The following is a 72,089-nucleotide window of genomic DNA, read 5'->3' as shown; positions in this document are numbered from 1 at the left end:
AGTTGGAAGACGTGTCGAAGTGAAAGAACTGAAGTTCTAGTCAAAATATGATAAATAAAAATATTGTTTTTTAAGAACATTCATTTGAATGCTGTCGTGCTCTATAAGTGCTGCTAGCTACCACGGTGTTTCGCTTTTAGCTGAAAGGGTAAAGAGTACAAGTGAGGGTGGGCAGGGAAGGCGCGTTGAACTGCACCGCACCGCATGTGGTCGTCGACCTGCTTCCCAAAATTCCATCATCCATCCATCGGAACACGCTTTGCCGCCTCCTTTAAACCCCCGGCTTTAATCCTCTCTCTCTTTTGCTAGTAGGTGCTTGGCAGCTGGTTTTCCTCCTTTTCCAAGGTCAAAAAGGGCAGTCTCCCTAGTACACTCTCCTACTGCAAACCCTCTAGTTTAGCCTTGCTTTAGGATCACCAAGACCATGTTTAGTTCTTAAAAAGTTTTTTCCAAAAATATCATATCGAATTTTTGGACATATAAATAGAGCATTAAACCTAGATGGAACAAAAAACTAATTGCACAATTATAAGAGAAATCGTGAAGCGAATTTTTTGAGCCTAAATAGGCCATGATTAGGCAGAAGTGCTATAGTAACCGTCGTGTGCTAATGATGGATTAATTAGGTTTAAAAGATTCGTCTCATAGTTTCTTGGCGGAATCTGTAATTTATTTTTTATTTGTGCCAAAAAACCTTTTCAACATCTGGTCAAATGTCTGACGTGATATTTGTTCCAAAAAATTTTGGAATCTAAACGCACCCTTAGCCATAGAGAAGAGGATGGATCATGGATGCTGCTGACTCAGATCTCTCAACACCCATCTTTTCGTTTTTGGTTCTGTTTACTCTCCTCATTGTATAATATAATATAAAGTATAACTATTTTTTCTCTGTATTATATCGTGTATGCAAACATGTATTAACTAATGTATATCTTTTCTCTAAATTTAATTTATTTTAAATTCTTTGTCAGCAAAACATGTGACCATATTACATGCATGCATACATACACTTTGATAATCTAAATAAGAATGGTTAAAGTTTTTTTTATTTTTGTGTCAGTGATAGTTGTGCCTTTTATTATAGGATGCATCGAGTATAAAGTTTGAAGTTGATTTTAAAATTGTTCTAATCATAATTTATTTTTCAACTCTTACTTTTATATCGCTAAGAACATGTGTATAAATATTATATATATAAATTATTTTATTTACAAATATATCATTTAGATTTTTTTTAAAAAAAGCTAAAGATGGTATCCTAGCCCTTTTTATACACCTTTTTTGTGCGGTATGGTGAATGGGACTTCGTGGTTGACTTTGTGTGCTCTATTCTTGAGGTCGATCTGTCAGGATCTGACCATCAGAGATCATGGTCAGCACTCCTGTATGATAGCATGGATTAGCTGGATAATGTTTCTTTATCATTGAATTCCTGATGAACATGCTCTCAATGGGGCATGAATCATGCTGGATGTGTACCTAATGCATTTGTTTTTTGCTCTTGTTTGACCGATTTTGATGGAGAATCTTTTTTGTGTTTGGTGTTTTTTCTTCCCAAACGATGGAAGCGATCGATGCAAGATTCGACGTCATGCTATCATGCTGTTCTTGCCAACAACTAGTAGCTGTTTGATTTCCAGCCGAATTTGATCACATAATGATTTTAGACAAATAAACGAAGGGTAAATTTGATCTGTCAAGATGGAAAAAAGAATCCTCTGTTCATATGTTTCTTTCTATGACAAAATTCTCTAACCATGTACAAGTTGTCTTCTGCAATCCCGATTCATTTCTTCTCTATCGAAGCTGACAAATTAATGGAGATTTTTTTGCTAGAACGGCATGATGTGGGTGGTCTTGGAGTCGTAGCCGGCGAGGCAGCTCTTGGCGTTCACCTTGAACATCTTGAGCAGCTCCGACGCCATCTGCCTCGCCGCCGGCGAGCACCCGCTCTGCATCAGGAGGAGGAGCTTCGTCAGCCCGCCCTTGGACGCCGCCGCCGCGTCGACGGCGCGCCGGTCCTTGTACCGGTGGCACACCGCCCAGAGCACGGACACCGCGGCCTCTGCGCCGCCCATGCCGCCCTTCATCATCTTGGACACCACCGCCGGGATCGCCGCCTGCGCCTGCTCGCACACGGCGGCGCGCCCCTCGGCGCATCCCACGGCGGACTCCAGCACGCGGAGGGCCGCCTGGGCGTGGGAGCCGGCGGCGTCCGAGGCGAGGACGCGCACGACCGCCGGGACGGCGCCCAGCCGGACCATCTCGGAGCGGGCGCGCCGCGTCCCGGCGATGGCGGCGAGGCAGGAGAGGCCGGCCTCCACGGCCTGCCTGTCCAGGCTGCCCTTCTCGTCCACGGGGCCGACGAGCCGGACCAGCTCGGCGACCAGCTCCTCCAACTCCGCGACCGCCGCCTTCACCGCCGGCGTGGCATTGCGGAGCAGCGACTCCACCAGCCTCGCCGCGTCGACGCGCGCCTCCAGCCCGCTCCCGCCCCGCATCACGCGTGCCAACGACGCGACCGATGACGCGGCGTCCGCGGCGAGCGGGGCCGCGACGCGCCTCCTGTTCTCCTCGTCGATGCAGTCCGACGCTGCGATCACGGCGAGCACGCGGACGGCCGCCTCGACGGCCTCCACGCCGGCATCCTTCCCCCTCCTCCTCCGGAGCACCGTCGCCACGGTCTCCGCGGCGCCCCCGGCCCGCACGAGCGCGTTCTTGTCGAACTCGTCGACGTCGTCATCAGACAGAAAAGCGGCGAGCTTACGCAGCGCCGGGCACGGGTCCATCCCAGGCGCGGCGACCTGGCGGAGGAGCTCCGCCTCCGCGGCGGCCGGCGTGGGACCAACAGCCGAGGGCGCGGGTGACGACGACGACGACGACGGAGCGGCCGTGGACGCCCAGAGCGCGATGAGCCGGCGCAGCGTGAGATTTGGCACAAGGTCGGTGGACGGCAGCGGAAGCATGGTGGCCGGGCAGGTGGCGTTGCCGGAGTCGATCCACCGCTGGATGGACGCCCGGTCGTAGGTGACGCCGGTGCAGAGGCTGACCGGCGAGCGCATGACGTCGAGCGAGATGGGGCACCGGAAGAAAGTCGGGACCTTTACCTCCAGGCCCTGGTACTCCGCCGCGAGCCTGCCGCTCCCCTCCTTCCTCACCATGGCGTACGTGTGATCCTTCCAAAAAGCTTTTCTTGGTGCTCGCAACAATGGCGTCCAGGCCTCGAGGAGAAGATGGAATGGAAGTGGAGTAGAAAAGGGGAGGGGGAGAGAGGCTAGTATTATAGGCAGTGGTGGTATTTTTTTCGTTTCGCACCCTTACTGAGGAGAGATTAACGAAACGATCCTTGGATTGTACGACTAGTAGTTGTGCCTGAAATGGCAGATCAGTTCGTCCTCACGCGCTATTTTCAATGCTAACTTAAAACAATCAAAATCATCAAACATTATTTCAATGTTAGCTTGAAAAATAATGCAAAAATGTACCTCAATGGGATATGTGGCTAATTATGTAGAAAGCATGTGACAGATCAGCATTTTTGAACTTTGAAGGAAAGGATAACATTTAATGTAATTATTCACCTTCCAATATTTGTTTTACCCATTTTGTTGTTTGGAAAATAATGTTAGATTGTCCTTGACATTATGAATGAAAAATGTTTGTAAACATTGTCTTCCATGGATTTCACAATTATATATGGGGAAAAATTATCCTTGCAACTTTTATTCCTCGAAAGATAAGGTTGAAGTTAAAATTATCTTCTAAAATAGTTAATTTGAAGATATTATAACAACATAAATAGATAAGCCTTAAAAATATGTTAATAAAAGTAAAAAAGTATTTATTCATAATATAATAGAAAAATATAGTAAAATTGTAGAGACCATGTAACTGTACAAAACAACATAAATGATTAAACTGGAGGGAATATCCTTTTCTCATTTCTTCGACAAAGAGTTTTAACCTGAATCATTTGAGGGTGCCTTGCCAAATTTCATGGGGGAGGGGGGATGTTCTTTGAAACGTCTGTATTTGAAATATATGCTTAGGAATGTCAGCCTTGACTGTATAAACATGTTTGGAACAATGCATGGGGGCCAATATAACATCTTTATAGTACTACCACGGGCTTGCCCAGGAACACTTCAAATTATTTCTTTTGTCGTCATTCAAGCTGCACTTAGACCAGGTTAAATAGCATACTATAAACTAGCTATAAACATATTTTAAGGTGATAAGAAGGAGAGAGAAGAACAGTTGGCTAAAGATTTATACACAACTACAGCACGGACTACAAAACACATGTGTGGATGACAGGTGGGGCCAAATATTAATTATGTAATATATGACTATTATATGAATTGACAGTTAGCTATAAATAATTTATAGCTAATAGTTGGCTATATTATTGAACTTATTCTTATACAATAGTTACCAAAAATCTATAGCCATATTCGACCCCAGTGACTAGCATGCAAAAGGCCAATTTCAAAAGAGAAAAATCTCCTATGCTTTGCTCAGTTTTTGTTTTCTCGTCGCGAGTTGCCAGTAGCTTTCATCTGGTTTGAAATGCTTTAGCCCTTTTGTCGACAACGAAATTAACAAAAACGGCTAACCAAATTTGACGCTACATAAGTTAGACAATTAATCTCTGGAAGTTCCCTACCTTTCTTGGCTACAGATAGTTTTGAAATGCATTACATATACACTAAATTTTAACTAGCTGTACATGCCACGAGGCTCTAATAGTTGTTTGAACAACACTAAAGAAACATGGGACCTGGTAATGGTAGCATACACGCTCAATGTGAACCTCTATTTTTTAAGATGAGGATGGAGATTTTCATATTGTTGTTATAACTATTTAATGATATAAATGATGAAATTAGTACAAAATTATAATTCTGCTTTAGAAAAGTGAATGATAAACTTCAATATAAAAACAACTTTTTAGAAAAACAAATCGTTTACTAAATATGTGCGCACAAAAGCTAATTAGTTTTTTTAAAAGAAAACCTATAGAGAAGAACGCAACCACAGCTGCATAAACAATTCCTTCTTTGAGAACCAAACTTTGCTTGGATGGCTAGCCGCGCGGGCGTCTGGGCAGCCCATGTGAGTTCGATCCTTGGGATCATAACTTGCGCGTTTTATCCGAGGATTTTCCCCTCACACGCGTACGCACCTTAAAATCCTAAGTGTGTGGTAGGGATGCGCACACATGTGTTGTGGTGTGAGTGTGGTGTGTGTTTGTGTACGTCCCGAGTTACATCCTTAAAAAAACAATTTCCTCTTTTCCTTTTGCAAGAAGTGGGGTGTTTGGTTTTTTCTAAGAAAAAAACAAACGACGTATTTACAAATGAAAAATAATTTATAAATAAAATTTTTATAAACATGTTCTTAATGATCTAAAAGCTAAGCCAAAAAAAATACGATAAAAAACTCCAAAGTCTACTTGAAACTTAAGATTAAAAATTTAAATTTTAACATATAAACATAAGCAAAATCATAAAAAGTAGGCTAATAATCATTAAGAACTATCTAAGCCCCAATATGCAAATTTTGGCCCTCTTGAGAGTGCCCAGTGATATAAAAAGCAGCGAGAAGCTGTAGGCAGGTGTGGAAGGGAGGAAAGCTGGCAAAAGACGGTCAAAGGCGAGGAAACGAGGTGACGTATGGACGGGGGGCTGTCGCTCGTCGTCTTCGATTGGGTGGTCGTCTTTTCTCCGTATTATTGTTGTTTTTTTCTCTTTCTTTTTGCACCGGAGCCAGTGGTTTTTGTTGCTGGTGGAGATGCTGAAATTCCTTCTCATTTTCTCTAGGAGCAAGTATAACATTAGACTGGAAGTTGGCTATAAGCTGATGTAGAGAAAAGAGGTAATAAAAAAAATGTGGTTGGCTCTCATGCAAGAGCTAGCTATAGACCAACTCCAAAAACATACATTAAATGCAAAGATAAGAGATAAAAATTATAACCAACCTTATAGCCAATCTATTATATATGTTGACTATAATATAAACTTATAGCTAGTAGGTTGGCTTTACTATTAAACTTGCTCAGAGCAAGTACAATAGTAGACTATAAGTCAGCTATAAGTATATTTTAAGGAGATACAGGGGAGAGAGAAGGAAAGTAGACCAGTTGCACACGGACTCCAAGGCAAAATAGATGTATGACATGTGTGATCATGTATTGATGTTTTGTAGCTAACTATTATATAAGTTAGCTATTAGATTGACTATAGATGAATTGGAGCCCCTAGTTAACTATACTATTGAACTTGCTCTAAACAGTACTAGTATTAGGTTAGAATAGATTGACCCGTTTTGAGCATGGGGGCCTTTGCCAATAGTCCAATTTGTATACTCCAGTGTCCAGCGATGTTGCATAGCGAAATTGTTGTGTGGTGGTGGAAATGGAGTACTCCCTCCTTATTTTTATTTTTAAGTTGACGAGTTTGATTTTTTATACGTCTGATTATTTGTTTTATTTAAAAAAAATATATTATTATTATTTGATTATTGTTAAAAAACTTTGAGCATAACTTATAATTTTATTTATTTATAAATTTATTTTGAATAAGATGTTAAATAAAACAACTGGAGCGAGTATTAGCAGTTTTGTGGGCGGTGACTTGCATGCATATACGTACCACGTCGGCGTCGCTAGTGTTCCCATTTGGGGTGAGAGAATTTGTTGCATCTTGATCTCTTATTTCGCTGAAATGCAGTCGTTAGTTGTGCTAGATAGTAGAATTATTTTAATATTAAATGATGCAATTGATTTTATATTACGTTTGATTATTAATTTTTTAAAGTTATGTAATTATCATTTTTTTATTGTGTTTGGACTTATTACTTAATATATTTTAGAAATAATACATACAGAAAATTTATAAATAAAAATTTTATATACGTACATGCTATTAGTGATCTAAAATACAAATACAGAAAAATAAACTATGATAAAAAAACATAAAGTTAACTTTACATTTAAGATTAAAAATTTAAATTTTAACTTATAAATATAATATAACCAAGAGCGAAAAGAGGATGGCGTAAATCAACCAGCTGATGGCAGTGAGCTGCCTGGTTAATTAGCTGGAACGTACGTAGACTGAGCTGTACGTACGTAGGTATAGCGTGATGTTGCGCGTTGGCCGGTCAATCGATCGGTGTCTTTGACTTACGTACGCACGCTACGTACTGCATGCCGTATATCGATTCTGGCTGTCCTGATCGATCCCACACTCCACGCTACTACGTGCGAACGCCCTCATTGTTTGGCTTGTTGCAAGGAAAAAAAAAAGCTAAATAATATATTTATAAAATAAAAATAATTTATAAATAAAAAAATCCAGATGATTTAAAAGTATTGATGGAAAAAAAAAATCCAAACTCAACTTTAAATTTAAATTTAAGTTTGACAATTTAAATTTTGACTTATAAGAACTGAAAAGACGAGTGCAACCATCCTTTTGCTTTTATTTATGATTATAAATCAAAATTTAAATTTTTAACATTAAATTTATATAGTTTATTTTAGGAACTTGTTTTTTTACCAAAGTTTATTTCCATCCTTGCCATGTATATAAATTGTTTTGTTTACATATTATTTTTCATTAGAAAAATATGTCTTTCGTTTTTCTTAAAATAAAAATTCCAGAAGAGACCAAACGATCAGCCCCGATGGTGCAAAGTCGGCAGTCACGTAGTAGCTACGTACGTACAGTACAGTTGTCGCGTGCATGAGGCCAAGCTGGAGGTACAGCTGGGCCGTTTACTGGAACAGAGAGCGCGCGGCAGGGCGAAGCTGAGGCACACGCTGGTTTGACCTGGCCTAGCCGGGCTGCGCGCATCGCCGTCCAAACTCCAATGGAAAAGGCTGGATTGCGAGCTGTGTTGTCGCCTTGCGTGTACCAGTGCAGTAGACTACTGCCTCCTTTCTATTACTATATTAAGTTTACTTTTTAGTTTATTTTAAAGATACAGTGGCTTTTGATTTTAATAGTACACTATTTCTTTTAAATTTTTTATATAATTGTTTTAAATAAGATGTATGGTCAAACGTTTGGACATAGAAATCGAAAAAATAAAGCTACTGGCTCCAAATCATCTATAGTAAATCTAATAGCCAATTCATACATATATACTATCCACATATCATACACACAATATGTCCTGAAGTCCGTGCTGCAGCTGACTATAAATTGGTAGTCCATTGCTATTCTCTTAGCTCGTTAAAATATGTTGCCGGCTGATAGCATGGCCTGTGCCGACGTGCGTGCGTTGCTGCGTCTACGTCTGCGTCTTGAGGCCGAGGCCGCGGAAGTTTGTAGAGTTGCTAGGCGACGGCGCCGGCCGGCCAGGAGCTGCGCGTCCGTGGATGCCGCGTCCGTGGTGCGCCGTGCCGTTGCGCACGGTCGGCTAATTTCCCCCACGCGGCAACGTGCCAAGTTACACGTACGTGTGGCGCTGCTCGGCCGCCTCCGCGCGCGGCCGAGATATTTCGTTGCTTCTCCCCGCAAGAGAGTTCCTCTGATCAGGAAAAAAAAAAAACTCGCGCTGCTCCCTACGATTTATCCTCAGATAAAGGTAAAAATAGGGTCTACCACTATATTTATTCTACCAGGGAATAAATATCTGATACTAATATTTGCAGACAGCGACTGATAATGCATTACTAATATCTGTGCGTAAAATTAATATTTGTGTTCTTACCCGCTTAAATATTGTTGTTGAAAAATAAATTACGATGAAGATGATTAAAAATCAACCTCAAAATTAAAATTTAGAATTTAAATTCTAATAGCACCATATACATCATAGAGCAATACAATCCCATGGTAGTACTCTGCACGTTACATGCATAATTTTAATACATTACGTACTCAAATCAGTTTGTCATGTCGGGAGCTATGCAAGCAGCAAGCTGCAGTAGTTAGATTTGACCTCTTTCAATTAATTTGTTGAGAAGGAGGAAAAGAGATCGAAGTTGTTATAGGCAGCGTGATAATTTGTGTGGGCACGTACGGTGCACTTTTGGTTGATCGAGTAGCTCCATCCTATATGAAATGTTCTCTACTTTCGGTTCGGTCTAACCAATTTTAATCTAATATTCTCCTCCACATACAGCTATTGCAAACCATCCATTCCAGCCTCATGCTTATTACATGAATGCATGCATTATCTCATTAATTGTCTGTTCGGCTGGTCAATCTGACTCTAACCTGAACCCCAAATTATATGTATATCCAGTCAACCCTATCCAACCACAACAAAATGATTAGTTTCTTATGTACATCTAACCACTATTAGAAAATAACGAAAAAAATGTACATCTAATGCTATGGTTAGGAAAAAGGAAAGCTATGTAGCTCTATAGCTGTATTCTTTCTCTTCACCTTATTCTCAGCTTTTTTTACTTGACTTTTAGGCATAAGGTTTCTAAAATACTAAACGGTATGCTTTTTTTTTCACTAAAAAGTTATATATAAAAGTTTTTATCATCTTATTTTTTTTAAAGTAGAATTTTAACTTTATATTAGTTAATTTTATCATCTATATCATTAAATAACTATTAAAGATCAGATAATTTTTTTTATCCTTCATACCTTGTCAACAAAAGAGCACAACCATTTTGGGAACATGTATTTGGGTCCAACCACACATGGAGAGAGAAGAAAACCTTTCTAATAGGCACTTCTATTTTGTAATAGTTAATTTAATCATTTGTACCCTCAAATAGCTATCATGAAAAGTCAGATAATCCTTCAATTTTAAAATCTTAGTTATGTCAAACACCCTCTCTAGTTGTCCCAATGTTGTTTTCGGTCCATCCATTTTAAGAACTTCACTTTTTATATAGATTTTTTTCATGAAAGACATTGTTTAGGAGTTTTAAAAGCATGCACAAGATAATCCAAAATCCATAATTGGATTTGATCGAATTTGATACGATTCAGCTTTGTGGCATAAGATCATCATCTCTTTTGTTCCCTCCATATCAAATATAAGTATTTCTGATTAAAGTTTCTAGATGGAAGGGTTACTTTAGGATATGCATATAATCCTTGATACTGTTTTCAAATAATGAACAGATAAAAATTATTTATTTTTAAATTCTGAAATTCTTATTACTTTTTTGAAAATATTTACAAATACTAAGAAAAAAAAATCATACTGTCGAAGTTTATGGCATACTAAATATAAACACGATGCCCTCATTCATCATAGTCTAATCACTTAGGGCTCCTTTCAATCAAATGGTTAATGTAGGAATTTTGTAGGATTCAAATCTTATAAATATTTTTCCTATATAATTCTTTAAAACAAAAGGTTGAAATTCCCTACATCCATTAAAATTCCTACATAATGGCACAATGCACGTAGATTTTAGAGAAATATTTTTCATATGGTCTATTGAAATGGTTATCCATGTACTTTTCCTATGTTTTGCATTTTTTTGTTTGGCACTTGCATTTCTTTTAAAATCTTGTGTTTTTCTATTTTATAATTTTTTCCTATCTTACGTTTCAAGTAGCCCTTAAGAGTAATTAGTGGTCAGATTTGGAACAATGTTAGGCAACACTAACAAGTATTAAAAAGGTAGATATTATGATTGAATCTTGCATCAGAAATGAGTCAGAAATGAAAGAAAACAAAATGAACATACATTTATCTATATGCAGTAGTTTTTCTTTTGAAAGGTAGTACGGTACCTCGCTTTTCTAATGATAATAGAATATTTCTTTAATTAACGAAACCATCAAGTCTATGTAGCAATTAAGGAGAAAGGATGCATAACCCCCCCCCCCCCCAAAAGAAAAACCAGTACCCTCACCTAACCAGTTTACGTAGAGGTTTGCTTTACTAGTTTTTATCTCACATAATTATTTGTAATCCAAAATTCCAAATAGCTCTTTTGAATTCAAAATATAGAAAAAAGGGGAACGAAAATGCAATAGTTCCATGTATTTCCCATAGATTTTTTATTTTATAATTTAACAGTATACCACTAAAACGACGAGATTCCGAAGTCCAAACGGTATACCACTAGAGGCAGCATCTTCAGTTTCTTCACCAGCACCAATAAGAATCACGTGCAGGCAGCCATTACCTAACTAAGCAATCTCATACTTTCACTTCTGATTATGCTTATAAGCATAAATTTAAATCTTTAACCTTAAATTTAGAGTTGATTTAGGATTTTCTCATTATAGTTTATTTTTAACCTTTACTTCTAGATAATTAAGAACTCATGTAAAAATTTATTTATAATTTATTTTTTTATTTATAAATATACCATATCAACTTTTCACCAAGGTCAATAAGAATTTTATCCAAGTCAAAAAGTCCAAAATTTTCAGGTTGAACTTTGGTCCCACGCCAGCACAACTCCGGGGCATGCCTGTCTGCTTGGTTCGGATCTAGATCAGCTGCAATCAATACTATAACTGCAACTTATACGGTTGATGCCATTAGCTTTGGAGGGAGATCAGACGAACAAAATCTGTGCACGCACCGTTCAAAATACTGTAGCAAAAATACCGTAGCATATTTAATGTTACTAAAATTACTGTAGCGACACATGTGGACCGTTGATCATGCAGATGGACGGCTAAAATCACGTGCAGTTGTTCGGTGCAGTCGTATCTCAACTGGCTTGGTTCATGGCTGGCTGCTAGCTGCTCAAATACCAATACTCCAGAGCTGAACCAGCTACAAGTCCTAATTGACTATTGGATTAGTGGCCAGGGTTTTTCTTGCACAGGGTCAGTTTTTCACACTGACGTATTTTTTTTTCTCTTTGGCGTCGGCATGGTTCGTTCACACGCTCGATCTCTGGAAGCAGATTCTTCCAACTGATGCAAACTTCTGCAACCGTGAAAGTCCCAGGTCCCGGTGAGAAAATGCTGCCAATAGCTTGGTATTTTGTTCGGAGAGCATATTTAGACTCTAACTACCTCGCCGTTTCGTTTCTGTTTATGCTTATAAATTAAAATTAAAATTTTAACTTTAAATTTGGTGTTAGTTTTGAAGTTTTTTTTTTATCGTAGTTTATTATCAACCTTTGCTTTTAGATCGGTAATAACACGTATATAAAAATTTTATTTATAAATTATTATTTTTTGCAAATATTTCGTTTGACTTTTTTTAGAAAAGCCAAATGATGCCCCCGCTGACTTCTTGGGACTTCGAAATTAAACCGACTCGTATAAAAATTATCTAAAATTCCTACGTTGTGAAGGAGCCCTTGGAGTATGTGAATCCTTCTTTGACTGTGCTGTAGCTTTTGGAACAAGAAGGATCGAGGGCCCAGCCCAATAATGTTGTTCATGCAAACATACTGATGGGCTCTAGTTGGGTCGGTGAAATGTGAAGGCCCAGAAATTAACCCGAGGGTATTCCACTGGCCGGAAATTTTAATTCTTTTTGATTTAGCAAGAACTGTCCAGGTTATGAAAACTTTCATTCGAATGCTTCGATTTAAATTTCGTGTCCCACCCGTACTGATTTTTATCCCATTTCCTTTAGATTCTTTATATGCAACGAGTTAAACTGTGTCAGAGCTTAGGCTGGTCTCACACTTGGACTAGCTTTTGCAGTGCAGGCTGGGCCTTGCTTGCTCGCCTTTTCTCTTAGCCTACTCGAAGCAATTCGTTTGTCTGCACCACACCTACATGTAGCTGCACTACTTTACATTATTTCAGAGAGCAAGATATGCCAAATATCTTAGCTACTGAATGCTTATCTAACCCTGCAAACTAACCAGACGCTATACTTTACTGAGATGGTTATTATCTATGCATGATGAGCAAATTAGGTTTTAGTACGTAACAAAGAGCACTTGCAATTTTTACAGATTAAGGCCGCGTTCGAGAGTAACGTGGCTATGTTCTTAGCCAACACAGAAAACAGAGTAATAAATTAGTACATAATATGATTTTTTAAAACAACTTTTCTATAGAAATTTTTTACAAAAAATACAGTTCGAAAAGCATGCGCGCGAAAAACGAGAAAGATAAGTTAACTTAGTACCTACTGCTCCGAACGCGGCCTAATTTGTCCCGACCAGCACTTGGGTTAGTTGATATAGGAGAGAATTGCTAGGTAGGCCATAGCTAAGCTAGAATGTGTGTGATGAATGATATGATTGAGAGCCTAATTTGCTAGTGGTGGTTGCTGTTAATTCTGTTTGCCCATTGTTACCTTAATGCAGCGGCGCCATGCCGTCTTGTTTTGTTGTTTGCATATGATATGATGTACTGCCAAGTTCTTGGCTCCATTTCTTTCTCCTTGATTCAAGGCATAATTCCTGTCTTTTTCTTTTTAGCTCAACCAGCTTCCTTTCTTTTCTGCACAGTGTGTATAACTATAGATGCACATGGAGTTCTGGAATTTAGTTGATGGCAACTTGAGAGACTCAGTGCTCAATTTTTAGCATGTGCCTGTGTGGTCAGTGGATATCCATCTTTCATTACAACATGGATGAAATTATGGTAATGATACCCCACGTAAGTTACTTCTATATATGGTTAGTATGTTTTTACTGTTTATCGAATGCAACTATTATCAAGTGTAAAAATACATATGATTTTTTGTTTGCTTATACATATAAAATTGAATTGGATAAATGTAATGGTAAGTCTTATATAAAATAAACAGCATTACTAATTATCTATTGGATTAACTGCACTAAGTAATTTATTAGTGCACATGACATATGGATGGTTATAGTCAAAGCACGAGAGGGACCAAAGGATGTTATGATAGATGAGGTGGCTCAATGCATGTTAAGCTTTTGGTGAGTTATGGATACAAATGCCACAACTAGTAGAATCTTTATCTAGTGTGATACTTTTAGCTATTCACCCTTGTAAATAGAGGTGGACCCAATACTTTGGCTTAGAGCAAGTTTAATAGTATAGCTAACTACTATCTCCAATTCATCTATAGCCAATCTAATAGCCAATACATACAATAGTTAGCTACAAAACATCAATATATGACCCTACATGTCATACACACATTTTATCTTGGAGCCCATGTGCAGCTGACTATAAATTAGTAGCCCACCTCTCTTCTCCTTTCCTTCTTATCTCTTTAAAATATGTTTATAGTTGGTTTATAGCCTGCTACTGTACCTGCTCTTATGTCCTCCCATCCTGATGTTGTGCCCATACCTAGGAGTAGGGACAAGAAAGGTGCAGATTGAGCTCAAAGTGTATGATTGAAACAACATATTTATAAATAAAACTTTTATATACGTATTCTTGGTTATCTAAACGTCAATGCTGAAAATAAACTTCGATGAAAAATCCTTAAATTAACTCCAAATTTAAGGTTAAAAATTTAAATTTTCAACATATAAGCATAAATACAAGAAAAAAAAATGGTGATGCAAGCAATGTGCCGGGTAAGTGTTAAAGGCAAAAATTGACACGCCAACAGTAAGGCGATAATGGAACTTGAGTGAGGGATAGATGCTCAACCTAAGAGTGGTGATGCTAGATCTGGAGAGCGAGGAGGATGGGTGTATGTCAAGCTCGATTGCAGAGCCATAATAGTGATGGAGCTCAAGCATTGGGCTTGTGCCAATAAGCCTCCAACAGAAAGCTGCAAGCAACAGTTTGGTGGCGCCGACGATCGGATCATGGAAACAGAAGAGGGAGATTGCCGTCGTCCATGACTTCTCCGATTCTCTGCTCCCCCACCATTTTCTTCTCACTGACTAGTGGGCCACCACTTCAAACTGAAACAATTGATTACCAAAGCATGGTCTAACAGGGAAAACATTGCTTTAGAGTATAAATTAAATTGCCATTTTGGTAAAAACTATATGGACCAAATTGAAACTCACGCTAATTACTTTTATCTCCAATCTCGCGATTGGCAGTACAGTAAACATACAAAAAATATTTTGGACTTCCCATATTGTAAAAAAAAAAACAAAGTTTGCCTTAAAACCGTGCATATAACATGTAGGCTCTTAGGTTAGTAAAGTCTAGTTTATAATGGTTGTAATAATATCAAACATATGTCTAACAAATTATGGCATGCCTATCATTTTGAATGACAATATTTGGTCCCAAACTCATTTCAAATATATATATATATATGGTCCCGAACCAAAACAAGCAAGGACCCAGATTCAGGGATATTGCCCCATGATATTCTCAGTGATATTGAGTCATTGACGTGTGAGACCCACATGTGCCTGGACCTGCGTGGGTCCCATATATCAGTAACTCAATGTCACCGAGAATGTAACGGGACAATCACCGAATCTGGATCCAACAAGCATATCCTAAGTTTTCACCATTAAAGAAGTTTTCACCATTAAAGTACTAGCGGGTACAGAGTACAACGGCGAGAGACAAACTAAGCAAGTATTTATCCCCTTATTAACTATATATATGTCATATACAACTTCTTCTATCCTAATAAGCATTTCTAGTATTTAAACTTTGCTATACAACATAAACAATTTTAGTACTATTAACAACATTGTTCTCTATAATCAAAATTATCAATAGGTTCTTAAATGCTTAGTTTAAATACAAGATAAATAATATACATAGAATATCCTAAAAAAGTGCTAACATAGTATTATAAACTTATTATTTTTTTATAATTTTTTTAAACATAAATTTGTTTGTCAAAATTTTAGAAGTTTAACTAAATCTTGTCCTAAAAGACAAATATGTTTGACTACATGGAGTATTTGTCAGATCAATCATTCTTTATTTAAAATTTTTCCATCTTATCCTCAACCACCCTCACACCTCAAGTTTTGGGACTTTTTTCTTTAACATTAATCTCTACTAAATAATCTAGAAATACTGATTTTTCTATAGTTTTGTTATTGGGAGATGTGACATCAAGGTTCTGGGGTCCGATTGCAAAAAAATTGGGTTCCACCGAAATAGACTAATTTTAGGTGAAATTTGATCAAATTTCAACCAAATTTAGAAAACATGGGAGTGAAATTATGTCTTGGACCACACCTAAATTGATGAAATTTGCCAAATCTCGGACCTTTTGGTCCGAATCCCAGAATCCTAGGTATCACTAAATAACGGATAACTGTGATTAGTTGAGATGACAAAGTAGTGAAAAAGTGATTATATTCCGGGACAAAATTAAAACGCTAGAAGTAGCTACTCCTATTCAATCCAAAGGAGCTCTTTGTAGTTTGTACTGTCCAGGACTCAGGACTTCACTCTGCTTGCAGTGACAAGCCAGGAGCCCAGGACTCTTCTTTCTCAGTACCTGCTGCACTTTGCTCCCTCCCCATGCAGATGCAGATCGATGCATGATGATGCCGCCCATGTCGATCTTGATCGTCCGGCTGCAAACTCTTTGTCGGACTGGCCAGCTTCCTGTCGTTCTGACGTTTTCTAATCTTTCAGAAGCTTGTCATCTCCCTCCACAATCATCCAAGCAGTCTCTCCTGTTTCCTATGAAGCTTGTCAGCTTGCACCATTGTTGTTAGTGACAGCCTCCAAGGCCATGTAAAATAGTAGTAGTAGTGTTGCTGCTGTCTCTGCAGGCGCAGCCATGCTGGATTGCTGATTGCTGGTGAGCAACAAGTCTGAAGCCTATCTTGTGAGAGACCTGAAAAGACTTTGATTAATTGGGCAGGGGGTCAGACATGATTAAGAGGTGAATGAGTCCATATCCGGCTCTGAATCCATGCATGTGAGTGACATTCCAAGATCTCACGCATTACCGTGAGTGATATATATAGGAGTATTTAACGGTAGAGTTGACAAATTTCAGGTCAGGCTCTTTGTCAGATCGACCTTCCAAAGCATAAATACCCCCTCCATTGCATCTGAATCCTAGGCAGCAATGGGAGTCACACGTGTAAATTGTTCTTCTCCTCCTCCTCTGGAAAACAACAAATCTTGGCTGATGAAGCACTGAATCAGCATTCGTCTGCCAATTAACTAACATGAGTGAATGCTCAATCTCTGAAATGCAGTCATCTGTTGAGTGTTCACATGCCATCCCAGTGTGTTGGGAGTTAGCACATTATGGTTCATGATCAGCAACGCATCGCAAAAATTTGCAGTGCAAAAATGACATAGCAGCAGGCATGAGAATCTGCAATAATTTTTCTGCAACGACGCGATCGATATCGAGAGTGGGGTCTGGGGCTATATCCAGCGGAAAGAGCAGCCTCGGCCGAGATATATCAGAGTAAGGCTAATAATATAGCCAATAAGTTAGCTATAAGACTTCTTGTAGTTTTTTTATAGTCCACTCATATAATGGTTAGTTTTTTATCTTTAATACAGGATCCAGGATCCACATGTCTGTCTTATATGCTGTCTTGGTTCTTGTGCCTGAGCTGGCTATAAGCTTATAGCCAGCTTTTTCTCTCTCCTTCCTTTTCTCTTCCACATCAGCATTTAGCTGATTTATACCTGCTATTATACTTGCTCTTAAGTGGCAGAGTGCACAGCTTTTGCAGAGCAGCAATGCTTTGCTCTGTCTGAGGATTCAGTACCAGGCTACCTGTAGCCACATATGACCACACTAATCAATCAGACCAAGCAACAGACAGATATTCCCTAATAGCTAAAAAAGAAAACATTTGCTACTAGTTAATTAACCTCATGTACTAATATTCTACTAGCTGTGTACCATCAACTAAACTGATTAATTAGCAGGCAAAAATGCTAGCTAGCTTGCTGCAGTTCAGTGGCCAAGGATAGAGCAGCAGATTTCTGAAACCCTGGAAAAAAATTTCTGCTGCGTTTGTTTGGAACATTATTTGCCGGAACGACAAAAGGCTCCGGATGCGAGCGACAGGAAGGCAGCCGTGGGGCCGGTCAGTATCATTAGAGCAAGACTAATAATATAGCCAACAAGTTAGCTATAAGACTACTTGTAGTTTTTTTATAGCCCACTCACATAATAGTTAGCTTTTTATCTTTAATGCAGGACCCACATGTCTGTCTCACATGCTGTCTTGATTCTTGTGCCTGAGCTAGCTATAAGCTTATAGCTAGCTTCTCCTCTCTCTCCTCCCTTTTCTTTCGCATCAACATTTAGCTAACTTATAGGCTGCTATTATACTTGCTCTTAGCGGACGAGGAATGAGGAGACCGTGCGCCATGATTGCAGGCACAAGCTAAGCCACTCCTGCTGGCATCGCCAACTTTAATTTAATCCCCTCTCTCTCTCTTTCTTGTTCTTGTCTGTCTCTCTGATCAGTATCTTTTCTTGCACGTACGTATGTGTATGTATGTATTTCTGTTTTTATTAATCTCAGATGATTATATCAAGGTGGTATAACTCTGCGATGTTTAGTTAGTTTTTGTTTTGGGTTCTTCTCACCATGTGTGGCCATCATGTGTGGCATCTTCCTTTAATCATCACGATCAGAGAAGCGAGTGCTGTGTGTTTTTGAGCTAGTGTGACTTGAAACCAAGAAACCCATTCATTGTGCGTGTACGTCCTTTGGGGTTGCTTTGGGCTGCCTGTCTGAACTTTCTGAACCATCCGGAGCTGTCCAGTCTGATCACTGGCTGGGAGACGAACCAATGGACCATCCATCTTTAATCGTCCTCGTGAGTTGTGCAGAAAGTTGTACACCATAGAAAAACGTCTACTCGATTCAATAGAGTGGTAGCTAAGTTCGTGCCAAAATACAATTATGTCTAGGTTATTTAATCCAGACTAAAGTTAATAAATAATTATACTGCTTCTTAATGAATAAGAAATGAACAGAGTGAAATGTACGTGGGATAAAATAGGAAAATGTTTAAATGAGTAGTAAATTGAGTGGATAAATTAAATATGATTGTAAATGATAAAAAGCATTTATATTTTGATATAAGATTTAAATCCTATTTATATTCTAAAACAGGGAGGGAGTAGCCATTTGACTAATGTAGTATAATGATCAGTCTTGGGTAAACCCACCAGCCTAACTAATTTGGCCGAGGAAAGGTTCAGTTTAAGATTAATAATTTAGTAAATGTCAGTGACTAATTTAATAGCTAGCCCAGTTTGCATGCACACGTTGGGCTAGCCCTATACAATACGAAATGGAAAAGGTCTTCGTCGAACGAAAGATGAACAGAGATGATAGACGCTGCGCTTCTTAGCTTATCAGCGTTAACCAAAATTTAAAAATTTAAGTTCATATTCGTTATTTTTCACCATTGTAGTCTATTTTTTTATATTGGCTTTTCAACTATCAACAACATGTACATAAATGTTTTATCCATGAACTATTTATATATGGTTTTGTTTATTTTTTCAATAACTTGTTAGTAGTAGCACAAACGATAAGTTGTACAAGTAAATGGTAAAAAAGGTGGAAATATATGGAGAGAGGGGTAGGCTTGATGCCGACTTTTTACAAAACATAATAGACTTTATAGAAAACTTATTGTAGATATGAACCCTATTGATTTGCTGTCATTTTTTTAAAAAATAAATGATAAAGCAACTACTAACATTTCTACAAGTTTATTTTTAAAAATGAATCGTTTAGCAATTTAGGAACCGATTGCATGAAAAAAGGAGGGACATTCTCACCCTATAGACTTGTCTCGGATGGTGCCTAAAGTTCTAATGAATTGGTGTCAATTTTTGTTAAATAAAGGTGAATTGAATCATGACACGTTTATTAATTTGTATTTTCCCCTTAAATTTTAAGCAAACTAACGAAATTTAGGTAAGAGGAGGACCCACATCCTCCTCCCACGTTAAGTTTTTATAAATGAAATATTTGTAAAAATAAATTAGTTTATATTGATTTGTCTATTTTCCAAAATTTAATATTAAATCAGTAGGATTGGGAGTTAGTGCATGGGAAAGAGGTTGGCGCCAATCTAACTAGCGCCGCAACACCTTCAAGCTCAACACCAATGTTCCTAGCACCGATACAGGGGTCTATATATATTTGCAATAATTTTAAGGCCTATTTATTATATGAGAGATGCTACAGTGCTCTCTACCGATAGCAGTAAAAGAATCTCGACAGCTGATCGATTTTTTGGAGTTCTATAGTCAGTTGAAAAATATATTTTTCTATTAGTAGTTAATGTGGTAGTATAAATGAACCTAATTTATTGGATTAAAAGTACACGATATAAGTTAATTCTATTACTATAAAACAAATGGTGGGACAACACTATTATAATATATGTTCGATATGGACTGAAATGTTAAAAATTCAGTAGGCTTGGCAGAGAGCAGCCAACCATATGGCACGCAGCGATCAGCGACGTGAATTGGTATGGTAGTGGTGCCAAGCAACAAGCAAGCAAAGCTATTCTACGGCCTGGTTGCAGTAGTCAATGTGCCGACGGATTTCGGCCGTACCCGATCGGTTTCACTTGAAATGGTAGTATGGTATGCATCTATTGGCGTGTTATTTTGGTAATAAAAGAATAAAATTAAATATTATAAAGTTAAGAATGTATTTAAAAAATATAAGATAAAAAATTATATATAAAAATATTTTAAAAATATACCGTTTAATTGTTCGGCAATAGTGTCAGCAAAAACCAAGACACAATCTTAAAAAAACCCTAATTGGTGACAGATATGTAGACCCAACAATGGTGGACCTCATGTATCAGAAACCAAGTCATTCTTACCCGTATGTCAGAGGACATACACCCTTTCTATTTTCTCCATATGTATATATACGCAATTACATATACCTCTTAATATATGAAAACACGTATATGCACACGGTTATAGCCTACACGCGTATTGCGGAGCTATATATATTGACAACCCTATCTTTATATATATATATATATATATATATATTTATATGTTTTATGCTTATATAAAATTTTAAAGTCACATTTGGAGTAGACTGAGGGTTCATCGTTACTTTTAATCGTTAAAAACACGTATATAAAAATTATATTCATAAATTATGTTTCATTTATAAATATAATATTGTTTTTTTCTGAATAAACAAACCAATCACACTCACACTAACTAGCTTTTCCGTTTGATTGATCTGATCTTATGCGTTTTGTCGCCGTCCAGTCGATGGATTTTGATCGATCGATTGCGTCTCTTCCGGCCGGCCTGCTGGTGTTTCACACAAAACTCAAAGGCTAGCTAACGTGGATATGTTGTGTAGTGTCACCGTTACTGGCAAAATATCCTGTTTCGGATACCGTCGACAGAGAAGGGGCATAGACCCCAATAAATTAATCAGCGTTTAATTTATCATTTTCGTTGTAACTTATAATTTTTGTATTTAGGTATGCATGTCTATAGAGTGATATATTATATATTAATTTATTTTATATTTTTAATACCTATATTAATAATATATCTTATACTTTTTTATACCTATTTAAATTACATTCATAAAACAAGGAAACATTCCTTGAGAGATTGAAGTCCATTTCCGTATCTGCCGCGCGCTTTTACAAGCTAGCTAGTAGCTACTTCAATTCGATTGAGAAGGGGCATCGAGCCCAATATGGCCTCCGATTTTCAGCCCTATTTTTCGCATGTTTAGAAGTATAAGTGAAACTAGTTATTAATGATTAAAAATAATTTATTAGTAATCTTAAATTAAAAGCTAAAAAAAATACGAAGCAGAAAACCTAATTGGGTTCATAGAAAAAAAATATAAAATCCGTGTATCTAATCTAATTCAGTTTTTATTTAGGGCATTTTTACTTTTTGCCACTCTTTATGATGTGGGGGTTAATTCCTCTCTCACGGCGAGAATCCCTAGTTTTATATGAATGTTAAAAAATCTTTACTATTTCTCGTGAGAATTGGCAACCAATTTCGTACGTTCGAATTCAGAGTAGGTTGCGCTCGTTTCTGCTTTCAAAATGTGGAGGTATAGATGTTTCCCAAGTTCTTAAAAAAGCACAATTCTGGTAAAAAAAAAATTCTCTATACAACAATTTTCCAACTGATTCTCTAAAGTCAGTTTTTTTTTACTTCACAATATATATTCAATTCAGTCATCATAATCTTAAATAACTATAAAAAAATCGGATAACCGATAGCCGATAGGTGTGCGTGCATGTCTTTCTCCGTGTACACTCACGTTGGACGTAGAAGCCGGATTTTATCTATCCATTATCCAAAGAAAACGCGGGCATGCTTCCCCACGGTACCTTTCTGGGTACGTGAGTACGTCATAGAAATTTTCCAAACAAGTTTAATAATTTTTAAAGCAGAAAAAAAAGACATGCTCAATCTGAGGTTTGAACAACTCCATGCATGCCATGCTAAAATAATACTCCCTCTTTTCCCTAATACGAGATGTTTAACTTTTTTTTAATGTTTGATCATTCGTCATATTCAAAAAAATATCGAAAAATTATTTAGTGTGCATGTGCCTTACTTTATTATAAAAAAACTTTAATCACAACTTATCATCTTTTATATTTGTACCAAATTATTGAATAAAACGAATGGTCAAACGTTATAATAAAAAAATCAAACATCTTGCATTATGAAATAAAGATAGTACTAATAATGGTAAAGCCTCTTTCCGGTGCATTCTATTGGGGGTAGAATTTAATCAACGCTATAGATATATTTTTATCAAATGATTTTGATTAAATTATTCTACCAATAATATTAGAAGTAGTAAGAATTTGCATGATTATTATCGTGTTTTTAACTGTGAGACTGAAAGTCACGTACATATCATCTTCTCTTCTTCGAGCTGCCATAGATACTCACACGAATGTAACGATTTTCTCTTCTACTCACGTACGTATTACCTTTTGTTTGTAAAAGGAAATTTCAAAATTTCAAAACAATAGGGACAATTAATTAACAAAGTACTAAAATATTTTTTTAATAAAAAATCAGACTAATGCTACTGGTAATACCACCAGTGAAGAACACCGGAAAAGAACCCCGTTAACTAAGCTTAATTAACAACCACCGCTTTTCTTCTTCTGTTGTCCCCATATCCTTAATTTATACTTCTCCTCCTCCTTTGTCCCCTCCCTAACCCATATATCTCCACCCCTCCTCTCCTCTCCCTCACCATTTGCTCTCATCTCTCTCTCTCTCTCTCCATCTTCTTCTCCATGCCACCACAGCTGCACTAGTGTTCCTCGTCTTGGTTTTGCTAGCTAGCTACTTTGCTTTAATTTTCTTTGCTGCTCGACCGTCTGTCTGTCTGTACTCCAGCTTGCCGTGCTGTGCGCCCTCTTCTCCATGGCCGGCAGATGTTTGTTGCAGACGAGGAGGCGGCGGCCATGGTGGCGGCTGCTGCTTCTTCTTGCTGTCGTCGTCATGGCGTCGAGGTGCGAGGCGACACGAGGCATGCAGCCGTTCAGGGGGAAGCCCCTGGAGACGGGCAGCTCCAACAACTTCTTCGGCTTCTTGCCCCGGGGCCCGGCGCCGCCGTCCGGCCCGTCGCGGCAGCACAACGCCATTGGAGCCGAGGACCAAGGCAACCCATGAATCCACCCAAGAAAACATACACATGTAGAGAGAGATGCATAGATAATATCGATCGGTATCATCGTCTCAGTTAATTAGCTAATTGTAGCTAAGCTAGCTAGCTAGCATGCACATGTAGTAGCAGTAGTAGAGTTAGCAGGTATACACTTCGACGAGAAGAAGAAGAAGAAGATCAAAGCTGCAGGTACAGTACAGTAGGATCAAGAATTGATGTACATGAAGAAGCTTTTTTTTTTTTGGTAGGGCTCTTGTCAAATGGTGTGTTGGGCGTTGCTGTTCATGGCCTCTCTTTCTTTTTGCAAAGAGATTTACTTCAGTCCAACAACAAAAAGTACGTGATCTCTGAAGAATTTTATTATTAAGTTCTTTCATCGATCTTTACTTACTACTGCTGCTCGTTGCTGCCCTCCCTTTTCGGTGCAGAGCTAGCTGTGTGTTTGGTTGATGCTTCATTCTGCATGCTGCAATCACTCCCTTTCTCCTTTTCTGCTTTCCTAAAGCTAGAGCTCCAATACGAGTGTACAACTGCTACAGTCGCACACAGTTACGTACATCTTGTAGCTACTGCTACTGTTGTTCAGTCCAGTTGCGTCTCCATGCATGCAAGATCTGATCATCATCTGAATTCTTATCGATGCAAGAATACAGATGTCTGAAAATGAGGCATTTTTTTTGGGTTTGCAGCATGCAGATGGTTTGAAGATGGATTTGGTTGGTGCAGAAATGAGAGAGATGCAGGCCAAAGTTGACAAAATGTCGACGGAAAGAGTTTGGGAGGGGTGTCTAACCATTAATGTACTTTTTGACTGCAGGTCCCTCCCTCTTCCTTTTTTGCTTTTTTGCTTTTCCTTTGTGTACCTCCCATGTTTTAATCGCCATAATTTAATCCACTATTTGTGTTACGTACTCATCGATCATCTCATCTGCAGCTACCAGAAAAAGTCGCGACATTAGTGTGCACAATTACCATATAAAGATTTTGATTTGACTGCTGCTATCATGCTGAATACAAAACTGATTACTGTAGTATAGTAGTGTTAGGCTTCCATGGGAGAAAAAAGATCAGTAATCTGCCTTGTTTTCAACGAGTTCTTTTTGTCAGTTCAGATCGAGAAGAAAATCAATGACGCAGACTGGCAGAGAAATCAGGCCGGCTGCTACGTACCTCTCGGCCGAATGGACAGATCAGAAAGAAAAAAAAAAGCTTCAGTGTCAACAGCGAAAGTTCAGTGTTACAATTTCGACTAAAAGGGACAGCCATGTACTGAAACTTTTTTTAGATAACTAACCATGTAGTAGTGGCAATTAACAAACAAACTTAATCCCTTTTGGGTAGTTGATTAAATGATTTCCTAATGTAGTCTTTGATCAAACTCCTGCCAGAGAAACCAAACGAGATGCATGCATGCATGATCAGCTAGAGAGTTTTTGCTTGCCAAGCTAGCTGAAAACCAAAGGGCAATTCTTTTGCAAGTGATGTGACAAGAGGATGATATGAATCATCAATGTGTGTGTGTTGTCAGATGGGCCATGTTTTGCGTCCTCCTTTTCTTCAACGATGACTTGCTTCCAACTGCACAAATCTCTCTCTTATCTTCCTCTCTCACAATCTCTCTCTGAAGAAGTCTGAAGTCTGAATGTTTGGTCGTCAGGGAAAAAGGAAGCTGGGGAAGGTAGGCCATGAAGCAATCCAAACGGGCACGCCCGGTTGACTTGAGATGGCCTGCACGTCGTACCACACACGTACTGATCAAATGATAATAATATTGAACGTAGGACTGGACGTTGCATCAAGGTTTTGGACACGAATAAAATTTTTTTTTTTCTGAAACCGCGAGACAAATCTTTTGATTCTAATTAATCTATCATTAGCATATGTTGGTTACTGTAGCACTTATGGCTAATAATGTCCTAACTAGGCTTTTTTCTCATAATTGTGTAATTAGTTTTAGTGTTCAGGTATATTTAATATTTTATTTAAGTGTTCTAAAGATTAGATGTGATATTTTTAGGAAAAGTTTTTTTTTTCTCAGACGCAATGCCAAAGAATTCCCTGGTTTTCTTGGTCATCGATCGATCTGACGGGCAGGGGCAAAAGTCTTTTGCAAGAGAGAGAGTGGTTGCGAAGTTGGTGGCTGATTGTGTGTCGAATTGTATATGCCGATCATACTGAGCTCTCTCTCTGAAAGAAAGTCTCAGGTTTCTTTCTCGATCTTCTCCTGATGCAGGAAGCAACGCGTTGGGATAGCCAAATGTTGACTGCATTTTTTTTCCGCAGCAGAAGCATTTGCCCTCCCGTACTAATCGTGAGCAAGAGTTGATGCTATTTTAATTGCAAAATTAAACTTTTTTTTTGCTGCGACAATAGACTTATCACTCTATTTTTATAGGTGTCGTGAGAGGGACTAAACATTTGTGGTAATGATTGATAAAAAGTTAAAAGCCCCATTTTAACTCAGGTGTAACACATATACTAGCTTCTGACGGTGCTATTCAGAAATCCAAGATTGCAATGCTGCAATTACAACTGCTATTCTTGATTCTTAATAGTTTTTGCGTTAAGAAAAAAAATGATCCTCGTGAGTGGGATTATTTTGATCACTTTTGCTTGTTCAGGTTTGAGGACTTGTTTGGTTTGTGGCCAAACTCAAGTGAAGCCAAACTAATAATCCAATTGGTTTGTTGCCACAAAATTGGATTATTGGCATTGCCAATACCGTCCCATGACCAAAATGCAACATCGGTAGCAAACCAAACAGAACCCAAACGATCTTTGCCAACAATTTTAGCGTTGCAAAAAAAAAAAGGAAAAAGAAGCAGAGAGACAAGGTTAAGCATGGAAAGCAACCAAACATGCTCTAGATTGTCCCCTTGATCCGTTACAAAATACTCTCTCCTTACCAAAATAAGACTTTATACAGATCACTACAACACTCAAAAAACTAAAATTCTCTCCACTTTTGTAAAACCCAATACATATTTATCCATGCATTTTTCAAATTAAAATGCATTTATTCCAAATTTACCAAACCTCAATGTAATAATTACTTAAAAATAGTGTTCTCTCTTTTTAAAAAAAAGAATAGAGAAACTACAAATGAATTCTTAGAATTTGTGGAGGAGAGGCGACTACTGCATATACGCACTCGTAAATTCAGGTAAGCAGCTAGTGGCAGCTGGAGCATATGACCAAGAAGATGACAAGATGCAGGCGAAAAGGCAGACACTCGCGTACGATCGATCGCTCGTATCCGACACAGCGTAGTTGCAGCAGCATCCTCTGCCTGCTGCCTGCTGCTGCAAAATCTAGCTAGGAATCGATCTGTTCTGCAATCTACAGAAGAAGCAGCAGCAGAAGAAGAGAAGAAGAAAAAAGCTTTTTTTTTGAAAAAAAATTGAAACCGGCTGGAGAAATGCCAATGGTATGTCTTATAAGAATCAGAAATCCATATAAGGTTATAAGAACAGAAAAAAAAAATCATGGCCGGTACATCTGCACAGTACACGTAGGAACAATTTACTCAGTTCTTTTTTTTTTTTGAGAACAATTTACTCAGTTCTACCACCGAACTAAAACGGCACAGCCCCAACACAAGCCGTCGACACCAAATTTGCCATAAAAACAACACAATGGCTAAAGGGGTGGTTGTTTGGCTTCTTTTTTAGGAAAAACACAAGCGTCATATATATTTATAAATAAAAAATAATTTCTGAATAAAACTTTTATAGACGTGTTTGTAGCAATCCAAGAATCATGACTGAAAAATAAAGTACAATAAAAAAGTTTCGAATTTAATATTAAAATTAAAATTTTGGTTTGGCTTATAAGAAGCGAAACCATGAGGGTGTAAAACGTCACAAAATATGTGTCGTTGTTACCAAGCTTATCGCCTAGGAACATAATAGCTTCGACTCTATTATAATGATGTCAGTGTTGCTAGAGATATGGCCAAAATGAACAAAACATCATCAAAACTCCACAAAGGACCTCAGCCCAAGCCACCGAAGTGTCCCAACTTGCACATGGCTAGGACTAAGTACCCCTAGAAGTGGCTGCAAGATGTTATCACTGCCAAGTTTCAGCAAACCTCACTCCAAAGCAGTTCGGATTCCCCATATCAGACCCAACCATAGAAGTCGGCCTCCCATCATAAACAAGAATAGAACCAAGATTACGAAGGCCTCGCGCAATAACCTTGGTCTAGAGAGCTTCGAATCCGATATAATAGTCCACTAATAGCCATTGGTGCACGAGGAAGTTTCTTCAAGCAAATAAATAAGAGCCCCTTTCTGGTGCTCTCTATTGGCAATAGAACTTAATTAACAATGTTGATACATTTTTATCGGACGACTATGATTAAATTATACTACTAACGATATTAGATATTAGTAGTAGTAGAAATTTAGAGGAGTGTTATTATCTTTTTAATTATGAGCTTGAAAAACCTAGGTTATTTGGGCCACCGCGGACACACACAAGGACACAACAATCTCCTATTCCGTTGGGCTGCCAAAGGTTACGCACGTTTTACCTTTTTGTTTGCAGAAAAGAATCTAAATTATAAAATACTACTAATTAATTAATTAATTAATTAAGTACTAAAATATCAATTTTAATTATAGTGTTGGTAGAGAACACCGGAAAAAGACCCAATTAATACAGGCTTGATTGGACACACATTGCGTAGAAAAAGAACTTCTTTGGTGGTAGTGCACTGAGATGCTCTCGAGAAGGGAAGGGGGCGACTTGTTTGGATTTAAGGACTTTTTTTAGTTCCTTGTTACATCAGATGTTTTGAAAGTTAATTATGAATATTAAATATAGACTGATAACAAAACTAATTGCATAAATAAAGGCTATTTCATTAGACAAATTTTTTAAGCCTAATTAAGCCACGATTAGTAAATGTTTACTGTAGTATCACATTCACTAATCATGAACTAGTTATAGGCTCAATAGATTCGCCTCACGAAATAGTCCAAAGTATGATGTGAATTTTATTAATAGTCTATATTTAATATTTGTAACTAGTGTCCAAACATTATGGGAAAACAAACATGCCCTTAGCAGTGTGTTGGAGGCTCACAGGCCACGATAAATCTTGTGCATATATAAGGAGAAATCACCTAAAAATTGACTTTGTGCTATTCTGCCCGTTTCAAAATTACACCCGTGTGGTTCTGAATTTTCTGAAAAGAAACTAGGAATTAATCCCGGAAAACACAATATTGTCTGATGTTTGGATCACTGAAATTAAATCTATCCCCTACTCGTTCGTCGAGCCAGCAACTTGATCGGTGACCTTCCACTTCCATTAATATTCCATGTCGCCATCGGAACAAATTCAACGTTTTGTGCTAGCAATTGAGCGACATTTTTCACCGGCATCTATCACGATCGGTTTGCCCGACGGCCGGCACGTCGTACCGCGCGCGGTGACAGCCAAGATTCACGGCCTGATCGATGTTTATGCATTGATATATGCTAGCTTGATCTACCTAGCTCCATGATTAATTCCTCCATGAATAATTGTTCCCTTTGAATTTGAATGCTGAATAGGACATTTCATATGAACAATTTAACTATGTTTGGAAGTAATATGGTTGTTTTTAATGAATTGTGAATTTAGTTAGTGTGTTTTCATTCGTCTGTGTATAAATTACGGTCTTTCCAAACTAATTCCGTCTTTATTTCAAAGTCTCTTGTCATTATTTCAATTTAGTTGATATTACATATGTATTACCTCACATGGAATTTTTTAATTATGATATACAAAAGAAAAATATATAGTGATTCATATAGCACTGAAACTAAATATAAAAAAAATAATTATTGCAGGGTTTGCATTTTCGTATGTGGCAAACACTACCACCCCCACAAAAGTGGAAGTTACCATCGGCGGAGGCAAACGTACCGCATACGAAAAGATCCTTACAGACGGCTTATGGGATACGCCGCCTACGAAAACGATCTTTGTAGGCGACTCATGGGAAGCGCCACATGCGAATACTATTTTCACGCATGGCTACCGAGCCGCCCGCGAAGATGGATCTATTCTATTCGGTTTCCACACCTCACCTGTAAAGATGTGTTTAATTAGACCGCATGTAAAAACAGTTTTCGAATCAAGAAAAAAAAAAGAAGAGAGAAGCTAGCCCTAGCTAGCCATAGCAGGTGGTAGCAGCAGCAGGAAGGGTGAAGTGAAGTGGTCTCGATTACCAATCGATGCTATTTACTTTGCTTAAAGGCGAGATAAATAAAGGTAGCTCGATCGATATGATCCGCAGCGGCGGACAACATAATTTGGTCATTCATTCTCTTCTTCTCTCTTGCCACGACAGAAAATCAAAAGTTACCTCACACCTAATCACAGGGGTTTGCAATATATATCCCATAGTTAATTAAGCAACGATTATTAGGATAATTAACCAGGCAACAAAATTAATCTCTTGCAAAACGGAAAAGAAAACAATAAGATGGTACTCAGGCTCACGCATTTGCGAAACCAACCTGAAATGAGCCCAGAGTGTTTCGGCCTTTTGAGGGCCAAGAGGTTGATGGGCCTCTTGGGATTGCTTTCGTAGCAAGCCCATATGTGCCGGCATGGGCTTCAACTAGTCAGGCCTGACGTGTTATGACGAGAGAATTTTGATCCATGTGGGCCCACTGTACACCACGCCAGTAAAATCGGACAAAAAAAAATAGAGTTGATACTGTCATGGGACCTTGAGTGAACGGTTCATGTGAGTTTAATAGTACATATTTCTGATTTTGGGGTTATACTTTAGATAGATTTGACATTAAGTTGAGAGAGCTCCAATAAACTTATTCCAAAAGAAATTGACGAGAGTATTTATTTGGGCTTCGGTTCCAGTTGGCCCAGCCTATGATCTCCATAAATAAATTCTTTTTTAAAAAGGCCAGCCTATGCAGCATGTACTTCCTCTAAAAATGGACGACGATAACTTTTGAACATGTATTTAATCGTTTATTTTATTATTATTTATTTTGTTGGAAATTGATTTATCAGTAAATGTACTTTAAACATCACTGGTATTTTGTATATTTTTATAAAAAAATAAATGGTCAAATGCATAGTACAGTAACTGGGTTATCTGTCAAAAATTGGAGGGAGTTCGAAATGTCGACTCGAGGTGGTGAAGGCAATCAAATTTCCGGGCATATATATGGCACAGTGTATGAGCTAATGTTAGAATTGGCTTGAACGTTTTCTGACACCAGTTGTTTCAACATTCAGAGGAACACTTGCAGCTGCAGCTTACTGTGCAACGCTTGTCGCATCATCAGCGTTGGAAGGCTTGAAGAAATGCTCCAATATATGGATGCATATAATAAGTAATCTCTTTTCACTTATACTTATACTTACAAGCCAAATTTTAAATTTTAGAACTAAATCACGTATATAAAAGTTTTACTTAGAAATTATTTTTTGTCACCAATAAGCCGTTTCGTTTATGATTATTTTCAGAAAAATCAACGAGGCTCGTACCAGTCTGCGTTTTGTGCAGCAGCAGCAGCAGAAGAGCGTGTCCAGCGTACAAAAGGGATAACCATACCAGAACAGGAAGCAGGCATGAATGCATAAGTCAACTCTTGTTGCTGTTGACTTCTCTGTGAGAGGAGTGACTATGGATACGGAGTAAGGAGAAGAGGCCATTCGAGGAGTTTAAAATTGTGAGAAACAGATGTTTGGTAGTCATCTTCTTAAGATAAAAAAACCCATAAACCCAGGTTTTAGATTCTAAGATCATTTTTTAAAATCTGTAACTATAAATTTTTATAAGCTATGAATGGTTTGAAACAGCTCTGACAGAGTCCGTCAACATCGATCTGTCTCGCGAGTCTCAAAGCTGGCCCCCCAACCAAAGGATCGAAAAGCGTCAGGCGTGAGAGCGCGATCGATGTCTGTGACTCCAGGCAACACGCCGAAACCATCGGTCGGAAGCCCGAGCCACAAGTCACAGTTAAGTACTGCTCCATCTGATTAAAAAATATTTATCGTTTATTATAAAATTTAATCAAAATTTTGATAGTCTTTTCAAGAAGATCGAATCTATATATATACCAATTATATATCTTATAGTTAAACTAGGCATTTAAAAAACTATCCAAGATTGGTATTTTAGAAGTTTGATTAAATATTTTTTATGTGAGGATGTGTGTGTCTATATATATATATATATGTGTGTGTGTATATATATGTGCATGCAGGGACACAAACACAATGGCTTTTGCCTTTGCCACAATGGCGGCCGTTTCTCTCTTTTTAGACCGATCGAAATGGCTTTTTGGAAGCTCGATAGGGCTGCAGATTGCTAGCTAGGGGAGAAGAAAACTCGCGGTATAGGAACCATACATATATCAGGGCACTCCTAATGCTAGCAATATCATGGTTTGTATACTTAGGACATTATATTAAATTTCTATCTTATTATCATATGACTTACTCATCTCTCCTGCATTCAGTCCTTTTACGTAAAGACACTGGTTATTATTCTAGAACTAGTTTCTTAATCTGTCACATCAACAAATAGCTTATGTTGCATAGCAATAAATACAAATAAAAATTACTCCTCGGGTCGTGAGTGTCCTCATGTAGCATTAGGTAATTAGCTAGATTGTTCGTTTTTCTCCCTGGAGCTGTAGGGGTGCTGAGATTTTGGGGACGTACATATGCTTTGGAATGGAAGGAATAAAGTGTGTCTGATAGATGCTGCATGCATGTATGCACCCCCTGCTCTGCTGATACGGAGACACACCGTACGCAAAAGGGATATATAAAGGCATACATAAGGATTGGATGCAACGGTCAATTAGTTAACACGCACTTTATTCCCTGTCAATTAAACTAAGTGGCATTGACGTAGCAGGCGCAACAGGTGCGTTCATTAGCTTTTTACCATTATCTTTTCACTTATATTGCTGCTCATAGACCAAAATTTAAAATTTTAACCTTAATTTTAGAGTTAATTTTGATGTTTTTTCATTGTAGTTTATTTTTAAGTCTTTGTTTTTAGATTGTTAAGAACATGTATATAATAGTTTTATTAACAAATTATTTTTATTTTACAAATATGTTGTTTTATTTTTTCCTTGAAAAAGCTAAACTATAACCTCCTTAATTATTGTCTTAAGTGGTAATTAGTACTCATTCCGTCCTAAAATATAAGCTGGCTGAGATTTGAATCTTATACCAAAATATAATTATTTCTAACACTATTTAATCACTTCACATTCTATTCTTTTTATCATCATCTACCCTTTTAGTTTTATCAGTTCCTCATTTATTAAATAGTACCATAATCTTTTCCTCTCACCCTAAATACTCTAAACAAGCAAGAAATGCTTACATTTTGGGATAGAGGTAGTAGTCATTAACAATTATTACAATCATCCGATAATAAAAGGTATTTTGGTTTTGTTATATGCGGAGGTAGTATATTATCAGAGTGGTGTCATAATTCAATTACTACTGCTCTCTTTAGAGAAATAATATATGTCGTTTTGGATAATATTGTGGTCAAACTTATATAACTTTGGTTATGAACAACTTTAGAAAAAAATTGCCTTACAAGCATTGAGACGATATGTATACATATTTTGAAAATATTAAGACCTAGTTCAATAAAATAGTATATTTATTAATATTTCTACATATATATTGAGACGATATGCAACTTGTTTACTCCTCCACCATCCTATCTGATTTTTATTCATATTTTAGCAATTAGGGACATTGATACTACTAGACTAACAATCACTACATGTCAACAAAGAGACTATCTATGATTATTAATTAGATCTTCATTACACTATCAAGTATCAATTATTATCTTCATTTTCATAAACATTTTTAACATATTTTATCTTTATAGTACTAAAAACTGCAGAATTATTATATAAATTGATTTAAACCCGCATATTAAGTTGTATATGTATGTGGTGTACTCTCTCAATTTTCTTCAAATTAACGGTAATATTGAGCGGCTAACGGATTGGCCTCACACGATGGTGGTGGATGAGAAAGCCTTTGGCCACACACCATCTTTAATTCATCCTCCGCCGCTGTGTCGTGGTGCTGCCTGTTGTGTTGAACAAAGGCCATGGATGAGGCAAGTGTCGTGCTTGCCCGGGCCATGGCTAAATTTCTCCCCAAATGTGTGGCCTTTTGCATGTGTTTGATTATTTGTTTATTTATTTATTGATGTTCTAAGTTTGTTATGTGTTTGTTATAAGTTTGGCGGTAGCATTTGATCTATGCATTTGTGATGCTCTTGATCTATGAATTTGTGGATTAATTGCTTTGTGATAGCTCGGCTTGATTCCAGCCAAACAGATGATTTTTTTTTGCCTCCATCTATATTGGTACTGGATTCCATATAAAGAACCGTCGCCTACAGGTCGCATTGAACCAACATCTATGATCGGGGGACAATATTTATGATCAAAACAAGTACTACCTAGAGAAGAGTTTATGCTAACTAGTTTGGAGGACTAACCAACAGAAACTGCTCGATTGAATGAGATTAGCGAATTAGCCGCAAATAAGGAAACGGTTTGGCATTACCTAGAAAGAATTTGCAAGAGTGTCCATCCGATATTTGACTTCAGTTCATCGATCGCACCGATTGTCCATCTGATGTTCTTACTCGATCGACGCGACCCTGAAACTGTACACCTGCCACGATAAATTTACAGACTTATGTACGACTTTGTTTTTTTTTAAATAAGAGTATAACTCAGAACGTACGTGAATACACTCTATACTCACATCACAACATATACACAATACAGACGTGCACGTCCCTATCACACGCTTAGGATTTTGATTTTGAATGTATATACATACGAGGGAAAAAATTCCCGGGTAAAACACGCGAGCTGTGATCCTAAAGATCGAACTCACGTGAACTACTCACACACCCACACAGCTAGCTACCCGACCCGGAGAACGCTCGGTTCTACGTTGTCACTTTGACGTCCATGGACAAGAGGCATATATATCATGGCGTAACTGTTGCTATCAGCAAACGTGTGTCACTGGAGATTTGGCGTTTAATTTGGTTGTGCACGTGCCATGCATGCATATAATAAGATACACCAAAGATCCAAACTTATTTATCTTTTATTTATTTTTGTGCGATGAAATTGTTTTCTTGCTTCGTATACAGGAGTCAACAAGTAACCGACCATGCAGATATAGGAAGAGGTCACTGCTGGTGTCGTACATGTCATCCGTTCCAATTATTTTTTATACAACATTTTAAAAATCAGAATGCCATGTATTTTTCTGTGATATGATCTAATCTTAATTCGCATTAGGCTACTACTACCACTAATTAACGAAGAGCAAACTCGCTTTGTTCCCTTCACACTATGGGAAATACCAAGTTTTGGTGGTAGAGTGAAATCATACTGATGATTCCCAAACACTTGCTAATTAAGTAGGAACAAAATTTAGCAGAAAGCAGAGGTTAGTACAGTGAAAATTTTGTTGGAAAAAAACACTTGCTTCTTTCTTAGTCTTTGCAACTATTAGTTGCCGGTTACTTTGCATATTTTTACAAGATGTAGGAATTTCAGGACTTCCAAATTAAGGCATGTTTAGTTCGTAAAAAGTAGGGGTGTTAACGGAGCGGATTCGAACGGATAGTGGTTAAACCATATCCTAAACCATAATTTTTAAGCGGATACGGATCTTTTCAGATACGGATACGGATACGGATTGTTGCGAATGTTGGAAATGGTGTGGAGTCGATACAGAGTCGGCTCGGAAACGGATTATTATGACCGGATGTGATATGTACATACAATCAATACATTGTCATTTAATATTGGATGAAAAAATACTTGGGCTATTGATGGGCTTTTGATTGAGTGTTTTATGGACTAAAAAACTCGGATTATCTGCCAAAATGACTATCGGATTATCCAGTAAAATATCGGATAATCCGCATCCACCGGATATAAACGATACCACATCCATATCCGCATCCGCAACTCAATATCCGAAACCGACTTCATATTTGTTGGATAGTTGCAAACCCCTACCACATCCTCAATTTAACCGGATTCGGATCGGATATTATGCGATCCGTTAACACCCCTAGTAAAAAGAAAATTTTTTGGTGTCACGTCGGGCATTTGACCGGATATCAGAAGGGGTTTTCGAACACGAATGAGAAACGAATTTCATAGATTGCCTGGAAACCGCGAGACGAATCTTTTGAGCCTATTAATATATCATTAGTACATGTGGGTTGTTGTAGCATTTATGACTAATCATTACTAATTAGGCTCGAAAGATTCGTCTCACGATTTTTCCCTAACTGTGTAATTAGCTTTCTCATCTATATATCTAATGCTTCATTTAGATGTCAAAGATTTGATGTGATGTTTTTAGAAAAAAAAATAGAAACTAAACGGGCCCTTAGATTTCGAGATTCTAAAGCTGCCGATCATGTTGCCAAGAGGAACGAGAAGTGACGGGACATGGATATCGTTCGATGTGGAGCATAATAGGCCAACAATAGTACCGAAATTCTTATAACTTAGTATTCAATACCGGCTCGAAATAAGTGTATTTGGCTCAAGTTGCCTTGTTGGCAATGGCGTAGTGGTAATCAGAACCCATTGGCACCATTATCTTTTTGTTTTTTTTATAAGCAAAAAATTAAAATTTTAACCTTAAATTTAGGGTTAATTTTGATATTTTTCTATTATAGATTATTTCCTAATATTATCTTTTAGGTCGCTAAGAACATATTTATAATAGTTTTGTTTATAAATTATTGTTCATTTGTAAATATACCGTTTGATTTTTTATTACCAAAAGTGCCATCACCAATACACGACTCTTCGCCAGTTTCCCATTGCCAAATCTAACGCATATTTTACGCCCTACCGTATAGATGTTTTGACGGTGTAAAACACCGGTTATAACTAAAGGTAGTAGACATTACGTGCTTGATGATAACTCTAAGAAGTCCATGGTACTTTTAATCGGATGATTTATTTATTTAATACGTATTCTCAACGTGATCTAAGGCTACAATAACATGATGCAGATCTGTTTGGAGAGCTTTAAATTCTAAAAAGCAGCTACTTGATAGCCAGCTTCTGAGAATCGGGAGAAACTCCTAAACCTAGCTTCTGACTTCTTAGATCATTTTTTGAATCTGTAACTATAGATTCTTAGAAAGTGTCGGACGTTTGAAATAGCTTATTGTAGAAGCAGCTTTTAAAAAAAACTACAGCTGTGATAAGCTCCCTCAAACAAGATATTTTTAATGACAACTAAAACATATTTTTCCTAGGTCCTAGCGGTCAAACGTATCACTAGCGATTAAAGGTCAGTGAAAATCAACGATCTGGTGGCATCCAATCATCAGTGAAAATTGATTTTTTTTGCTGGCGGACGACATAACGTAGCCAACCAACGAAAATCGATTTTCACATTTTGATTTTTGATTTTTTAGGTGTAAAAATAAAATTGTGTAGATCCAACCATCAGCGAAAATTGATTTTTTTTTTCTGGCAAACGATGTAACGTAGCCACCAGCGAAAAATGGATTTTTCACATTTTTTTATTTTGATTTTCTAGGCGTGAAAATAAAATTGTGTAGATTTCTACATTTTCATTTTTTTAGGTGTGAAAAATAAAAAAAAATATTTTGATTTTTACAGAGCATGTATAAAAACAACTAGGTATCCTAATTGGTAAATTTTCAGATTAAATGCATAAGAATGTAATTTGTAGAATTTGAACATATATAAGACCTCTCTCCACAAACACATCATATTACATTATTACCATCCCGGCCACTACGAAGCGCCTGTTGTCAGTACTTAGAATACTATTGTTTTTATTTTCATTATTTGAAACTTAAATACTTATTTGTCTCTTTAAATATTTTTTAAATAAAAAATTCATGAACTACTATACAAAGTTGTAAACCTCGTACATAGATCATGTGTCATCGAAGGTTATTTGAGCCATATATCTAAAATTTTGTAAAATATATCTTGAATCTCATAACAGATATTGGAACCCTAAATAATCTCGAATGGACAAATTTCAGCTAAAAGTTGTATAGCTCATTATGATCTACAAGTTTGGTATAAATTTTATTTTCATCTGACTTTATGAAAAAAATTACATTTTTCTAAAATTGATTTTAAATGGCGGGCGTCTTAGGTGCATGCAATTGAAAATCGATTTCACTTGCATGTGTTTATGTCGTTCGCTAGCAAAGATAACATGATTTTCAATCGCCCTATTTTTAGGCCGCTTTAAAAAAAAATAAAAAAATGGTGTCATAAAAAATCGGTTTTTGGTAGTGATTTAATCAACGGCGAGATCTTTCTGAATGTGGGAGCTCCTAGAAATATCGTATGCACCCAACTTTGGTGGCCGTCACATACGCTAGCGTCAAGCATGCCAGCCAGAACTTGTTTTCTTGCTTCATTTACAGGAGTCAACAGGTAACCGAACATGCACATATGAAGAGGTCACTGCAGGTGCCGTACATGTCATCCATTCCAGGTTTTTTATATATACTACTAGTAGTTTAAAATATTATATATATATATATATATATATATTAATATAAGGTGTATTTACTTCTTTCACGTCTAAAGTGTCAAAATACATCCATACCTGTTATTTCTCTCACCTAGAAAAAAACATAGACATCGTTAAATCTCATATGAATGATGCAATTATATATAGAGTTATTTCTTTATGCTGAGTGAGAGTACAAACATGTATACCTGTATCTTAGACATGAAGAAAATAACTACACATGACAGTAAGGTATGTGTGTATATATGCTGGGTGTCTACTACGACAATTCACTGTGCATTTAAAATTTAACTGATGACAACATGAAATGTATACGTGCGTTTACTAGTTGAGGAATTAAAATTTAACTTGTATGCCTAGCTTGTGTTGTGTTGTTCGATAAGATAAACTTTAATTGCATAGTATAACAGTGTGATGTGTGTGCTTACTGGTGGACGTGTCAGTTAAAAAATAACTCAATATATATGCAACGTGTTCTTGAGTTAATAATTAACTCGTGTTCACTGGCTTCTATTCGTGCTTCAGTAAGTTAAAATTTGACTGAAAGAAGTCAAAACTTAACTCACTTTATTCGGGGACACCCCGCAAGTAATTCAAAAGTTAAAATTTAACTGCAACATGTAAAGGTGGGGTCTGTTGGTAGGTGATATGGGGGTATGGTTTGGTTGTGGTGTATCACGCTCTGTTTTATATATATATATATATATATATATATATATATATATATATATATATATATATATATATATATATATATATATATATATATATATATATATATATATATATATATATATATATGTGAGCTTCACATTGTTTTATATATGTGTGCGCGTGCGCGCGTGTGTTTTAACTCGCTTAATTTGCTCCCTTCGTACCATGGGAAATGTTGTCTTGGTAGGAGGGAAATCATAGTGATGATTTCCTTTTTAGACGTGGACATGGGTATTAAAAAATTATGTGGAATGATTGGAGTAAGTTTATGATTGGTTGAGTGAAGAATGTGGGTGAAAAAAAATAAATGTTGAATGGTTGAGATGAGGAAGTTGATGGAGAAATAGCTATATTTCGGGACAACTGATAGGTGTTGGAACGGAGGGATTATATAGCTAAGAATTATATAAATAGATATATATATATAAGTAGGAATAAAATATTTAAAATATGTAGGAATTTCCTGCCTTCAAAATTAATATTTGAAGGTTCATAAGCTACTTGCCGAGAGGAACGGAAAGAAGTGATAATGTGCCAAGGCTCTTAAGTACTTTCACATCCTTATTTAAATCAAACGACTATAAAATTTTAGCTCAATCCATCTTAAATCTAACCCTTAAATTTTATAAGTAAAATTTTTAATCCCATTACCATTCCTAAAAATGGGGAGTGACAGACATAGATACTGCTAGATATGGAGTATAAATGTATAATGGGCCAACCCTGTATTGGCGGCCAGGGCCCATTGGTTGCGCGTCACTCAGCTCTGGCCAATCTCTCACTCAGCTCTGGCCAATCTTTTGTTCTATTTTTTAGGTCTTTTACGGTGTTTGTATTCTGTTAACGTCAAAAATATGATCTGACGTGTCACACACGAAAACCTGGGAGTCAATCTTAGACAGCTCCAGTGCAAGACCTAAATTCTTAGAATGATGTGCGAGCGTGCCAGTCAGTTTGATCATGCAACTGACAAGATAAACAGTAAAACAAACCGATCGGCTATCAAGCCGATAGGTAACTAATAATCCAGCCGATCGGATGTTGGTGCTGCGACGATTAGCCGATAGGCAGAGCAATCGGCTGTAAAAAACTTGGATTGGCTAGAAACGCGATAGAAATAAACTTGAAATAAATTTTAGACCTACATAATCCGCCAAGTCACTTATTAATCTTAGTCGATCGGACAAGCCCCTATAACCAGGTCGAACTAGACATACTGAGATTGGACTTAACCAAAATAGTATGTAGTCGAGCACGATATGATTATAGGAAACATGAAGAACGATAAATCCAATAAATAAACCGACAAACAACTTGGACTAAACAAAGAATCATATGTTACGATCGACTAAAACCAATTTGCATGTAATTCTCAGAAGCCGATGCAACATAAATAACTGTCGATCTAAATAAATCAAGCCGATTGGTGTAGAAATAATGCAGTAAAACAATCGGCTACTTTATTGATATAAATATGATAAGCATGTAGGTCGGCAAAAATCATGGGCTATAGACGGCGGACAAACTACCAAGATCTATAAAATACCTAGCCCAGATTGCTAAGAATAATCATAGAAGATCGGACCCAATCGAGGCAGTTCACGATTAAACCTAGCAATGTCGGGATAGATACTAAACAGATCTAGATTGCTATCAAGCCAATGAGCCGATGACAGGTAACTTATCGGATGGTACTCCGATAAAACAATGAACAAAATACATCGATCTGATATAAACCATCTGACAAACGCAATCTACTAGATCGGACCGAACCGAGACAGTACTAAATTGAATATGTCAAGCGGCAAATATCAAACCGACATAGATCGCCCAAAGTGGTCGACCAGATCAACTCATAACACGAAAGTGATCTAAGTTAAAACTGATACGATAACTAGCAATCGCACAGCTAGATTAGAAGATCAGACCGAACCGAGACAGTTCTAATCTAGCCGAACAATTACCGTGGCCTGACGGAACGATGGACTTACCCCTCTACTGGAAATCGAGACGATGCAGCCCCGCGTCAGGTGCCAAGTTCCGCCGGAGTTAAAAACCTTGGACAAGAGGGTGGCGATGCGCCGAAAGAAGTTGATCTAATTGATAGGTAGATAAAAAACAATGACCCCGAGCATACATATTTATATCCTCGGGTTGAGACTAGACCGTGTTGGAGACGACATACAACTCCTATGCGGACTCTATCTCTAACTCCTACTAGATAAAACACACGCAAGTCCCGATCGGACTCTAATCTCTTAGAGATAAAATAAAATCCTAACTAACTCTAATTAACAGATAAATTTACGCCGTCAAGCCTTGGTCTTCACGATTCCCCGTCGGATTCGAACTCTTCCGGATAAAATTTCTATCAGCGATTGCACCTTTCCTTATCCGAATTCAATACGGGAATTTACCAAATTTTGGTATTAACATATTCCTAATAACATAGAACTGACGACTCACGGTAAAAGGCAGCTCATGAAAGGTATTAGAGGTACAATGGTACTGAGGTCCCGTTTGTTCCCCCTCCTTCTAAACCTAGATTCTCGTTTTCCGCGCGCACATATCCCGGACTACTAAACGGTATGTTTTTTCAAAAAAATTCTATAGGAACGTTGTTTTAAAAAACTCTATAATCTATTTTTCTATTTTAATTAATCATGTATTAATCTATTACCGCGTTTTTGCGCCGGTAAGTTACCTTACGCCGAACGTGGCCTAAAGGTTAAAAGATAATCGATCACAGGAGCAATTATGTCCAACAAACTATGGAGATACCACAAGATATATCATGTAAGTGGATTAGAAGGTACCACGTAAGTGATTTGGATGATATTGTAAAATATCATTTACGTAATGTGGACAAAATTTATCTTTTCTTGTATTCGGTTAATTTCCAATCTTCGACCGCTTTGTTGCAGTCCAAGCTTTGCCTGATCTCTATCTGCAGCAACCACCGGCAGTGTCGGAGACCTTCAGACCTCTTCCTCTCCCTCCCCCTCCCCCTCCCCCTCCCCCTCTAGCCCAACCTCAGTTGAAGCCCATACGTTTGGTCATCCCTCCTCTGCTGCCGGCCTATATTCTCCACCTCCAAACATTTCTGTAACAGATCGAAAAACGTGTATACCCTACTTACGAACAGAACATATAAACGAACATATCAACACCTGACTAATACCTTCTCATACATTTTCATACGTGTATAGAAGATACATTTACCATTCTAATAGCATCATAATTATATCGATGTCACCTATTATAACTTTTTTTCCATACCCTGTCACTCGTAGGTCAACGGCTCATGTCACCCCACCTCTTTGTATATCCTTATACCTCACAAATATTATAAAATCCCTCTCCATTTTCTGGTACACGTTATGCTTCGCTCACTCGTAGCTAGCCAAGCTTCTACTTAATTATGATATCCGTCGTCGCGTTGTGCTTAGTCATATTAAGTAGCAATTTAATTATACAGCTTGTAAGTTTTTTTAAAAAAATATACAGCTGGTACTTTGAAAGTTGTTTTGGGACTAAATCGCAAAACATTAGAACTAGCACGGTGATCATCCCCATGCTACCAGTTGAGAATCAAATGCTGACTACAGCATAATCTTCCAGTACAGAATTTCAACCAACATTGGCATTGATTGTTCTGCTTAATTATGAAGGCGTTGGCATGTTTCTCCCATTCCAAATCTCTAGTTTGACGATTGGATACCAAAATCCATTGCACATTGTAAAAGTAGTTTTATAAGAACAACAATTATTTCCTAAATTATTGTCACATATCATGTAGCGTCTCATCACGTACAGACCCGTACATAAAACCGTATCCACGTGCCAGCGACTAAAAGAGACAAAAACGACAACATCTTTATTCATCAGATATTCACATGGGAAATAAGAAATAGCTTCACGTAGGATATGTTCGTACGATCCGTGTACGAATCCCGGCGGGGCTAGCGCAAGACTCACGGCCCGTCTAGCGCCCGCACAAGCTGCATCGTCATCGTACGACGGTTTATACGAAAAACGTCGTACGTGTAGCATCGCTCGTTCACATGTAACATAGCTTGCATGCATGGGAATTGCATCTCCATGAACAGTGCCCCCAAGGCCCCCAAACGGCAAAAAGGGAAAAAAGAAAGACCGGACCCACGTGGAGGAAGAAGACGACTCCCACCTGTCACCGGCGGCGGCAAAAACCATGGCGGATTTGGGCAACGTGGCCCACAGGATATCGCGAGCACGTACCGGCGTCGTCGGGGACGCGAGGGGATTTAAGCGCGCCGGGTTCATGAGGCCCAGACCAAATTTCATTTCAGTGGAAGAAGAGAGGAGGCTGAATTATGCTGCTGCTGCTGCTTCTTCTTCTCCGTCGTCGTCGTCTTGGCTAGCTGCCCGGCGGGCGGGCTCCGACATGGCGGGACGGCGGCGGTGCGGCCGGAGGGCGCCGTGAGATCGATCGTACGTGCATGCGTACGGCCAGTGAGGCGATCTTTGGGGTTGGTTTTTGAGCTAGCTATGGCTGTGGGTGTTGTTTGTTCTTCTCTTGGGTTTTAATTTCCTGCCTGAATCTGTCCTCTCTTTTTTTGCTGTCTTGTTTCGATCGTTTCCGTTTCTTCTTGGTGGGCGATGGGCATATATAGCGATCGATAATGGCGGATGATCTCCCTTCCTTATGAGTTCCATGGTTTGGATGGAACAGTAGTGTTCTTATCTGAAAGTTCTGAAAATTCAGTCATCAGAATGGACCCCATGAGGTGAAGAACTCCAGGGATGCATGAGATGAGAAGGGTCATAGAAAGAATTCGATCTTTGGGCTCACGCTTCTCTGGTTGTGGTCGTGACGCCTGCATTCATCCGGAGCCGTACCAACAGAAAAAGTTTGCTCCTTTTTCTTTTACTGTGCTCGTGCTTGCATGCCGCATCAATGGCGATCTTGCTGCGGCGGCGGAAGGAAAGAAGGCGGCTTTAATGGTCACCCATCCACCGGCGGCGGCGGCGGCGGCGGAGACACGCGTCTGCCGGCGACGGGCTGTCCGGCGCTGCCAGCTCTGCTCCCCCTGTGCCCGTTTCTTGGAGCAGCGGAGTAGGTAGGCTCCTCTCCTCCTGCCATGGCTGCTTCTGCAGCTGTCGTTTCTTCGGGATACGCGTGGCATGGGCTGCTCCTGCTGCCGCTGCTGCTGCCGGATTCCCGTTCCCCGACGTGACTGCCCGGTTGCCGGCAAGAACTGCACTGCAAAAAGGGGTGTTCTTTCTCGCGATCGGTTGCAGAAGGATCGGATGCCATGCCATCATTGGGAACAGAACCGAGGTCAGGAGAGGATCGCAGTACAGTACAAGTACATTGCTGCTGTCTTTTTTGTCTTTACGGAGGTTTAGTGGCTGGGATTATTTATTGGTGCTGTTGATTGTTTTTGTTCCTCCCATTTTGCGCACTGATCATCCACTGTATTTATCTCACTGTCAATCGACCGTGATGATGTGGGGATTGGACTCATGCGCTTTATTGCTGGAGATTGGTAATATCTGCTGCTCTGCTACTCACATTTCCAGTGCAATGCCATCACACCAAGAAAAAAGAAACAATTTGTGGTGTGCAACCCTTTTTTTGTTTTGTTTCTGGAGTTTGTTCTTCCTATCCTACTGGATTTTTGTTGTCTTGCCACCACTGTGTAAATCTTGTTTGCTTGCTTGCTTCCCCCCTTGATGAATCCTGCCGCTGCTAGCGTGAGGATGAAGGCTGAAATTGCAGTACAGCACACTCTGTGCATGCGGTGCAGCACCTCCAGGCTTCAGAACTGGCATCACCTCCAGCACATTCTGGATCGGACTTTCCGGTTCTTGTTGTCAACAAGCCATTTGGTTTAAGGTGCTTCATGGTTGTTTGGCTGTGCTGTTCTTCGTTCTGCTCCTGAATTTCACTCTAGTCTGTGGATAGCAGTCATCCATGTACGTGTGTATGTGTGTCTTCTCCATGGAGTTGGATCAAATCTTGTTTTAATGCTTTGATCTGTCCCATGTTTTTCTTGGCAGTTTCGTTTGCGTCGGATCTTGTTACCGCTTTAGCAGAATTCTACTACTGAAGGAAGCAAGGGACCATCCTACAATCTACTTGGTTGAGAGCAAAACTGTGAACAATGACAAGGTCAGATTCTGGAGGAGAAGACGACGTCTTCTTCGATGCGTGTGACGATGATATCATCAGAGGCCACTCAGCAGCAGAGATCGGTTCATCCTTATCACCAGCCGGCTGCACCACGGGCACTGAGGCTGGGTATGAACTGTGGGCAGGTGAGCCGACGATGAGCGTCAGGGAAAGGAGGCAGAGATTCCTGAAAGGGATGGGCTTTCTCGAGCCTGGCCCTACCGGAGCCGTCTTCCCCCAGTGGCTTGCAGAGATCACGACGAATGATTGCTCGTTCCATGATCTCGAGGAGAGGATCAGCAGCATATGTTCTTCCTTCAGATCATGTTTCTCTGACGGCGTTCTGGCAGAGACAGCAGCTCCCAGCACAAGGGATATGGATAACTGCAATGGAAGGAGAAGTGCAGCTCGCGATCATGAAGGTGGTGGCCAGCACAATGTGCTTTCAGAGATTCTTGAGGAGGTTGGATCGGATGAAATCTTGGCTCCAGATGACGATGTGGCTGGATCATCTCCGGTTGCTCGGCGATTCTTGCGCAGTCGCAGCAGCGGTCGCAGCCATGCGTCCGGTGATCCTAGGCAGGGTGAATTCAGGAGCCTGTGGGGAAGCTTCAGGAGAAAGAAGGATGCAGCTAGAGCTCCCATGGATGATGTCCATGCAAGAAGCTCGAATTCAGGTGCATTGTGCAGAACAAAAGTTCATCACCAGAACAAGAAGTGGATGGACTTCACTGCTGTCTACATGTGCCAAGAAATCCAGGCCCACGAGGGCTTGATCCGGGTCATGAAGTTCAGTTCATCTGGGTGGCATCTAGCAAGCGGCGGCGAGGATTGCGTTGTGCGCGTTTGGCAGATTACGGAGATCGAGTCTTCAGCAAATTTGTACGTCAGAGATCCTGAAGACATGGACAAGAATAAGGGTTTAAAAACTAAGCCCCTTGCAATAATTCCAAACAAGGTATTCAGTATTACAGAGACGCCTCTGCATGAATTCCATGGCCATGGAAGTGATATCCTGGACTTGGCATGGTCAAAGTCAGATGTAAGTCTTCTGTCTCATGTAGTAGCTTGGGTATTGATAGACAATTGACATGAAGAATGCATGTCAGTGAACTTTCTGTTCATGTTAAATTTGGTATGAACTGGTCTAATATCTCCTGCAGTTTCTCTTGAGTTCATCGAAAGACACGACGATACGAATGTGGAAAGTTGGTTGGGATGACTGCCTAGCAGTATTCAGACATGGAGAGTATGGTATGTGCAAACATCCCAGAGTAGTTAATTGCTAACCAAATTTTCTTGGGCAACTCTCCGATCCATTTTACTGGTAGTATTTACTAATACTACCAGTAGAAAAGGGGAATTTTTATACTTCGTTAATTACTTGATTAGCAGTATTTTGTAATTTTATTTTATTTACAATAAATATCACAATCTATATTACCCGATAAATTTCTACTACACCTAATATTGTTGATAGTATAATTTAATCATAGTCGTTCGATAAAATAGATTAACGGTATAGACTACCAGTAAAATACACCGGAGTCGGCCTCAATTTTCTTTTCTAATTTATTTTCCTTTTGAAGTAGATTTCTTTCAGGACAAAAAAGTTTTTTCTTCTGACATATTTTATATTCCCTGATATCCTTTTATTGTCGACAGTTACATGTGTTGATTTCAATCCAGTCGACGAAAGGTACTTCGTCAGTGGCTCAATAGATGGCAAAGTCCGCGTTTGGGATGTTTCAGACAAGCGGGTAGTTGACTGGGATGATATAAAGGATATCATAACAGCTATAAGTTATCAACCAGATGGAAAGGTTCATGTCTTATCAAAATGATGTTTTAAAATTTTGTTTATCAAAATGTAATTGAAGTTTATTTTAACTGGGTTGCAAATTCTTGCATTTTTACCATTCTCAGGGTTTCGTTGTTGGTTCTGTTAAAGGGAAATGCCGCTTCTATGATCAATCTGGTATAACTGCATTGTATCATTTTTATTTTTTTTCCTTCAGATTATGTGCATTTTAACGACGAGAGAACAATGTTAGTATTAAGTAACAATTTTGCGATCGTTTCTCCATTAGGGAAAAACATTGAAAGGGGCAAACTAATGCGTATAAAGCGGAGAAAGTGGTTTGCAGCTGCCAACAGGATTACCAATATTCAGGTTAGTCCTATTTGTGAATGCTTGAAATTTTCTAATCCATCAATCGATTTTTCTATGCATTAAATTTGTTTCAAGATCTTGTTGTCTACGGGCTACTTTGTTTGGTTTTCTTTGTTACCGTTAGATTCCAATTCAATATCTCACAAAATCAATTGATGTATTTTTTTCTAACGATTAATTAATAGTTGGCCATATCAATTTTGTAGTACTGTCCGCTACTTGTAATTTATACAAGCCATTGCTTGCTAGATGAACACCAGTTGATTGTCACCTCTCATGCAGTTTTCTAAAGGCCATCCATCCAGGATGATAATCGCGTCGAAAGATCATAAAATTCGAGTTTATGAAGGTCTTAAGTTCACTCAAAAGTTTCAAGGTATAGACTTCTGTTTTCACTCTCTCATACTCAAATAAATTTCCCTCTTGAATCTTGATTTGTTTAGGGCATGTTTCTTTCAGCTTAAGATTATTATAATCTAGATTATTGAGTCAGATTATTATAAACTAAATTATTATAATCTGTAGTAGAATAAGTTGCGTGTTGTTTCTTTCCTAAATTAATTTAGAGCCTAGATTACTCGGTTTGTAAGTCTAAAAAGGGAGTGGGTGGCATGGTGGGTAATTTTTTATCCAATAATCTAAAAAAAGTTCACCTAAATGAGTTTATCAGATTATAATAAGCTGGACTCCAGATTATAATAAACTACCTTAATAATTAATAATTAAGTTGTCTGTTTCTTTTAGCTTACTCTCAATAATCTGAATTATAATAATCCCAAGCCGAAAGAAACAGAGTCTTAGCCGTTTCACTCGATATATATTCCCTTTGTTTTCTTTCGTTCTTTTAATCTTATTTGACCATTTGTATTATCTAAAACATAAATATTTATTAATTATTTTGTTATTATTTTATTTATTACTAAAGTAATTTATTTTTCCTATTTGTATATAAATTTTGAATAAAATGTGAATGGTCAAATATAGATTTTCAACGGTGTTAAATAAAAAATCAGAAGGAGTTTTTGATTTAATCGTGTTTTGGATTAAAAAGAAAGAAAGAAAGAAACATTTTTTGGGGGTCGTGTTTTGAATCTTTTGATGATCCATGGTGCGGTGCAGGGCAATGGAAGTCCAAGGCGTTGGTGCCGCCGTCGCTGACGCCGGACGGCAGGTACCTCATATCGGCGGGCAGCGACTCCAACGTTCGCATCTGGAGCTTCGACGGCGGGAGGCGGAGGCGGGCCGTCTGCTCCCGCGAGCTCTTCTTCTCCGAGGGCGTCACGGCGGTGGCGCCGTGGGAGAGGGCGGCGGCGGCGAGCGGGAGGAGGAGCTCCGCGGCGGCGGACGCGCCGACGCTGTGCTACGACCGGGAGCGGTGCTCGTTCGGCACGTGGTTCCTCGCCCCCGACGGGCCGAGGGCGTCGGCGGCGACGTGGCCGGAGGAGAAGCTGCTGCCGTCGCTCCGGTACGTGAACTGCGCCGGGATGGACGACTGCCGGGCCAAGGTGGCGGCGGCCTGGAACACGGTGGTGGTGACGGGCAGCCGCGGCGGCGCGATCAGGGCCTTCCACAACTACGGCCTGCCGGTGAGGCTGTGAAAGCCGGCGAGAGGCGACGCCATGGTGTTCTTGCCGCCATTGATCGATCGATCGATTCATCCATCCATCCTTGGCTGCTGCTAGCTTCGCCACCTAGGTAGCCAGTGAGCTAATGCGTGCAGAAAAAAAAAAAAAGGTAATTTTGGCGAAACGCCAAATCGGAGCAGGGATACTGGTAGTGGGATATTTAGTGGGCAAGAAAATAATATACTTGTGGATACTTGCCGCCAAAGAATAGCCGTGGTTCTTTTTTTTTTTTACCGTAACTATAGTATCAATATTGACATGTGAAACTATAGAGGAGAAGAACTTTTTTACCATCCTTAAATAGTACAAATTTTTGGTACTCAAGGTATCACATATTTTACACTAAAAATATGATATCTTGAGATGCTTTTTTAAAGATAGTAAAAAAGCTTAGAGAAATATTGACATGTTGAACTATAGAGGAGAGCGAAACTCATATGTCGATGATGGTTGTAATAGGTGTATCATTATGAGAAGAGCGAAACTCGTATGTCAATAACTGTAACAGCCATGATATGGAGAATAATCTACTGATGCCAACTGGTTAAAGGAATATGATAAAGTTGAAATATTTGACCCGTCATACATCGCCCCTTAGCCAGTATGAATGCGAAGAGATAACGGGATAGAATTGTTAGTGAAATGGTCTTGTTCTTCTTATGCTTTGGACTTGTTTGGAACGTAGAAGTCCTAACAAATTTGTTGGAAAAAATCTAGTCGTCCATTTATCATAGGAACCAGGTACTCCCTCAGTTCTAAAACAAATCAATTTTTTAGATTTTAAATACAATAATTAATTATTCATCTTATTTAAAAAATTTACTATTAATATTTTTTATTAGATGATAAAACACGAATAGTGTTTTATATGTAACTAATTTTTAAAAAAATTCTTAAAGTTTTTCAAGTAAAAAGTCAAACACTTGACAAAAAACCAAAAGTTTGCCTTTTTTTTTAGAGACGGATGGAGTAAGATTTTATGTTATAAGAGAGAAGTGCAGAGTTTGCCTTTTTTAAGAGACAGATGGAGTAAGGTTTTATGTTATAAGAGAGAAGTACAGGCAACGCATAAGCTTTTCTAGCGTTTTTTTTTATTTTTACTTTTTTGCACGAATAAGGGCTATAGAGACAGACTAACACGAATATGAATAGGCATGTAGCTGATGTTGAGCTCTCGCTAACCTGAAGCCTTCGGATTAGCAGTTCATGTGTGCTGTTTACACTGAAAACAATGGCACTTGAACAAAATTTAGCTACTCGATCACTTGATCTAGTGGAGAAGTTGATTAAATAATGTCAGCTATCCCTAGCCCTGTACCACACTCTCATGGTGAATACGTACGCAACAGCTCAATCTCTTCCTGGTGCCTCCCTTTCGTGGAAAGAACTACTCCCACATGCCAACGGCACGTATTCTCTAGGGGGTAAACACGCTGTAACAATCTCATCTTGCCACTTGATTCTCCAGAACTAATACCACTAAACTACGGGTTTTGGGATCATTGGGTTGCCATTTCCCCTTGGCCTGATAAAACCCTGTCCATGTCCAAGAAATACGGCCACGTCTTTACGCTTTCCTCATCTTTCTTGCTCTCCTGCCAAACAAACATAAAACAAACAAAATGGTTGAGCTTACTATATGATGCAGATATTGATAGATATATAAGCTATATGATGCTCATATAACTAGGACCAGATGTAAATGGTTTTATAACAGATACTACCTCCATCCCTAAATGTTTGACGCTGTTGATTTTTTTATACACGTTTGACTATTTGTTTTATTCAAAACATTTATATAATTATTAATTATTTTTATATCATTTTATTTATTGTTAAGTATACTTTTATGCATATATATAACTTTACATATTTTACAAAAATATTTGAATAAGATAAATGATCAAACGTGTATAAAAAATCATCAGCGTTAAACATTTAGGGACGGAGTAGTAAAATTGGACTGAGGACATAGTTGACAGATCAAAAGTTGACTTTTCTAAATAAAATGAACTGAATTTATGTCAAAACTGCAGAGGTCACCAATGACCTTACCTCATATTTCTGAACCAATGATGTCCATAGAGATTTGCACTGTGCTGGAGAACGACTTATCCCCTGGTTCAACATACTAGAAGATATCTCTTCCCACAGAACCATCCTCCCTTTCACAGTTTGAAATTTCTCGTTCATTTCACCACGCATCTGAATTAAGCTCTTAATTTCCTCAGGCTTCCACTTGTTCTTTTTCGAAGATTTAACTGGAGCAGAAGGGGGGTCGCTAGAGTCCTTACCCATTATGCTGATCTTGCTAAGCTTTGGCTTATTCCCTTGAGCTGAACCATTGACGATCCTAGCAATCTTTACAGCTGTAGGGGATTTGAATGAATCCCAAAAATGCTCTAGTGTTTTAGGCTTATGCAAATCCGAGGAGAAGAATGCTTCACCATTCGTGCTTGTGGTTGCATCATCACGTGTTGTTCTCGAGACATCAGGAAGGATCTCTGTAATAAAGTAGTCACAGTGTCAATACATCTTAGATGGCACAAAATGCATGGAATCAAATGCACATGATTAGATGAAAAACAGTAAAACAGTATGATGAGAAATGCAGATACTACTATAGGATTAAACCATACACTTTTCAAAGGTAATATCAAGATACTAGTTGCTGGTAGTACCTTTAGCCTCCCCCTCTGGATTTTCTGGGCGTGTTTTGTCATTATCTTCGAGGCCCCTACCTGAACCCCTGCTGGGATGCCTAGAAGCTGAGAAAGATCCGAACTTTCCAGACGATTTACCTTCTGAGTCTTCTACAAAGTTTATTGTTGTATTCTCTGTAGCAACCGTAATGACATCAGGCCTCTTCCCACTATACTTCCTTACCATTTTCCTCAAGATTTCAGATACCATCCTCTCCATGTGACTAAGTGGACAATTCACTGGACAGCTTAATAATGCAGCATATGCAGCTTTATAAAGTGCATCTAATAGTCTTCCATTATCAAGCCATAGGCATCGTGTTGTTATCTTGAACTTCCCTTTCAGTCCTGACTGTGATGAAGCAAGTTCCTTCTGAGGTCGGAAGATCTCCATGCTGCAAGAAACAAGGTAAGTGTTAAGTGTTAACAATTGCTATTTATGATTCTTTTTACTATTTCCAAAGAGCAGCATATAAAATATAACTTGTTCTCTCATTTGACCCCAGAGGAGAGTTTTGCTGAAGATAAACAACATAACAAATGCACCAAATTTGTGTATATTACCTAACGAAAATAATGCCATCAGATGCAATCCTGAATCTCTCATCAATGCAGAGATCATTGGATGTTCCAAAAGCTTTGTCGCCATCACTATACATTAGCTGTGCATCATGTTGGATTTTAGAGTTGGTGAAGTCAAAAAAAAAAGGGAATGTACAAAATATATAACTCACCCGCAAATCCTCTTTCCCTAGAGCAACAAACCCATTAGACAAAACTCTTCTGTTTCTTAGATGTGACACACCAAGCATCTCTCCATTTTTAATTACCTGCAATTAAACCAAGCAATCTAAGAACCATAACAATTCCTAAAAAGTCTAAAATAGCTTTTAAAGTTGCTAAAATGCATATGATGGCAATACTAGAGATACTTAGCATTCTGACCAGAATGTAAATGTTTAAAAATCTACAAGACAAAAACAAATTCTTTTGTAGATAGATACTTGACTTAACCTGGTAGAGAGAGTACAAGTGCACCATGTTTCCAATGCATGAACAAATATTCTACGAAGCTAAAAGAGTCGAATAACGGAGCTTTGACCAGTTCATAGTTTTAAGTAAACAAGTAATTTAAGATTACAAGAGGCATGGAGGAAAAGCAAAAGACTACATAAACTTTGTTTGTTCAGATACCATAACCAAGACTGAATCTCGTATGTATATTTCAACCGTGGAAAAGATAATACTTACAGTAGTGTGCCTTATGCCAGTTGATCTTCCAAGTAATTCATGTTCTTTAAGAAACAGGAGTTCTCCATGGACAGGCAAGAAATGCTGTGGTTTAACAATCCGTAGGACTTCCTCCTGGAAATAATTAAGAAAATGCATAGCATGTTATCTCATGTCAAGAGAGACCAGAAAACTATTTATATGGAGATTCAGGAGAATAGAAGGCTAATTCTATTGCAGAAAATGAACTAATTATCATCAGAACAGAAATCAATACAAGAAAAGGAAACTTACAAGTTCATCATGATAGGCATGCCCAGAAGTATGGAGACCAGCATCCTTTCCCATCACAATTTTTGGGCCAAGCTCAGTAAGGCGATTTAACATCTTCATTACACGCGACTCATTTCCAGGAATAACCTGAAAAGAAAGCATATACATGATAAGATCATTTACAATTCTAGTAGTCAAAATATAAACCAATTGACCTGGAAGAACACATAACAGGCGAATAGGGTACATTACTTTCAAAATTTCATGTGTCTTTGAATGATCAATTTTGTGCCATTCCACATATCTTAGTTTTAATCAAAGATATTTAAATTAATAAAGTACACACATACAAGCCAATGTCATCTTCAGAACATAGGAAGTTCTGCTATAGGAAGAAGTCAGCAAGACAGCAACTGAAAACAAGAGTGCACACTGATGCACTTGATTTAAGAAGGATGGTGTGGATAACTAACAGACAATGGCACCATCCCATTTGACTAATCTCGAAGGTTCTAAAATAATGCATCAAGGATGATAATGTGAAGAGATGATGGTGATGGCAACAACAATGTACCTTGGCAGAGTACAGAAGGACATCCTCTTTCGATAGTTTAAGGGCATGACTTCCCCCAAAAGATGCAAGATTTAGAGCAGCACGTGGCTCTGCCTGGAAAATTTTGATACACAGATGAAAGAATTAAGGTGGTGCATGAGCTACTGAAACTGTAGATCTCTTAGGGTGTAAGGCTTACTTGTGAACCTGTAGTAACAACTAGAAGATCTTTTGGGGCGTAGGCATCCATGTCCTCTACCTTAACCTGCAGAACAACTACTATGAAATAAGGAAGACTACATTCTGTGATATCATCACACGACATATCAACAGATCATACCAACTCTCAAGCTAGTGAATTTCTATGTATTAATTGAAATTCAAAAATAACATAATGACATGGAAAAATAACTCAACTCTCAAGCTAGTGATTACACAATAATAAGTTAAGGCACCTAACAAAAAATGAGAGCGCCTTTTGAGATTATAGATTTTGACAATACAGTACTTTTTCTGTAAACTCAAGTCCCTTCGGTGGGAGCAAGATTCTATTGTGTGCACCTTGTCCAAAACAAATAGATAAGAACCACCAGACAAATTTGTTAAGAAAGACGAAAAGAATAGCGTGTGTCAAGGCATACATGAAGCTATTAGCCTGCGCAGAACAGAATCAAGCATCAAGCTACTCTACAAGTAGCACTCAGGAGTCATACAAGTTAATATATAGAAGCTATAATAATGTTGGGAGGCGATTCGATAGCTGAAGTTAATAAAATAGCGCTGAGAACAAATTGTTCTATAAAGGATACCAGCTTATCTCGATACAGAAGATCAATTGCACAGCACAGATCACCAAGACAGTAAAAGACATCGTTCCAAATATTGCATTATCTATACTCCTATAAAAAGGAGTAATGGTGGTGGCAGTGAATCTGCCACCACCACATACCCTCACTATAGTTTTACAATTTAGCTCTCAAATTTCTTAATATTAAAAATCAGTTAAATATAGATTGATATCTACATATAAATTCAAATTAAGGTGACTATGTCATATAAGAAAATTTGATAACACATCATAAAATCCGTAGCAAAGCACAGGTATTTATCTAGTTAGCCAAAAAACACTATATCATTTGCACATGAGGAATTAATAATGTAATTACATACCAAGGTTGATGGATCAATTGGTGACTTTCCATCCCTGAAAGCAGCATCAAGGTAAGTCCTGAGTGACATTCCAACAAACACCTGTTCCAGTTTATCAAAAGTACAGACTAGTAAAAAACATAAAAATTGAAGATAAGGCAGAGCCTTATATGTTGAATTAGCAATCTCAATCAAAGATTACCATCTTTCGACCAGTTAAGTCTGCAGCAGCTTTGATGCTCCCAATGCGATGTATATTGGAAGCAAATTGTGTTGTAATTACTCTTCCTTTTGCTTCTGAAATATGTCGCAACAATGAACCAGCAACAACAGACTCACTGATGGATCTTCCAGGGGATAGAACATTTGTAGAGTCACTCATCATCTTGCATTAAAAATAACCACAATGGTAAGGGAAACATAATGTTAGCAGCATATCAGCAAATAGCTTCTCGTACCAGTATTAAAGTGATCTGTAGATAATATTGTTAAAAAAATATATAAGACACTGAATTATCATTTCTCTGCATCCTACATGGTACTCTCTTCGTCCACATTTACTTATCACTTCTGACCATGACATACATAGGCAACCATTTGAAATTATATGATATGATCATAATGTCCTTCCAAACTAACCTATTTATGGACCCACCAAATGTGGCGGAGGAGAAAGGAAGAGAGTTAAAGAAAAAGGCAAAATGGGAAAACATGCACTGGGAAATGTGAAGTGGCAAGTATTTGTGAACATAAGTGTCAAAAGTGAAGACTTGTGGATGGAACTTATAAGTGCAACCTGGGATGATGACTTTTAAACCATTGAAAAGTACTGATCTAGATGCATGGCTGATATTGGATAAACTTACAAGTGTAACGCCTTCTTTGGAGAGCTCTTCCAATGCTTGCCGATCAAAATTTTTTCCATCCACTGGTGACTCATCAATCTTTCATCGAAATATAAGTTAAACAAACGCACCAAAATTAAAGAAATTGGGCATGGAATCATTGATTAGTGTAACTTACTTTCCAGTCACCAGTATGGAAAATTATGCCATCAGCACACCGAAGCACTAAGCCACAGCAGTCAGGGATTGAATGAGTTACACGGAGGGGTTCCACTTCGAATGGCCCAGCCTGAAATCTCTTCCTTACTCTAAAAACCTTAAGCCTAGATGAGAGGAAAATTCCAAACTCCTTCAAGCGCCTCTTTATTAGCTGTCCAAATATGTAAAGGTACATCTTAGTACTATTTTGAAGATTTCATGAAACAAATCATGTGTAACAATAATGCCCAATAATGCAAAGCATGCATGTCATAGTCAAAAGGACTGATTGTTACCTCCATAGTAAAAGATGATGCAAAAATCGGTGTGCTTGAATCCAACGCTGGGATGACCTATGGACAGCAAATACAATAGGAAACACAAGAATATCGCAGCTTTAAAAATGTATAACAATTGGAGCTAAGATATTAATATGCATATGGCATGGTAAGCAGTGGCAATGAAAAGCAAGATGGTTATCAATATGTATGATTCCCCATCTCGCCCTACAAGGTACTATAATATTTAATGGCCAAATTTGTGTTTGAGGAGCATGTTTGTTTATGATTGGTGATAAGCATCAGTACAGGATTGAATAATTAAGTGCATTCTATATGGAATTATGGACAAGTCAACCCAAAGTAACAAGCACATCTAAAGTGCCAGAAAAAAAAAAGAAACTGCTTAAAGTTATTTAAAGCTGAGATAAATCAATCCAAGCAATGCTTTCAATTAACAGAATACAATTTCATACTTCTTGATTCTACAAGATCAACCTATGGGCAATCTTCCATTGAATGTAAAATGTGAACAGTTTCGGTTCTGAATTCTATTCTCATAGTCAACCAAATTATCTAGATGACTGGTACCATCTGTTGTTTTCATGTAACATCAGCAAGAATTGTTCGTACTGATGAGCATTGCATGGGGCGCACCACTGGATTTCATGATATGTGAAATACTGAAATTAGAGCTTCTACACAGAACTGATTACTCTTAGTGTTGGCATACCCTATTAGAGAAATGAATGCATCTTTCATGGGCCCCAGTAAGGTTAGATATGCTGAGTTTTGAATTTTTTAGAATGTTACCTTCGACATAAGGCTGTGTCCTTCAAGTTAGTTGTTGTCTTTATCTACCAAGTTTTTTTGTTTGCAGTAGTCAACCCTTGTTTAAAATTCACAGTGCCCCCCCCCCCCCCAAAAAAAAAAAAGTCTCTCCCCTACCCTCTTGTGCACTTACAATCATTTGTGTCTGAAATAACTGTAGAGGGTTGTTAGTTGCGTATGATAAAAGGCTTTGGTATTTTATGTGCACGATAATAGCCAAGTGAGATTGATATATGAGTAACAGAAGAATCATTTACCCAGGGCAACGCACCGATGTGATCTTCATGGCCATGTGTTATAATAACTGCTTCAATTTTGTGGCTCCATTTCTTGATGAATGTGGTGTCTGGGATAATCTTTTGCACACCAAATTCATCGTAGCTGACACAAGTTTGAATAGAATTCATTTCAGTCAAAATTTAGCTTAAATGTAGTCATGTAGACAGAAAATGAGAAAAGTCTGTACAGGAACTCTATACAAATCTACATGTACAGTTTGCAGAAAATGCCAAGCCATCATGCCAGAGTGTAAAAGAAAAGGCAGGCAGTTATCTAAGTCCTCGCTTGTATACATGTTTTGCCAAAATAAACACTAATCAGAGAATGCAAACAGACACACGAAAAAGGCAAAGACAAAAAGATCTGAATCAAACAGTAAGGTAAGCAGTAACAAGCTAGAGAAATAGAATGCATACTCTGGGAACATAACCCCTGCATCTATCAATATGTAACGGTCGTAGTTCCCCACAAGCATGCAATTCATGCCTATTTCTCCAAGGCCACCTATTGGGAGGACTCGGAGAGGTGGACCATCCAACCCTTCGTAAAACTGTTCCAACTTTCGCTTGACTGAATCTTCCAGGCTCTTAGTGGCACCCTCAGTTTTCCTCACCCGTCTACGGGGCGTTCTAGATTCTTGAGATCCTGCAGACATTAGGAAGAAATGCCTTTGACTTGTGAGTGCCTAAGAAGTAAGAACAGAAGAATTTTCCATTTCAGATCATCATGCAGATTTGTAAACAGTTGAATACAGGGATCGATCTATGTTGTCTCACCCTGGTGCACAGGATACATGCGAGAATTTCCATTTTTAGGTGTTTTAGCTTACATTAGTTGCATTTTTAGGTTCGCAGTGACAGGTGATTTTTTCAAACAGCAGCACGCAACCTGATATTGCGCAAATATACAAAAGTGATCCGTGCTTCCACGAAGAAACGGAATCAACCTAACATAGCGCATGGCGGTTCACTCAAACCTCCAAATGGTTGGGACTCTAAACCACACTAAAACCCTAAACCACTGGTGCTAGTTTAGGGAAGCAGGTCCTACAGAGGTCCTCCGAGATCCGTCCTTCTCCTCCTCCTCCCTAGCGCGCTGGACGAAGAAAACGAAGGTGACTACAGGGCCACCGGCGACGTCCGACGGCAGGTGAAAAATTGAAATCGGGATGAGATAGAATCGAAGCTCCGCAGGGGAATGCGGATTTCCACTACGAAGAGGACACCGTCCGGCCATCTCGGATTCCCCCACCCAGCTCCGTCTCGGCGGCAGCAACCATCGGCGGCGCCAATAAAAGGAAGAGAGGGCAGTGTCAGGCTGGCTGGCCAGCGCGGTACCTTTGGCGGAGGGGAGAGGCGAGGCCGCGGCGCAGCACGTGATAGAGGCGGAGGCCGCGGAGGACGAACGGCGGCGCGCGAGGCCGCAGGGGCATAGGGACGAGAGGGAGGCGAGCGCCACCATGGCGGGCGGCGGCGGCGAAGGGAGGGGAGAGGAGGGAAAGGGAGAGGCCCGGAGCGAGCGAGGTGGAGGGAAGCCGAGGCCGAGGGGAGGGGATAACGAGCGGAGCGGGGGGGATGGCGTTCGAGTTTTTGTTCCGGAGTGCCCACCACCTGTCCAAAAATATCTCATTTCTCTTTTACACTTGCAAGATTTTTTTTCCCCCCTCTCATCTCATGTAGCAAACGGGATTCTAACTTTTGTTCATAAAAGTTATCGATCGAAAGTAGCGTGACTTTTAGGGTATTTTTAGCCGTTCTATCCACAACAAACGCTTGAGATTGATCGCTATAAATATGTTATAGTGTTTAACTATACAGTATACTATAGATTAAGATGTGTTTTAGTGACTTTTATGAACAAAGTCAGATAATCCAGATTGCTCACGTAGTGGTATCAGCCATTCATTTCAAATGTGTTGTTCGGCAAAATAGTGCAAAAGCTTGAGAAATTTATTTGTTCGACTCGTGCAAAACATCTGTAAACATGACGATGCCTACGCATAATTAAAAAGAGCTCTTTTGAACATAATTTTTCAGTAAATTTCGTAATATCCTATGTTTTACTGGCGAAGTTATAGAAGATCATGTGTATTATAACATACGGCGTATGCCTCGGATAATATGGTCCAAAGGTTTCATAACACTCGGGTCATATATGCATGTTAAGCATGTATTTATGTAAAGCTTTCATCTTATAATATGCTGATGAAAGTGAAACTATTGGTGTCTTAATACAGCTGTTTGATTTATTTTATGTATTTTGAATAATATTGCTTTAAATGTACTAAATTTGCATTGGACTTAAATAAGGTGGAGTTATGTAAATCCTTTGAACAAAAAACACATGGTTATATGCTACAGGTCACAATGAATATACAAACATGTCGTTCCCCTGTTATTTTAACTCATTTTTTATGTAATCAATTCAATTCTATGAGTTTTGATGGACTCAGTCCAGTTCTCATGATTGTTAAAAAAAGTAATTTTGGGATATTCTTATCATTTGCTTTTATCCTTGGACTAGATCGAAGTGGTTTTCAGCTAACATTTAGAGCTCCCACCGGTTATTTATTATCCACCCATGTATCCAAATCCATATCATTTGGATGTGATGTGGGTAAAAAATAATTATCCATTTGAATTTTATGCATGGTAAGGATATTACTCATTTTACCCACTTTGTTTATACCCTATTTAAGTATATATAAACTTAGAACTAAAATTTTTAAACTCATGTTTACACTATAAAAATTATCAACTTTGATTAAAATTTAGTGAGATAAATTATTATATAGAAGAGCAATTGTATACAAATTTCAATCAATTTCTACATATGAGACTCACATATAAGACCCACATATAAGATCCACATATGTCTCTGCTTTTACCAATTAAGTTACTCATACCCATTGGGTAATACCCATTTGTTTTGATACGGATAATCTATTTAAAATGTGTATGAATAAATTAGGTATGGGTATGGTGACTAGAATTTTGATATTTTGGTCCTTTTAAAAACTTATTTTAAAAATAGGCTCCTGAAAAAACTTATTGCACGAATGAATCTTTTGACCATATCAATGTCATTGTCGTCGTCCTCCAAGTCATTATGGCATGCTTATGTGGTCGGATGACTGCGCCAATAACGTTAGCGCGGTCAAAAAGTTTCATTTGTACAATAATTTTTTTCAGAGATCTAATTATAAAATAAATTTTTTAAAAGACTAAAATATCAAAATTACAGTGGGTGAACCAATACCCTCCCATAGTGGCAGTTCCGGTGGTGAAGCCACCTCCTGGGCAGGTTGGACAACTGCAAAAGCTCCGTCACCAGTATTTTCACTGTATTTATGTCATGGCATATGTAAAAAATTATATATCACTAGCACATACACCAAGTCGCCAGGCTACAAGATATCACTTACTCTGTCACTGGCGGAAGTCTACAAACATGGTCATGACGTCACAGTATAATCCAAAGAACATATATAGACTAGAAAATTTCTCAAAACATTATCACATCTCATAAGAACCATTTTAAACCAAACAAACTTTTTCTACAAGCAATATATAATATGATATCCCTATAGAAAGTAGAGCTAAAATTGAAACAAAGTCATATTTGGGTAGAATGTAATTTAGATTCGACCACCTTTATGTAAATTGATTATTTTCCATTTTACAAGTACATGTTTGTAATTTAGTTACTAGTTTTTTAAATTTTGAGGAAAAAGTACGAATTACCCCCTTGAAGTATCGCGGTCGGTCGAATTACCCCCTAAACACGAAAAACAGACATTGTTCACCCTAAACTTTCCACACCAGGCAAATTACCCCCTCGACACAATCCAAAGCGGTTTTGTCCTACGTGGCGTACACGTGACAATCCAGTCATCATTTTCTTTTTTTTTAAACAGTGGGGCCCATCTGTCATAATCCTCCCTGTCTCTCCCTCTCTCTTACTCTCTCTCTCTCGGAGAAACAGGGTGAGGGCGCCGGCGGTCGGCGAGCACGGCGGCAAGCGAGCGAGTGTGGAGGCCGTGCGGGCAGGAGGGCGAGGGCGTGCGGACGGGCGGCGCCACGTGGGGGTGGCGGGCCGACGGGCGCGGGGCCGTTGTGCGGACGGCGCGGGGGTGGCACCGCATGGGGACGACGGCCGGATGGCCGGCGACGCGCTGGGGTGGGCCTACGGGGGCGGCATGCGGACAAGCGGCGCCGCGCGGGGACGCGCGAGGATGAAAACCTGCCGTCGCCGCTGTGCCTTCGCATGCTCTCACCGCCGTCGCCGCCCGTCTAAGTGTTGTTTCCGTCGCCTCGCCGACACCGACGTGCCACCGTCGACGCTCGCGCCCCTCCACTACCATCGCGCGCCGTGAGACCTCCTCGGCCTGTCGCCGCCGCCGTCTTCGCCGTCTTCCACGCATCATGCCGTTGTGAGACATCCTTGGCCTGTCGTTGCCGCCCTCTTCGCCGTCTTCCGCGCGCCGCGCCGTCGCCTCCGCTAGTCGCCGCCGTGCTATCGCCGCGCCATCGTCATCCGCCTCCCTCGCCCCTGTCGGTCCTCTAGCCGGAAAAGAGAGAGAGAGAGTGACAGGCTATGACAGGTGGGCCCACCGTAAAAAAAATGTTGACTGGATTGCCACGTGTACGCCACGTAGGACAAAACCGTTTTGGATTGTGTCGAGGGGGTAATTTGCCCGTTGTTGAAAGTTCAGGGTGAACGATGTCTGGTTTTCGGGTTTAGGGGGTAATTCGGCCGACCGTGATACTTCTAATTCGTACTTTTTCCAATTTCAAATAAATAACTAGGCTGGAATTGCATTTGAATTTTTAAAATATGTAATGTACACACAAAATCTATAAAAAAAATCCAGTTGCACATTTGGGTTGATTAAACTGAAATAAATTATACCATTATGGAATAAAGTTCAATACAAGCACACTTTTTAATAAAATTATTTTCCGCAAGGCAACTATTCTCTATATATAATTCACATAATACATGCTATATTACACATGCACTATAGAATAAGCTATAGTTTTAATGATTTTTCCATTCAGGTACAACTTTTAAAATGCCAAATTATTGTACAAAATTTTAAAATTCAAAAGATTTTTCAGTTATAAATCACACTGCCATGGCATTCAAAACCACTTCAAATCTAGTTGAGTAATGAAAACAATGTAGTGATATGGAAGCTTAGGGGTGAATAATGTCCGTTTTAAAGTTTAGAAACAATTTTAGATTTTTCATGAAAGCCCATGGATATAAAATGGTTTTCCCCTTAGTAAGCAAATAGTCAAGGCAACATGATTTTCCCCTTAGAGCATCTCCAACAGTTCATCTATCACATCCTCTATCCTAAAAATAGAGGATGAAGACTATAAATTGAGCTCCAACAGAACAGCTATCATATCATCTATTTTTAGATGTCATCCATATATAGAGAGAACATTTATATTTGGATGATCTTTTTCCATCCTCCAAAGAGATATAGAGGATGTCATATATGGATGATATAGTGGAGTACAAAGAGATATGAAGGATAAAACTAGTTTAAATGATCATCTAAATAAAGATATAGATGACCAAATTTAGATGAGCTGTTGGGAATACTCTTAGCAAGCAAATAGTCAAGGAGAGAAAAAAATCCAATCACCTATTCCACATCATCAAACTGCAGCGCCATGTAATTTGTAACGTTGGTTCGTTTTTACCGTACTTTTGTTATCATATACGTGAAAATATAAAAAATATCATTAACAAATATCTAAGCATAAGAAAAATATTGTTGATGAGTACGAGCTCTATGAATACCACTGTACAGACGATCATGTCTAAGAAATAACATCATCGATTTAACAATGGACCGGTGCACAGATCCCTAAGACGATGATATTTTTTAGCCAAAGTCGTTTATACATAAAACTCACGGTCATCGATGATATTTCTTAGAATTAGGTGTTTTTAATGTTATTTCTAAGCTAAGCCTCCGATCTTTCCGCTTATACTTATACCTTTTTTTTGACAAAATTTAAATTTTAAAACTTGAATTTATAGTTAATTTTAAGATTTTATGATATTTTATTTTCCATCAGTTGCTTAGATCACTAGGAACATATATATAAAACCTTTATTTACAAATTATTTTTTAATTGTTGATAAATCATTTCGTTTACGCTTACTGTAGGTGAAAAGCTAATGTTTGGTATATATGTTTAGATTTTTATCAATGTTTATCTTATTGCGGGTGTTTTACTTATACTTCGGAAATTTTGGTATTCAACATTTTATCTAAGAAGAAATTAGGGATTATCATTTATCGGAAATAAGAGTGACGAGAGTGTTTAGGCCTCCATTTAGTGGACAAGAAAGTGAATGATATTTTTGAAGATGTTAGCTGACTTAAAGCTAGGAATCACAAGTAAAAATATGTCTAGCTGCTAACCAAGTAAAACATTATCCTTATCTTTTTTTTTTCTTGGCAGTACCCATCCAAAACAAGACTATCAATACACAACTCTATCCTTTTACTTACTTATTATAAGTATGAGCAAAATGACTTATTAGTGATTAAAAAATAATTTATAAATAAAACTTTTATATAGACATTCTTAACGATCAAAAAGGAATGTTTAAAAATATGATAAAACTTCAAAATCAACTTAAATTTAAGTTTTAAAATTTAATTTTTAACTTAAAATCATAAACATAAAGGAAAAGATGCGTGGCTTAACCATCAGGAATGTAGATAAGAATTCACCAGACAAAAGCCAGGTCGACACCGTGGTAAACTTTAGGATGCATTATTTTGCTGAAATTTTTGTAACTTTTTTCTCGATTTTTGCACTCATGTTTACCAGTATTTTTTTTTTTGCAAAATGTTCTTATATAAAAGTTTATAATATCATATTTTCAGAGTAAATTTTAAATTTGTAGTAGTTAATTTTAATTTTCATACTTCAAACACAGCCTACACGATGCAGTCATGAAAGTGAAACAGATAACACAAGTCTTCTTATGTCGATCTCATCATCAATTTAACACATCTTCTTATGTCGATCTCAACCATCCATGACCAAGTCTGGAGGACCAAACAATAAAAGAATCAACAAATGAAACTAGCATTAAATCAACCAATCAACCATCTCCTTCGATTACAAGTTACACAATCAGCAGAACAAGAAAACAAAAGCCAACGAGAAGTGTTAGCCTACCTAAAGCTGATACAACATCAAATTATCAATCCATTAATCGATTAATTAACAGAAGGGGAGAGCATGAGAACGAGAAGAGATTGAAGTCACCTACTCCAACAATTAATGCTAGCTAGCCAAGCCAACTTCCTCTCACCTACACGAGGAAATTTCCAAGAAAGAGTATTTTTCTCCTCACGAGAAAATCCATTAAAAAAAATCTATCGACCGTGCCATCTCGCCAACCTCTCGTTCGGTCAGCTTCGCCGCCGCCGCCGCGCCGGAAGTTACCGCGACGGCGCGGCACCGTGTTTTTTCTTTGGTTACTTTTAACCTCGCCGGCGCACGCGGTAAAGGTGGGTAAAAATGGGTTTGGGAGGCGGACGCGAGAGGGAGCGATGAAATGGGGTGAGGTGGATTAGTTTACAGGTCCGGGAAGTTGCTGCTGAAGAATTCCATGACGGAGAAGGTCGCCGGCGAGGGCATGGTGGGCGTGGACAGCAGCAGGCTGCGCGGGCTCGGCGCAAACGGCGGCGGGGGAGGCGGCGCATCGCGGGCGGCGGCGGAGTGGAGGAAGGGGCTGAGCTCGCTGAGCCAGGAGAGGGAGGCCGGGTCGAGCGGCGAGAAGAGGCCGGACGAGGCGGCCGGCGGCAGCGCGGAGGGGACCGGGGAGAGGATGCTCGGGCGGGCGGGGCCGAGGGACGCCGCGAAGGCGTCGGCGTCGTCGGCGGCGGCGTCCAGCAGCAGGATTGGGTCGTCGACGGCGGAGTAGTAGTGCGAGGTGGAGGAGGACGGCGCGGAGGGGGGCAGCGGGCGGACGGACCTCTCGATGGCGGCGTACCTCGCGGCCGGGGAGAGCGCGGCGGTCGGCGAGAGCAGGAACTCCTGCGGCTGGAACTGCGCCGGCGGCGCGGCGTTGAACCCAGCGGCCGGTGCCGCCGACGAGGCGGCGCCGGCGCCAGGGCCGGTGAGGCGCTGGACGAGCGCCATGAACTCGCTGGGCCTGGTGTGGATGACCTTGGGGGAGGCGTCGTAGATGATGACCGGCGCCCGCGGCTGCTGCTGCTGCTGCCTCGCCTGCCCAGGCCCGGCCGCCCCCGCCCCCGCCCCGCGCGGCTGCGGCACGACGGGCGGCTTCCTGACCTTGTGCGAGTCCTTGCTGACGGCCAGCCGCGGCGGGCGCGGGCCCTGCAGCTGCCGGCTCCGCGGCGACGCCCGGTCGGACGCGTCCATCGACGGATCGATCACCGGGCTCCGAGGAGGACCAGGCTTCGTAGGCGAACGGCTCAACGGGGAGGAGAGGAGAGCGGAGGAATTCAACGGCGAGAGGCGGTCAGGGTCGGAGGAAGAGGAGGCGGGCGGCGGAGGGGAGGTGAGGTGTTGACGAGAGGAAGGAAAAGTCCACGAGCTGCGGCTGCGTTGGCTCAAGCTAACGGGAAAGCCGTAACCGCTGTCACTATAAAATTGATAAATCTTCTGAGGGGGGATGCATTTCCCAAAGCAAAGCAAAATTTGGATGAGATTTCGGCGTGCCTTTGTGCGGCGCGTTTCTGAGTCACCGTGATCACTCCCTCGTTTAACGTTTCTTGTTCCTCACATTTGACTATTTGTTTTATTTTAAAAATTATGAAAATATAATTTATTTTACTTATAACTTATTTTAAATACGACTCGTTCTTTTTTATATTTACACTAATTTTTTAAATAAGACAAATAGATAAACATTGTAACAAAAAAGTCAAACATATTACATTATAAAACGAAGGTAGTACATCATATCGTTTCAACACCCATCATCAGCAAGACACGACATACAACGTAAGACCTTGTTGTAGCTAGTTTCAAACTTTTCCACCAGCGCTTTTAGCCTGGCTAATTGGATCAATATATCACTATAAGTTTGTTATATTAGAAATATATTATTATTGGTCGTGAATATCTTCTATGTATTACCGAAATAATGTAGAAGTCAAATCGTGTCGTTGCTGTCAGGTTTTTTACCTACATATTAGACGATATACTTTGAGCATCACCTCCATAAGCTACCTCTGACCTTGGAGCAAGGTCTAGGGTGTTCAACTCCTTTGCTTCGCTCATATCGCTTCCTGCTTTTGACTTGATGGTGTGGCCAAAATCCTACAAGAAGGAGGTGGTGGTTGATGACTAGATATAGGGACAGTAGGCCGCCTCAACCACAACATTGGTAAATAGAAGGGGTGAGCAGCATAAACTGGCAGTGACATATTAAGAATTGTTGTTGACGATACGCCAGGGATGATAGCGCCTTCAACTTCATCAGTCACTGACAAGGCTTGGGGACGACGATGCGATCCTCCTCATCAATGTCGGTTAATACACGTAACCGCTCGTCCCAAGACACACCACTATTTGCCATGAGTGACAACCCACTAGTTCCATCGGCTAGCGTCCCTCGTGCATGGCTACCACCAACGTCCATCGATCCTAGTCTTCTACAATCTCTATGATAACAAGCATGTTGAGGAAGAGGATGAGCGAATATGTGTCTAGAGCGGCTCATTTGGTGGTGGGTTGAGCTCATATTGGGTGATAATGATGCTATGAGTTTTTCCTCTTAACTAGGCTTATATTGCCTTTAGGGTTGAGCCTAAACAACATTGCGGAGGGAAAGACAACATCCCATCAAAATTATGTTTGAAAGTTGATATTTCTACTCTAAGACATAAGTACTGACAGAAAACGTGATGGTAATGACATAGTTTAAATTGTACAAATTTAAAGACACTTATGTACATAAAATAGTATAGCAATTTTCTAATATGATGTGTCATGGCATGAACCCTATAATCACATCACTTGCTTGTATTAGTAGGATTTGATTTTATAGCCTTCTTCCCTAACGAGAATGTCAAAAGTATCTGGTTACAATTAACCTTTGAAATAAACCTAAAATTTTAAAAATAACTTCAGCTCTCCTGAGCAGAATCTTAATAGCTGATACGTTAATATTCCTAGTAGCGATAAAAAACTGACAGATAAATAAGACAAAAAAAAAAGAAAGAAACATTCCCAACAGTGAATTTAATCCACCCCGGTGTGCCTACAGTGGCTGCTCCATGCAAAATCCGGCCGGCGGGCCGCAGGCCAGTATCGAAGAAATATACTACTCTTTACAACGCGGCCTTCCTAACTACCACGTGAACGGTGTATGCATGCATCTGCATGACGTGACACTACCGATGATCCTACGGCTTGTTATTAAAGGGAACACTACCGATATACTGTGTCACGATTAATTCTCTGGTGTCCAGCCGCTTTCGGCATAAGTTAAGTTATGGGATGCGAAAAACGTAGTAAAATTAACGATCAACTGATAGGAGGAGCGTGGAAGGGATCCAAATCAAATTTTAGAGGTATACAAGAAAATAAGTAAAATTTAAAGGCATATAAGGGATTGGCTAAAATTTTAGGATATACAGGAGATTATCCAAGTTAATACGTGCTAGAAATATTTGATTTGGATGACACATAAGAGCATCTCCAACCATCTGTCCAAATCTTACTCTGTATTTGCCTAGAAATATCTAGTCATGGTATGACACATAAGAGCATCTCCAACCATCTGTCCAAATCTTACTCTCTATTTGCCCATTTAGCAAACTTGCAAAAGATATTCCTTTTTATTTTTCTTATGTGCTTCAAAAATATTTTTATATATACTAATCCCCAAATTTACGGACTTTGGCATGTCACTCCCCTCTGCACTCTTCTTTTTCCCATATGCTTCTCTCACATATATCCATCTCCCTTACTAGTGGATGGGAGGCAAGTTGTCGGTGGCAAACAAAGGGAAGGGAGGTTGCCGTCAGTAGTGATGGACGTTGGGTAATGCTAGCGATAGTTGTTGGAGAGCGGTGGTGACCTCTTTTCTTAACAACACGACTAATGTTAAAGCTTGGGTGAGCACGGTGGCGGCGACATTGCCATAGCTCTCTTTTTCTATATCTAGGCCATATCCATTGCCGGCCCCCTTAAAGGACGTTGCCTTTACAACTCGACTGCCCGCATTGTTGTCTCCCTCCAGCCTCAACTTCATTGCCACCCATTGGTCGCCGATGTCCTCTTTCCTCTATGGCATAGCTGATGTTGATGCTCATGTAAACGTGGTTGCTTGAGATCTAGGGTATACTCATTGCTAACCTTGTGAGAGACAACGCCATCACCACCTAGCCGCTTCCCTCAGCGCTCCACCCTAGCGTCAACTTCATTGTCGCCCAACGCAACTACTTACCTCCTTCCTCCACAACCCCTTTATCCACTTAGTACCTTCAATAAGTAGTTTTGGTTGTAGAAAGCACAAGCGAGTCGGTGATGGATGGTGAACCTATGGCTAGGGAGGTGACGAAGAGGAAAACGTTGGATCAAGACAAAGGATGAGTGTGGGACCCATACCTGGCAAATACTTGGCAAGTTTTTGTGGCTGGCCAATACTAGCAAGCGAGAGGAGGTATTTGACTAGTTGGATGGCTTGGCAAGCTGATTATCAAGTCTCTTGGATGATTTTTCTCATAATTATCTTAGTTTAGAGAGTAAGATAGCGGGGATGTTGAAGATGATCTATCCTGCGAGTCCCTATACACGTTCTGTCTCCAATGAACAGCACTCCATGCGTAAGCAAAGACCTGCTATAACAGCTTGGAAACTATTTAGGTTACGTTATTCAAACCCAGCTTATTCTCAGCTTGTTTATTGGCTTTTGCATGCATACATCCTGAACTATTAAACGATGTATTCTTTGTAAAAAAAATCTATGTGGAAGTTTTGTATTAAATAATTTCATCGTGTATACTGTTAGGTAGCTATTATAAAAAAATCTTTTATCTTTCATCGAAAAAGATTAATCCCAAATCAAGGTTGTGTTCTTTATTTCATTTGTTTCAGTTTTTTCCTTGACTTTTGCATGCACACTTTCCAAACAACTAAGGGTGTTTTTTTTCAAAAAAAGTTATATAAAAGTTCATTATCCTACCTTTCAAAAGTATATTTTAAACTTTATACTCCCTCCGTTTTATAATGTAAGATGTTTGACTTTTTTGCTTACAATGTTTCATCATTTGTCTTATCAAAAATTATGAAAATATCATTTATTTTGCTCGTGACTTACTTTATTATCAAAAGAACTTTAAGCACGACTTATTATTTTTTATATTTATACTAAATTTTTAATAAGACGAATGGTTAAATATTACAACCAAAAAAGTCAAACATCTAATGTAACTGAGGTAGTAGTAGTTAATTTTATCATTTATACCATTAAATGGTTATTACAAAAACTAGAAAAAAATCATCTTTATTTGCTCAAAAGAACGCAGCTAAGGTTGTGTTCTTATCCAACTGAAGATGAAAGATAATATGATTTTTTGATAGGTATTTAACAATATAAACGATAGAATTAGATACTACAAAGTTGAAAATCTATTTTAAAAGATATCACGATGAATTTTTATATATAATTTTTTGTAAAAATATATTGTTTAGTAGTTCAGAGAAAATAAACGCAAAGACAGGGAAAAAACTACGAATAATTATGGGGGAAAAAAGGTACAGCGTAAGAGAAAGCAAACTGTCCACGCTATATAGCCGCGATGTTGCGGTGCCTAGAGCATGAAGACCCTTGGCAGTTGGCAGTACATATGCACCACGGTTGGCAGTACATACTTGAGGATTAAGGGTACATTCTGTAGTGTTGTCATTTGCATATATACCATGGTGTTGAAATAACCATGTTGTCGTGCTGTACATGTTGGTGATTTAAAGAGGATCAATTAAGGGTTGTGTTGATCGATAAAACTAATATAAATTTGTGCCAGTTATTCAAGGGGAAAGTGAATGGATTAGAAAGTTGGTAAATTAATTTTATAAAGTTCCCTAAGAAACTACCAGGAAGGGTCTCGTCTTTTCGCTTATACTTATATTTATAAGCTCAAATTTAAAATTTTAATATTAAATTTAGAGTTGATTTTGAGGTATTTTATAGTAGTTTAATTTTCAGTTTTTACTTTTAGATAACTAAAAACACATTTATAAACATTTTATGCAATTTTTTTTCATTGGACATATATCTTTTGATTGTTTCCCTAAAAAAGCCAAATAATCACTATGGAAGTTTTTAGAAGTCCAATACCTTAGATTTGTTGGACTGAAGGGTAGGGTGGTGGCAGTCCAATAGCATTACTCCCACCGAGATTTGCTAAAAGTATCTCGTGTGATTTTTTTTCACTAAAATCACACAAGTATACTTATAATACAAATAATATATAATTGTAATATAATTAGCACTTAGTTATAAGTATTTTTTTTAAAAAAATCAAATAGAGAGGCAATCTGGATTACGGACGGTAATTTTAGCTAGTCCTGATCCTGGTCATGCGCTCGTGGGAGTCGGACCGGGCCGAGCAGACAGACGTGGGCCGCTTGCGCAACTTTGGGCCCAGCTTTCCACCGGCTTGCATGCATGCAGGCCGGCCCATGAGCCCAGGCAGCCCACCATGTCCATGCATATGCATGTGTCACCTCTCCAACTCGTGCATTCTATCGCGCACACTTTTCACGTGCCTAATTGCACATCGTGCATCCGGTCGCACGCCGTCTCCAAGGAACACAAAAGGAAAGGAAATGATACTGAAAATATATGGAAAAAGTGGAAACAAATTTATACAGACACAACCATAGACCGAAATCGGTACATAATTCATATCAGCAGTTATAAAAAAAATGTACCTCAAAAAGTTATAAAAAAGTGCATATGTACTGCTGCATCCGTTCCATAATAATCTTACTTTTCGTTTTTCCGTGTCAAACGCTTGATCATTCGTCTTATTTAAAATTTTATATGAAATATTAAAAAATTAGTCATACATAAAGTACTATTCATATTTTATCATATTTAGTAAGAATAAAAATATTAATCGTAAAAAAAATTTCAAATAAGACGAAGAGTCAAAACATATTAAAAAACTGAAAAATGATCTTATTTCGGGATGGAAGTAGTAGTAACCTTCGTTTCATAATGTAAGATGTTTGACTTTTTTGGTTGCATCGTTTGACCATTCATCTTATTCTAAAATTTATTACAAATATAAAAAATGACAAGTCGTGTTTAAAGCTATTTTGATAATAAAGTAAGTCACAAGCAAAATAAACGATATTTTCACAATTTTTTGAATAAGACAAATAATCAAACAAGAAAAAAAATCAAACATCTTATATTATGAAATGGAGGGAGTATAGTATAACTATATGACCACTTTAGTTCGTGCTTACACTGTATGGATAGCTTTCTTTTTAACCACATAATGAAAATTTAGTGGGGGATGAATTAGTGAGCCTATATGTTATTATGGGCCAAATGGAGACATGGTATTGGCTGCGTTCTTTTCAGCCGGTTTGGCTGAGCTTCTTCTCGTTTTCCGTTAGCATGTTTTTCAAACTACTAAATTATACATTTCGTACAAAAAATTTCTATATATAAATTATTTTAAAAGATCAAATAACTCTATTTTTCAAATTTTTAATAAGTAATACTTAATTAATCATGTTCTAATTATGTTTATTATTTTCCGTGTGGCTAATTAGCTTTGGTGACCTCCTGTCTCGAACGAAGCTTGACAGAAATATTTGGCATTAGGCTAATTTAGGGTAATTAGAGAGGAATTGGTCTGACCAAAGAGCGAGTCGTCGTAGGTGTCTACGGTGTCTGATCGAATAACAAATTGTGTGTATGTGATATGACTGACAGATTCTTCATTCGAGTCTAATTTGACCCTTCTTGTCTGATTAATTAGAGAATGGACGTCGTT

General features: G+C 38.8%; 5 protein-coding genes across 6 annotated transcripts in view; 2 read left to right on the top strand and 3 right to left on the bottom strand.

Annotated features, from left to right (window-relative positions):
- Nucleotides 1-1,412: 1,412 nt before the first annotated feature.
- LOC102713169 (U-box domain-containing protein 27) lies at nt 1,413-3,241 on the bottom strand. The gene has a single exon (XM_040521101.1). The coding sequence runs from the start codon at nt 3,162-3,164 to the stop codon at nt 1,836-1,838; it is 1,329 nt and encodes a 442-aa protein (XP_040377035.1). The 5' UTR covers nt 3,165-3,241; the 3' UTR covers nt 1,413-1,835.
- A 41,670-nt stretch (nt 3,242-44,911) lies between these two features.
- Nucleotides 44,912-48,923, top strand: LOC102712614 (uncharacterized WD repeat-containing protein C3H5.08c-like). The gene is made up of 7 exons (XM_006648645.2): nt 44,912-45,961; nt 46,083-46,173; nt 46,585-46,742; nt 46,846-46,910; nt 46,981-47,092; nt 47,375-47,468; nt 48,212-48,923. The coding sequence occupies exons 1-7, from the start codon at nt 44,912-44,914 to the stop codon at nt 48,688-48,690; spliced, it is 2,049 nt and encodes a 682-aa protein (XP_006648708.1). The 3' UTR covers nt 48,691-48,923.
- A 960-nt stretch (nt 48,924-49,883) lies between these two features.
- Nucleotides 49,884-58,577, bottom strand: LOC102710271 (ribonuclease J). 2 transcript variants are annotated; one of them, XM_006647289.3, is made up of 17 exons: nt 58,393-58,577; nt 57,472-57,700; nt 57,034-57,157; nt 55,964-56,020; nt 55,648-55,839; nt 55,491-55,568; nt 54,827-55,009; nt 54,646-54,726; nt 53,675-53,740; nt 53,497-53,589; nt 52,944-53,069; nt 52,671-52,784; nt 52,154-52,249; nt 51,984-52,081; nt 51,399-51,814; nt 50,773-51,221; nt 49,884-50,312 (listed from the first exon to the last, which is right to left on the bottom strand). In XM_006647289.3, the coding sequence occupies exons 1-17, from the start codon at nt 58,514-58,516 to the stop codon at nt 50,217-50,219; spliced, it is 2,622 nt and encodes an 873-aa protein (XP_006647352.2). In that variant the 5' UTR covers nt 58,517-58,577; the 3' UTR covers nt 49,884-50,216. The 2 variants fall into 2 exon arrangements, with proteins under 2 accessions (XP_006647352.2, XP_006647353.1); XM_006647290.3 differs by lacking the exons at nt 57,472-57,700; nt 58,393-58,577 and having other exon boundaries at nt 57,048-57,151.
- Nucleotides 58,578-64,084: 5,507 nt separating this feature from the next.
- LOC121053568 (protein MKS1-like) lies at nt 64,085-65,690 on the bottom strand. The gene has a single exon (XM_040521086.1). The coding sequence runs from the start codon at nt 65,482-65,484 to the stop codon at nt 64,675-64,677; it is 810 nt and encodes a 269-aa protein (XP_040377020.1). The 5' UTR covers nt 65,485-65,690; the 3' UTR covers nt 64,085-64,674.
- Nucleotides 65,691-71,505: 5,815 nt separating this feature from the next.
- The window catches only part of LOC102712337 (E3 ubiquitin-protein ligase PUB23-like), a 7,248-nt gene continuing 6,664 nt past the window's right edge, over nt 71,506-72,089 (top strand). Inside the window, exon 1 of the mRNA XM_040520613.1 lies at nt 71,506-71,514. Coding sequence (XP_040376547.1) covers nt 71,506-71,514 — 9 coding nt within the window. The remainder of the gene's footprint in view (nt 71,515-72,089) is intronic.

Source organism: Oryza brachyantha, chromosome 2 (genome assembly GCF_000231095.2).
Source record: "Oryza brachyantha chromosome 2, ObraRS2, whole genome shotgun sequence".
Taxonomy (NCBI): Eukaryota; Viridiplantae; Streptophyta; class Magnoliopsida; order Poales; family Poaceae; genus Oryza; species Oryza brachyantha.
This window is presented reverse-complemented; position numbering and strand designations above follow the sequence as displayed.

Bases quoted from the DNA above. Each gene is read 5' to 3' on its own strand.
- LOC102713169 (XM_040521101.1), bottom strand. From the start codon at position 3,164: ATGGTGAGGAAGGAGGGGAGCGGCAGGCTCGCGGCGGAGTACCAGGGC.
- LOC102712614 (XM_006648645.2), top strand. From the start codon at position 44,912: ATGACAAGGTCAGATTCTGGAGGAGAAGACGACGTCTTCTTCGATGCG. The intron at 45,962-46,082 runs GTAAGTCTTCTG...TATCTCCTGCAG, and splicing joins TGGCATGGTCAAAGTCAGAT to TTTCTCTTGAGTTCATCGAA. The intron at 47,093-47,374 runs GTTAGTCCTATT...CCTCTCATGCAG, and splicing joins ACAGGATTACCAATATTCAG to TTTTCTAAAGGCCATCCATC.
- LOC102710271 (XM_006647289.3), bottom strand. From the start codon at position 58,516: ATGGTGGCGCTCGCCTCCCTCTCGTCCCTATGCCCCTGCGGCCTCGCG. The intron at 57,158-57,471 runs GTATGCATTCTA...AACTTGTGTCAG, and splicing joins GCAGGGGTTATGTTCCCAGA to CTACGATGAATTTGGTGTGC. The intron at 52,082-52,153 runs GTGAGTTATATA...CATGATGCACAG, and splicing joins TAGGGAAAGAGGATTTGCGG to CTAATGTATAGTGATGGCGA.
- LOC121053568 (XM_040521086.1), bottom strand. From the start codon at position 65,484: ATGGACGCGTCCGACCGGGCGTCGCCGCGGAGCCGGCAGCTGCAGGGC.